This window comes from Malus sylvestris, chromosome 7, assembly GCF_916048215.2.
Source record: "Malus sylvestris chromosome 7, drMalSylv7.2, whole genome shotgun sequence".
In the NCBI taxonomy this organism is placed as follows: domain Eukaryota; kingdom Viridiplantae; phylum Streptophyta; class Magnoliopsida; order Rosales; family Rosaceae; genus Malus; species Malus sylvestris.
In genome coordinates this window covers 4218620-4290708 of record NC_062266.1, presented here as the reverse complement: position 1 = coordinate 4290708, position 72089 = coordinate 4218620, and the positions used below count along the sequence as shown (strand labels likewise).

The window sequence follows — 72089 nt, the reverse complement described above, 5'->3', positions numbered from 1 at the left end:
TGTATAACATGAATGAGACTACCACAATTCGTGTAAGGCGCAAGTACATTTTAGCGTATGGTTGCGAAAGGGTTCACTCATAACAAATTGCCACAACTGAAATGTGAAAAATCTTTTCTTTTAGACAATTGTCGGACCCAAAAAGTTCGACTACACAATAGTTGGTCAAAATTTTGGACTTTGAATACGTGTCAAAACGTAACTAAAAATGTTCATGACTTCGATCTGAACCTTAGGCATCTTATGTCGAATATTTATAAATATGATGATCTGTTTTAGTAATTAAAATATAGGGTACATTTTTGTTCAATATCTGAAGTGGTCGTAGTACTTACCATCATATTTATTATCATTAAATAAGTTTATATTTAGAGATTTGTGTCTACCTATCAAACAAATCTCGAAATTCAAACTCATTAAATGATGATAAATAAGATGATGAGCATTACCATCATTTTAGATTGGTGAACAAAATTATTTCCAAAAAAAAAAAAAAAACACCTGCATGAGTGGTACTCTCTCTATCTCTTTGATGGAGAGAAATGCAACTTACACTCGTGCAATATAAGTTTCTTTCAATTGAGTGATAATTGATATTCTTATTTGGTTTTTTAGGTATTGGTGAAGTAATATAAAAGAGAAAACATTTATTTAATGCTTCACACTATGCATATTCCCTCGTGCTTAAATCACTAACGATGCATACGAGATTTAACGAAACGCAAGAGTGAATATCTGATGACCACAAGATATTGCTTGTGCGTCGTTATATATACATATTGTTGTGCACCAGTATCCTAAAAAGAATAACGACAGAAAGACATGCATATATATATATATATATATATATATATATATATATATATATTTGGTATTTGGTATAAAAATCTATATCCCATATGCATGCACGAGAAGATTGATGATGACCTGGAAAGTGAAATCACAAGTCCCCATTTTGGCACAGTTGAGTTGGGTTGCGTCTCAGTTCAATGGATGAATACCAATGCAGCGTCAACTTACGGCTTTTTTCATTCCAAACATGAACATTGTCAGGCACAAATAAGTCCGGTCGAATAATTAAGCCAATGTTGACTGTTAAGTTAATATAAACAAATATTATGGCATGATAATAATGTGAAAAAAAAAAGTTAATGTAACTGGTGGACGGTATTAGTGTATATTCTTGCATCTTCAACTTATTGTGTCTCAAATTCATCTCCTTTATTCTCGTAATGTAGATCCTACCGTTTGTAAAGATAAAAAAAAGTTACTAATCATGTAAATTGCGTTCTAAGTGCTCAATACCGAATGAGTTTACTAAAGGCGATCAAAAAGAGAGTAATTGCATGGAGTTCTACATACATGTTGTTTGTACCATACTTGACCAATTCCGAAACTACCGAGCACTAGTCAACGTTATACCGTCAATGACCCATAAGAGTTTCCCTCCAACCAGGAGGCCAATCACAGCACGACACGTGTCGACATTAGAAGCCAATCATAGCGCGACACGTGTCAACATCGGAAGCCAATCACAACACGACACATGTCAATGTCAGAACAAAGCTAGAAACTCTCTTCTATAAAAGGAGATCATTCTCCCACAATATTTCCTAATGTCATTTGCACTAAATCATTCACTACACTAGTAGAAATTTTGACTTTACCGACAAAATTACTTTGTCGGCAAAGGTCAAAATTTGTTGGCAAAGAGTCTTCCCCGACAAAAAATTTTGTCGGCCATTTCGTCACGCAAAGCATGTCGGGTAAGAGTTTTCCCGACAAATTTTTGTGTTTCGTTGGCTAAGGTTCAATTTTTCCCAACAAACTAATTTTTGTCGGAATGTACATCTTTCCCGACAAATATTTCATCAGTACAGAGCTTTTATGCCGACAAATAATACTTTTTAGCCAACAAATTATGTTCATCGTCATGGAAATTTTGTCGGCACAGTCTTCTCTCCCGACAAAATTAGTGTCGTCGGGAAAGACATTTAATTTATATAAAAAAATAACGCTTTAATGCTCAACTATTATATATGCAAATCCAAATACAATACAAAAAAAATTGTTAAGAAATAAAACTTTATTGATTGATAAATTTCAAATGTACATCTAGAGTGCTTATACAAAAGCATGTCACACAATAAAATTATCCTACTGCCATTCCTTAAAGTCGGCTGCCATGTAGCATTATGCAAGAGCTTGTGTCATGAGGAAAGGGGCATTCCCAGCTTCATTTCCACGCAAGAAAATGAGCATTCCCAGATTTATATCAAATGGCCTTCAAAAATCCATTAGCACCAAATATGCAGGAGCTTGTGTCATGGGGCAAGATGAGAAGAATTTAGTGGCTTACTGAAGACCATCAGTTTGCGACCTCAAACCTTGGATGATATAGCACCATAGTAGAAAATGGGGAAGGGCTGCAATAACACCATAGTATTACAATAAACAATGAAAACTTAACCAATTTGTCAACAAGAAAGCATGTAGTTAACTTATATCTAATACTTTCCCATTACAAAGAGCCTAATCCCTTTCTAAGTTCATATTCCTCCAATCCCAATATACTTGAGACATTATATTGAATGTTAATTCACAAAGTCCTCCTTTACGATAGTCCAAATCGACATTACATTGAATGTTAACATTTAAAAGTTAAGTGCATGCCATATTTGGGTACTGCAAAACTAGGAAAAGTATTGACAAATAATTAGTTAATATCTATTACCTGATCAACCCGTAGAACAGTGCAGGCAGCATCTGCAGCATAATTGAGAGCAAAGAACCTGTAACAAACCACCCAACATAGAAGATTAATACCTATATCACATATGACAGAATCATTATGACAAGCTAGGGTCATAGTGTTTCTTAAACCAGAATCTAAGCAACATATAAACCTAGAATCTACATAACCTACATGATTCCCTACACACAAATCCAAAATACTAATGCAAGTAGAGGTTTGCCACAATATGCTGAAAGAAATAATTTCAAAAGTCAATTGCAACCTTACCTTTGTTCACATGTGAATAGGCATGTCATCACAACCTAGCAAAAAGGGAAAGCTGCTTAAACTGATTATGAATTCAGAAACTAGAAAATGAGTATTCCCAGTTTTAGACCAAACGGCCTTCACTGAAACCAACCCAAAGTTCAATAACCCCACATATGCAAACTCTAACATTTAAAAAGATTATATTACATTTAGCACAAACCAGAACACAAACTACAACATACTTTAAATAAGAATCCACCATCACAAGGCACTTGTAAGCATAAGAAGTTACATGGAGCGACTTCTGTTATCAAGCACATAGTTGCTATTAAGCACACCATCTTTGAGGGCATCAAACCTTCAAGCCCATTTCATTGCTCTAAAACATTTTGAGACCATTTTTCATGCTACTTCAGTTTCAATGTCAAGTACCATGAGCCTAATTTCAATTGATTACACAGAGGGATTGATATTTGTGGTGCAAAGACTCACAATCAATTTTAACTATAAAACCATTACTGCAACTTGATTAAAGTCTCGCAGAAATTGAAGTTAAAAGCAATTAAATCCAGAACATGGATTACGCATCCTCAAACCCTAACTAAGGATCCTCCATCAAATCATTACCTAAAATCCCCTCAGAATTACATTGGAAAAACAAATCTAAGAAAGGAACCATAAAATTGAGACTAACAGAGAGCTGAGGGGAAGGATTACAGTAGATAGGGTTTGAGAACATACCCAAAACGTTTTACAGAAACGAAGTGCAACGAAGCACCCAGTATTAGCGATTACGAAGCTAGAGTAGCAGGGGCACTTCAACGGCAACGGCAACAGAGAGTAGATGAATCGATGACGACGGCGAGCCAAAAAACAATGTTGACGGAAAGCGAACGGTGGCGCCGTGAGAGAGAGAGGGAGACAGAGAAGGGGGCTGGGCTATCCGCATATAACAGGGTTTGTAGAAAATACATTGAATTTAGATTTAAGGGGGAAATTCTTTACACTGAAAAATTGAGCGGGAATCGAAAAGACAAAAAAAAAAAAAAAGAGCAGGAAGGAATAAATTCGCGCTCCTCTCTTGATGACGAACGGACATGTTTTTGCCGACTATTAGTTTATTTGTCGGCTTGAATGTTCTTTGCCAACAAACTTTTCATCGACATAGGTCTAAATGTTTAGAGCCGACGAATTAAATTTTTTGTCGGGCAAAGACTCTTGTGCTGACAAAATTTTACTTTATCGGCTTTAAGTTTATCGGCAAAATAATATTTTCTAGTAGTGCTAGTACTCACTAAAGGCGAGCTTGAACCTATGTACTTGTGTAAACCCTTCACAATTAATAAGAACTCCTCTACTCTGTGGACGTAGCCAATCTGGGTGAACCATGTACATCTTGCGTTTGCTTCCCTGTCTCTGTCCATTTACATACTTATCCACACTACACTGCTACAAAAAGGGATATCACTGGCGCTATAAAACCGACAAAAAACGACATTAAATTGTGCAATGTCGGATAGTGGAAGCGACGCCAATACTACCGTCACAAAAGGGTATTGATGTCGCTTAGCCCTATTAATCCGCCACCAAGAAGCAAAGTAATATAAAATAAAAAAGAACCACAGCGTCACTTAAAAGTGACATCGAAGCTTGCATCGGATACAAGCGACATTAAGTACTGACAACAGCGTCGCTTAAAAGCGACACCACCTAATAATTGAATAAATAAAATAACCACTACAATGTCACCCATAAGCGACACCACCTAATAATTGGTTTTTTTTTTCTTTCCGGAACTCCTCTTTCTTTTTCATCATCTTCTTCACCCTCATGCAAACATCACACATTCAATTTATTCAAGAATTCAACTGGGGTCTTTGGGTGTAGAATTTCTTCTATTTCATATAAATAAGGAAGTACAAATAACACATATATAGGAGCCATTAGAGAACCGGTTACAAGATGAATATAAAAAAACTAACAATTACATATAATACTAATCAGAACTTCATACTTGAATATAATACTAGCAGTTGCCATGATGCTTTCCCGTGCTTGCCTTTATCGAAGACCACAAATTTTATAGGTCCATGGGCATTGATGCCATGCTCTTAAACTTCGCCTCCGGCTTGGCTGCCACCGTCACGAACCCATTCAACACTGGATTCTTCAAGCCGGGACGAAAGAGTGACCCCGTCGAGGCTGGCACCGCGTGCTGCGGTGCTGTCCCAGGGAAAACCGACAAGGTTGAGGTCGACCACGCTACTGGTGGGTCTTACAATGCCGTGGGAGAGAAAGGCATGAAGTTCATGCTCCCCGTCGTCTGGAACCCACGAACTTCCTCCTGCTGGACAACCACGAACTTCCTCCTGCTGGACAACCATGTAATGTAAATTATATATCTCGGTTGATGATAATTTATATATCCATGGCTGCGAGGTCTTATGGGTTTATGATGGAAGATTAAGGTTTGGTTTGCAGAAACGGAGGTTAGGGTTTGAGAAAATGTGGGGAGAGGAACTAAAGTTTTAGGAGAGAGGAGCTGCGGTTTTAGGGTGTGCTTGGAAGAAGGGAGAGATAAATGAGGGAGGTGAGCCTCTTGAAATAGGGAGACTGACATCCTCTTTTTCGTTTAAAAAATGGGGGGAAATATCCCGCCTAAAAGAGAAGAAGATGGAGGGATGGGAAATGGAGAAGTCGAGGAAAAAGAGAGAGAATATGAATGAGAGAGAGATGGATGAAAGAAGGTTGAGTTGGTGGGTATAGAGAGAGACATTATGGAGACGGAAAAAAGGGGTGAAGAAGAACCAGTTTAAAAAAACAAAAAAAAAAGTAAGAAAGAAAGAAAGAAAAGTGAGAGAAATGAGACATGTGTGTCAGAGAGAGATAAAGAACCCATGTGAAGAACCGGTCAAAGAGAAGGAAATTAAAAAATGATGTGATGCACTGATGTGTGTGTAAGAGAGAGGGAGAGTGACGTGAAGTAATGGGAACCAGCCAACATTGGGCTTTAAACTATTAAAAATATTAAAATGTATGTTTACGTCGGTTTTAAAACGACACCAGTCCATACACTCATACTTTATGTCGCTTAAAAGCGACACCAGTATTTAAAAATATTAAAATGTATGTTTACGTCGGTTTAAAAGCGACACCAGTATTTTATGATGCTTATAAGCGACAGTAAATCCGACGTCACGTTCAGTTAGTGTTGCAACTGTCTTATCCGTCACTATATTAGATTAAACCGACACCACCCACTGACACTATAAGACCCTTTTGTAGTAGTGCTAGTGACCGGAGCAATCTAGCGAAAGTCACAAACTTGACACTTTCTGTTGTACCAAAGTCCTCACTGATTTTGTGCATCAACACATGTCAAGCAAGTAACTCTAAGAGTTGCAGTAATACAAGTAATCCTTTGATATAAGACAGCATGATTTTCTTGTGGATAAGCCATTGATCATTTATTGATGCAACATGGTCGTACCTTATCTTGGGTATGTTTTTATGTATCGTTGGAGTCCTTAACTTATTCATAAAGTATATGGTGCAATGACAGCCAGGAGGTTTGCTTAGAAGTAGCCACCCTTGAAAGAGTGCATAATTACTCATTGATCGAGTGCTCTTGCGCTGAAGATGAAAGGGGCTAAGCGATCAGCTAAAGCTGTGGGATGTAAAAATGCATCGATAGGGGAGCGTTCCGCCTAGAGGGAAGCACCTGCGTCAACGGCGGTGGACAAAGCAGAAGCGAGAATGTTAGCTTGAGTAACACAAACATTGGTGAGAATCTAATGCCCCGAAAGTGTACAACAAAGGAACTTTAACCGTCAGTAAGAGAAGGAGAATAATCCTACAATATGATTCGGAAGTCTTTGGCAAAAGTGTCGAGCGTGATTAAGAAAGACATTTCTTATACATCTTAGTTGAATCATATACATAAACGGAAATCACATTAGGTTTGACATAAACCATCCATACCCTAATAATGTGATTAAGAGTATTGAGTTAGAGAAAGATCAAATTGCAATGCAATTGCACCTGAATAGGTTACGGTTAAAAGGATAAACCCTAGATTAATAATACGATAACTCCAACGATCCAATTGTTGAATCATCTCCAAATTATTATCTATTGTCTTAGGTAGTCATGACCCGTGGCTAGATGTCACTCATAAACTGTATGCCCTCTCGATGACTAAACACATAGTCGTCGATGATTGGAAGAATTAAAAGAATGTTTTAATTCGCTAAGTGATTGTAGTAGTATTAATCATCTCACTGTCTCACAAATTGGAACATAATGAATCATCTACCAATACGCTAGGCCATGGAGATATTAGATAAAGGAGTAATGGGAAAAATTAATTAGATTAATTAATTAGAGGGAATATTAATTAGAAAGTCTTAATTAATCTAATTAATGATAAATTAAATTTCAAACTTTTGGGCCCATTAAGCTCAAACCCATTGAACGCAACTTATGAAAAAAGATGACATAAGTGACATGAGGCCCAAAATGCCCACCGTCTATGGTACGACCGATTCTAGAGTGTAGAGAAAGAGTCACTTAAGTGACTCATCCCACCTCATTATATGAGTAAAGACTTACCCATTTGGAATTAAGGCATTTTGGTGGTTCTAAGAAGAGCTTGATAAGGAGAGCAGCAATCTCCCTCTCTAAACACCAAGGGCCGGCCACGTAGAGGAGATTGAGGTGTGGAAACGTTAGAGGCCATCTCTTTGGTGGCTTTATGAATAAGCTAGGGAGGGAGATCCAAGGAGAAAGCAAACAAGGAAGATCCAAGGAGGTTCGAGAATGCTGATGGTACAATAGCAAGACATAAAGCTAGACTTGTTGCCAAGAGATTTCATCAAGAGGCTGGATTGGACTATGAAGAAACATTTAGTCTAGTAGTCAAGCATCCTACAGTGAGATTAGTAATGTCTCTAGCAACTCAATTTCGTTGGACTCTCAACAACTAGATGTGAAAAATGCCTTCATGAGGGTTGCCAAAGGATTTCATCAAGAGGCTGGATTGGACTATGAAAAAACATTTAGTCTAGTAGTCAAGCATCCTACAGTGAGATTAGTAATGTCTCTAGCAACTCAATTTCATTGGACTCTCAACAACTAGATGTGAAAAATGCCTTCATGAGGAAGTTTATATGAGTCAACCACCAAGATTTGAAGACAAAACCAATACTCATGATGCCCGCAAACTAATCAAACCGTTGTATGAACTCAAACAAGCCCCACGTGCATGGAATGAAGGTTCACTTCTCATCTACTCATTTTATGATTTGTGCAATCTTTTGCTGATTCCTCTCTTTTTGTTAAGAAGTTGGAGAATGATTTACCTATTCTCCTATTATATGTTGACGATATTATTCTTACGGGGATCAATCCAAGTTTGGTGGATTCTTTGATCAAAGATTTGAGGAAGGAGTTTGATATAAAGGGTTTATATCAGGCACACTCAGTTACTTTCTTGGGCTACAAGTTTCATATACAAATTTAGGAATTTTTGTTAACCAGGCCAAATATACCACTGACTTGTTGACCAAAGCTAGCATCCTACACTGATTATACATGTTTATTATATATGGTAGGGAGATATGTGGGTTTACTAGAACAAACAATGGCCTTGCATTGACTTATCTGAGTTTCGTTTGTAATTTTGTATTTTTCACATATGAAAGGGACGGATATGTCATACATCATTGTGTGGTAGCACAATATTGGATAACCTTGACAGCTATGTTTCATGGCTATATTTTGGTTGGGAGAGATGTCGAGGGTGTGGTTCTCTGTATTATCCTGTGTTTATGGAAAAGCCAATGTGACATGCTGGTGATTGTTCACATAGTTCTTTCAAAATTTGACATGGTGGAAAAGCAGAAAAAAGACACTGAGGACACAGAGAAGCTATCCAAATTGGATTCTTTAGGCTTTTCGCTTTGTAAAAGTCTTCTGGTGCTTCCATAATTATGCTAAATTTGATTATAAATCAAATAAGAGTACGCCACGTGTGCAATAAATTTGATTATAAATCTTCATTATGTGTTAACATCCAACAATTAGAGAATATTAAGTTTAAAAGAAATTAAAGAGATAAAAATAAATTGATTAGTCTAGCGCACCCAAATCAAACTCACATAAGAAATTAACTGGTCAAGGCAAATTGGAGCAAATTTAAGAGTTTTATAGAGATGACTTTCAAGTTTCAATGGGTAAAATGAGATTAAAATTGAGTTTCAGAGGGCAAAGTGAAGCGAACTTTGAATTTCAAGAAGTAAAGTGGTGATTTTTGAGTAAGGAGTAATGTGTAATTAAAATAGAGTAACAGTGGCCGTAGCTTAAAATAAGTCATTACTATATTTGAAGGTTTGGATTGGCATGATTAGAATAAGGTCTATCACGAGGTGGTTGGAGACACCCTTTGAAGAAGATATCCCTTGTCGCCAAAAGTCACAGGTTGCTGCACTCAATTTCTCCAGTTTACCAACATGAGTGCGGAGAGAGAAAATGAGCATGTGAAAATCGTTTTTATGATTAATGTGTAGACTGTAGAGTAACTCTTTGAGATATCCCGACTTTTCATCAGTCGGCTATAAGGTGGTTGCTAGGGTTGGGAATCCTAGGGTGTGTAGTCAAATAAGGATACGGAAAGGTTTTTAGAACTCTTTTTAAAGCCCTGGATTTGATAGGATTGTAAAATTCTTACAACATTCAAATGGATTTTCAAGGATTGTTATGAATTTTTATTAAAAATTTGAATGGAGTTTGACTGTTTGAGAGACTTTCTTGTCATTTAGAAAATTATTTTTTGAATAAAAAATAAGATTAAAATAGAAAAACTTATGAAAAAGAAGTAATTAAGAACTTTGCCCAGTCCTCCCAACCCAAACGTAATGTCGGAGCAATTCAAATCTGCTCACCTTCCTGATTCTCGTGGACCTTACAAATATTTTTGAAGAAGCATGATGGTTGGGACAGAAGAAATGAGGAGCAAGGGAATGAGGGTGCTGTCACAAGACTTTTTACCGATGCATCATCTTTTAAGAGGGAGGACCAACCAAGAACGTTTGTAGCAAAGAATGATTGATGTCCTCAGTGAGAGAGAAAAAGAAAGGGAGCGGGGGTTGAACTAGCAGTTTAACCGGCAAAATAGAAGAGTAACTACTGCATTTCCCAGTCTATTGTGGTTAAGTGATAGTGATAAAAGGTGGTGCTGGCGAAGATTGAATAGACAATATATAGGAGAAGAGGGAGGGGATGAGAGGAGGTGGGTCGGATAAAGTTGACGTGGAGAGAGAGTAGCTGCTTGAAATGAAAACCTAAGAAGAGTGCGCGTAAAAGATTAAAAAAAAAAATTAAAAAAGAGTGCGTAAAAGATCGAAAATTAAGAATAGTGTGCGTAAAAATATCGAGTGTGTGTAAAAAATTAAAAAAAAAGGTTATATGGATAGCAGTGCACCACCTAAAAAAAATGTATCACTAAATTATAATTGTGCCAAACAGGCAAGAAGCGTACAGCTATCTCATAGTTAGCAGTCGATGCAGTCGATATAATCTAAATATATTAGCTAACAATATTTACACAGCATTAGAAATGACGAAGTGTCCGGCCTCCGGACCGGCCGGCAAGAAGGCGAGAAACAAGAGAGCAGCCATTATGCCAACCGGAAAGAACAAGAGCATCAATGGAGGAGGAGGCAGCGGCGGTAGTATCAACGGAAGAACCACCAAGAACAACGCCAGGCACGCCAGCGCTAGAGCGGACCCCAAGCTCATACACTGCACCATAATATCAACGACGTCGTCAGACTTCCGACGACCATGTCTCTCCTCAATCCGCACCTCACCAACGAAAATGCCTGAATGCAGCCTCCAGCAAACGACAAGTAGACCAGTAATTTTTATGGATACCGAGAACACAAATACTCCAACTTCAAGGGAAAGGCAATGAAGGAATGAAGGCTTTGACAGCGGTGACGGCTTCTATATATAGGATGGTATACGTGTAGGAGTGGCTTTCTGGTGGATGAGCTTGTAAGGAGTTGTGATGAGGCTGATGTAATGAGAGCCGTTGATTTGGGGAACTATAAAAATAATGTGAGGAACCAGGGAGTGGATTGTTGTTTGGTTGATTGTATCCTGTTTGGGGTGATGGTCCGAATCCGGCAGAATCAGAGCGTCAGATACCAAGATATTCGGCCGATACGTTCAGCAACTTCTACTCCAAATTTTAATACTTAATTGTTGGGTTAGGTCTTAGGTGTTCATTCGCATGTTTTATTTATCTTTTTAAGTACACTATTTTATTTGTCATTAAGTACTACGATCTTATAATATTTTGGTGCACTTGTAAGTGAGAAGTTTTAGATTTGAATCTTGTTAGTGACAGTTCCGATACCAATTTATAAAAAATATATATTATTCTACTTTATTTTTTTGATTTAGCGTAATTATGTTTACTCTCAAATTTTTGTTTTAATTTCATTTTACATGAAAATGAGAGTGAAAGTTGATACTCTTAAATTTATACTTCTTCGCATAAAGCAAAAACTTAACGTTATCACATGATTTCTATTTTGGTTAGCTCTATCTATATATTGTATTAAGTTGGATGCTAATAAAAAGCTTATAGCTAAGTTAGTTAAGGCTATTCTCCCTTACACTTAAGGCCTCAAGTTTGAATCCATCATCCTGCAATATCGCTTGTATCAAAAGAAAAGGTTACATATCGAAATGCATTTTGAGAACTTCTAAATTTTATAATAGATATATTTTGCTTGAAATTTCAATAAATTTACCTAACCCTAAAGATGTATAATATGAATGAGACTATTCCAGAAATGGTAAATCACCACAATTCATGCAAGACAAAAGTACATTTTAGTGTATGGCTGCGAAAGTGTCACTCATAACCAAGGTATAAAATATCGATGATATCGGAAATATCGGTAGTCTAAAAACACGAAAATTTCGATGGAATTATCGGGATATTATTGATATCGATAAAAATTGAATAAAAACCACGGAGATTGTAAGAAAAACTTGGAAATTTTTATTGAAACTTTGCAGGATGTTTATTTAGTCAATTATCTATTAGTTTATCACAAAAAATTGGAAGAAAATGCATTGCATGATAGATATAACTTATTTAAGTTGATTATATAGCGAGCTGACAAACATTGTGAGTGTAGAAAATATGTAGTAATTAATGAAAGAAGTTTAAACACATCATAATTATTTATATATAATGAATTAGTACAATATTTTACACTTTATACATTGCATGGTAAGATACATGAGTAACTTAGCAAGGTCTAAAATATCGATGATATTGGAAATATCGGCAGTCCAAAAAAATATCGGTAGTCCAAAAACACGGAAATTTCGATAGAAATATCAGGATATTATGGATATTTTAGACCATGCTCATAACAAATTGCTACAACTGAAATGTGAAAAATCTTTTCTTAGAACAATTCTCCGACCCAAAAAGTTCGACTACACAATAGTTGGTCAAAATTTTGGGCTTTAAATACGCGTCAAACGTAACTAAAAAAGTTCATGACTTGGATCTGAACTTTAGGCATCTTATGTCAAATATTTATATATATGATGATCCTATTTAGTAATTAAAAATAGGGTACACTTTTGTTCAATACCCTAAAGTGGTTGTAGTGCTCACCACCATATTTATTATCATTAAATGAGTTTATGTTTAAAGATTTGTGTCTACTTATCAGACAAACCTCGAAACTCAAACTAATCAAAGAGTGATAAATATGATGACGAGCATTATCATAACTTTAGACTTGTGAGCAAAAATATTTCCAAAAAAAATAACTTGCATGAGTTGTACTGTCTTTATCTCTTTGATAAGGAGAAATGCAACTTACACTGGTGACATGTAAGTTTCTTTCATTTGAATGATAACTGATATTCTTATTTGGTTTTTTAAGTATTGGTGAAGTAATATAAAAAGAGAAAACTTGTATCTAATATGCTTCACATTTAATGCATATTCTCTCGTGCTTAAATCACTAACGATGCACAGCAGATTTAACGAAACGCAAGAGTGAATATCTGATGACCACAAGATATTGCTCGTGCGTCGTTATATATACATATATCCTAAAAAATTAACGACAGAAAGACGTGCATATATATATTTGGTATTTGGTATAAAAATCTATATACCATATGCATGCACGAGAAGATTGATGATGACCCTGGAAGGATTGACGACAAAAAAAGGAAGATTCAAATATGCTTTGCAAATTAGGTACACCATTTTCATAAGTATACATCATGAAACTAAAAAATACAAAAGCACACAATTAATAAAAAATAATAAAAAAATAAAATCTGCCTAGGACTGCCTAGGCGGCGCCACCTAGATCCAGATCGATTTTTTGAAACGATTTACCCTAAATCGCGGCGGGTCTTCACCGCCTAGCACCTAGGCACCGCCTTAGCGGCCACCTAGGCTGATTTTTAGAACACTGTTACCAAAGCAAGCAATGGCCGTGTTGGACTGATATCGCAAGTCCCCATTTTGGCACAGTTGAGTTGGGTTGCGTCTCAGTTCAATGAACACCAATGCAGCGACAACTTACGACTTTTTTCATTCCAAACATGGTCATTGTCTTGCACAAATAAGTCAGATCGAATAATTAAGCCAATGTTGACTGTTAAGTTAATATAAACAAATATTATGGCATGATAATAATGTGAAAAAAAAGTTAATGTAACTGATGGATTGTATTAGTGTATATTCTTGCATCTTCAACTTATTGTGTCTTGAATTCATATCTTATTTATTCTCGTAATGTAGATCCTACCGTTTGGAAAGAAAAAAAAGGTTATTGATTATACAAATTCCGTTCTATAGTATATAAATGATCATCTTTAGGTATGCATATTTGGTGGCACCTATAATATTTCACTACGTATAGAAAGCCTTAAATTTAAATCTCATCAACACCATTTGTCGATGTAAATAAAAATACGATCATGCCATGATCTACAATGTAAACTAAAACCAGAATATATAAGGGACGGATTCATGACATCATTTTTTTTACACAATTTTCAATACACATTTTTGTGGAGCTCACTTCGTAATGTATTACAACGATTCGAATTACAGTCTATCTTTTAGGTCTTTACTCAATGATTTTGTTACCAGAAATCACACAAATCTGAAAATATATGATTGTTGGATTAAGCCGTTGGATTAAGTTTTTAAGGTTTCTTTGTAGAATTGTATTCGTCAATTTTCTTCACTACAAATGCATGTCTTAATGGTTGTGGATGTGTAATTTTTTGTAAGGATGATCTATGAATGATATTCTAATATATAGAAGGTTCGGATCGTTAATATACATTACCGAGTAAGACCCACAAAAACTGTGTCAAAAGCTATGTAAAAAAGTGGTACCAAGAATCTGCCAGTCTCTAAAGAAATATTAAGTCAAGTTGGTAATTGTTTCACCGTTTGGTTGTTCTTATGCATTTTTTTTATTAATTATAGGGAATATTGTATTCGTCCATTTGTTTGAATATATATAGTTTCATGACTAATTGTTTTTTAGGTTTTTCTAACTTTTTGTAAGGATACTCTTCGAATGATGATTTTTAAAATTTGTTATTGTAAAACTTCATGACTTACAGCTATACAAGGATAATAGATCTAAAATATTCTAAAACTTTCAAGAATTATATAAGATATCAAATAAATTCTTAAGAAATTGGTTTAAATGATCAGAATTAAAATTTGAATTGTTGAATTGAATAAGAGTTAAACTTTTTAAACTTTTTTTTTTTATTAATTTTCCTTATAATGAATGGGCAGCACAAGCACAGGAAAAGTGCCCATACGCGCAGGTAGACTATGCAGTGTACGTGATCTTCTAGTTGGTATTGTAAAAGTAGGAGAGCATTTACGTTTTGAATCAAACAGCCGCGTCAGAAGCAGACGATTGAATACGATGGGGATGTTGTGCATGCATGAAAGAATATGTTGAACTTGGTACATATTCCCCCTTACTTTTGGTATTGTACAATGTATCTGAACAACCATTTCCCACGCGCTTATCCATCCCTTTCCTGAACGCCATCATCTATGAATCTAATTAATATTCTTCCATCTTACCTGTCCTTGGTATGTGATACAGAAATGACTCTCTCAAAAGTGGAATTTTTCACTACCTCATATTTTTGACAGAATTTTTGTGATAATATTATTACTCATATGGTACTATTGGTGTTGTTTTTCATAACAGAATTGGGAAATAGAAAAGGGAATAGAAAATATAAAGGAAGAAGCAGAGAGTAAGATCAAAGGAAAAATGAATTGAGAAAGCTTGTATTTCTGAAGGAAAATGATACACTTTGATTGATTGATTCTTACACCAGTATTTGGCTTATATAGCCTCTCTGTACTAACTAACTCTAGCAATCAGTCCTAACAACCTGAATTAGTTACAACAATATTAACAGACTAAATGCCAAGTCATCATCCAAATCATTAGTTGATTGCCAAGTCATCATCACCGTCAATATCCCCCCTCAATCTCAACTAGGATTTCCTAGTTGCAGATTGTAACAATGCTTAACAAACGCAGGACTGTGCAAACCCTTTGTTAGAATGTCAGCTGCTTGATCATCGGTAGGAACATACACCACCTCCAGATCACCTTGTTGTACTCTTTCTCGGACAAAATGATAATATGTGTCCAAATGTTTGATTCTCGAATGAAATACGGGATTGGCACTCAATGATATTGCAGACATGTTATCACAATAGATCACAGGTGGATGAGGAAGAAACACATGTAAATCTTTTAAAATATGACGCACCCCATGTAATATCGGCCGCTGTATGAGCTAATGCTTTATACTCAGCTTCTGTGGAGCTTCGGGAAACTGAAGTTTGCTTCTTTGACTGCCAAGAAATAGGATTATGTCCAAGGAAAACTACATAACCTGTCACTGATCGTCTGGTGTTAAGATCGGCAGCCCAATCGGCATCTGAAAATGCATTCAAACTGACTGCTGCAGTTGCAGAATAGCAAATACCAGCGTGAATTGTATCTTGCAAGTATCTCAGAATTCGTTTCACTGCTGTGAAATGAACATCAGTTGGTGAAGTCAGGAATTGACACACCGAATTCACTGCAAAGGCTATATATGGCCTTGTGAATGTCAAATATTGAAGAGACCCCACAATACTTCTGTAGATACTAGGATCAGTCAATGGTTTACCTTCTGTCACAAGCATTGAATTATGAGGCTTGCAATGAGTTGTGGCAGGTTTACATGACCCCAGACCTGCTTTGTGTATAAGGTCCTTGATATACTTTGTTTGATTCACAAAGATATCTCCATTATCCTTATAGTGAATCTGGAACCCGAGAAAAAATGTGAGTCTGCCAAGATCTTTCAAATCAAATACTTCAGACAATTCTTGGATTGCTGTATTAATCTTGGAAGTGTTGGAACCTGTGAGGATAATGTCATCAACATAGAGTAATAAAATCACAAGATCATCACCATCCTTCTTTGTGAATAAACTGGTATCTGATAATGATGCAGTGAACCCCATTGCAACTAGATAACTAGTGAATTTGGAATTCCAGGCTCTTGGGGCCTGTTTAAGCCCATATAGAGACTTGAGTAACCTGCAAACATGATTGGGATGTGAAGGATCAATAAAGCCTTGTGGCTGTTTCATATAAACCTCCTCCTGTAAATCACCATGAAGGAATGCATTTTTGATGTCCAATTGTTTTAATTCTCAATGATTCATTGCAGCAAGAGACAAAATAATACGCACTGTTGTATGTCTGACAACAGGACTAAGGGTCTCTGAATAATCCACGCCATGCTCCTGTGAAAACCCTTGTGCAACCAATCTAGCCTTATATCTGGATATACTTCCATCTGCATTCTTTTTCAGTTTGTACACCCACTTACTCCCTACTATAGATCTGTCCTGAGGTGGAGAAACTAATTCCCAAGTTCCTTGTGCTCTCAAAGAATCATATTCTTCTTGCATTGCTTGCTGCCAGTGTGGTATGCACGAAGCTTTCCTGAAACTTGATGGTTCTGCAATATCAGTGACTTGAGTAACAAAAGAGAACCCTCCAGAAAATGGTTCATCTTCTGTTAAGTGGAGTGTATGTAGCTCAGGAAATGTGGCCAAATATGCTGCATAGTTTCTCCTTGGAATTGTTCCACTTTTCAACCTTGTTACCATAGGATGCTGAGAATCTGAATTTAACAGAGATGTAGAATTCGCAGAATTTGTATTATCAGGTGCTGAGATAGGTAGAATTACCTCCAATTGTGAGCTGTGATGGATAGGCAACAAGGGTGATGTGGAAGAAATTGGAGTAGAGTGATGATGATGAGGAGTGTCCAATGTTGCTGAATGTGATAAACTTGAAGAGCTTGGAGTCCCAATCTCAGATATAGACTGACCTGCATTAATATGCCCCAGACTCTGTTGACTTTCTTGAGTTGAGGTAGAATGTGACAAGAAATCTGAATTGGGATCTTTCATAACTGGAAGTTGAACCAATATTGGAACCTGTCTAGGCTTCTGTAAATCTGAAACCTTTTCTTTATGCTTTGCAAATGACTTCTGATATGGAAAAACTGATTCATCATGTATAACATGTCTTGATATAACCAGTTTGCTAGTTTGTAAATTATAACAAACTACACCTTTGTAACCATTTGAATAACCGAGAAAAAGGCATTGAGAGGATCTGAGCTGTAACTTATTGTCATTAAATGGTCTAAGATATGGATAGACAGCAGTGCCAAACACTTTAAAATGAGACAATTTTGGTACTCTACCAAACACACACTGATATGGTGATTGCATTTCAAGAACTCTGCATGGCATTCTATTAATCAACATAGTAGAATGTGCACAAGCATGATACCAAAACTGAGGTTCCAAATTTGCTTCAGCCATTAATGTTAATGCAGTTTCCACCACATGTCTATGCTTCCTTTCAACAAGACCATTCTGCTAAGGAGTATAAGGACATGAAACCATGTGTTTGATGCCTTTATACCCCAAAAAATCACTAAACAGTTTGCTCATATACTCCCCACCTCCGTCAGATTGTAAACATTTTATAGTTATCCCAAACTGATTCAACACAAAGGCATAAAACTTGGCAAAAATATGGAAAGCTTCTGATTTATTCACCATGGGAAAAATCCACATGAATCTTGAATATTCATCTACAAAATTCATATAGTATCTATACCCTTCTATAGACTTTGTTGGAGATGGACCCCATACATCAGTGTGGACTTTATCAAAAAGACTACTAGCTCTAGTTTGTCTTATCGGAAATGGTTGCCTACACATTTTGCCTTGTATACAAGAAGAACACATGGAAATACAATCATTAGACTTTGTACTAACTGATATTTTTGAATCTGTCAACATTGCATTTAAGATCTCTTGAGATGGATGTCCAAGCCTCTGGTGCCAAACTGACTGTTGAACTGTCTTCCCCAAAAAAGCAGCACAATTACTTAACTTCGTAGAAAAAGATCCTGAAAAAGTGCTCACTGGAATCTTGAATAACTCCCCATCATCACTCTTTCCTTGGTATAGAATCACCCTTGTGGCCTTATCCTGTATAAAGAAGGTAAGATCATCACATATAAACCAACAAGCATTGTCTCTACATAATTTCTTAACTGAGAGCAAATTGACAGTAATCATTGGAACATGCAACACATTATGCAATTTTAATGAATGAGTTGATGATATAGGAATAATAGAAAACCCCATATGCTTTACAGCCAAACCTTCACCATTTCCCACAACAATCTTTTCATTGCCAGTGTAAGGAGTAGCTTGATTCATGGCATTCATATTGGCAGTCATGTGATGTATGGCCCCTGTGTCCACAATCCAGGTATCAGCTGCTGAGCAATCATGAGCTGTTGATGATGCAGATGCATTTTGCTGACCAATATGCCCTTGTGCAGTCATTGCAGTTAATGAAGATGATGGGGGAGCACCCTGATAGGAGAAATTATTTCTGTGATAACACTCCAATGCAATGTGACCTCGTTTTCCACATATCTGACAGACTATAAAACCACCAGGAGGTTGTGTATTACTGTTGTCAACTATGTAGTAGCAATTTGGAGCAGTATGCCCTCTTCTTGAACAAATCTAACATTCTGGAGAAATCGATGACTTGTAATTTGTATTCCCATTCCAATAGTTAGTTCTTGTATTCCAAGAATTGCCATTCTGAGACTGCTTCCCATTTCCAAAATAAGTGCTACTTCCATTGCCATCATATGAATTCCCATTCTTGTTACCATAACTTCCAGAGTAAGACTTTGAATTATTATTCCCATTATTAAACCTTCTGGAGTAGTTATTTTGCCCATTATTCCTTTGTTGAAACGATATGTTTGCTGTACCAACATAGCCAGAGCCTCCTGTAACATTAGATTGACTCCTATGATAAAAATCCCCATTAGAGTTAGAACTTTCACCATGTTCATATCCTCATTGGAATCTCTGTGAATGAGACCCTTCACCTTGCACCACCATTGCAGCCATAGAAGAACTGAGTGAGTGCATTCGTGTCTCAATACTTGCTTCAGCTCCAAGTAATTGTGCCCGGAAATCTTTTAAAGACATAGATGTTTCCCTAGCAAGAATAATAGTCTTGATCATCTCAAAGTCCACAGGCAATCCAGATAATACAGCAATCATATAATCATTGTCTGTAATTTTCTCTCCAGCTGAAATCAGTTGATCTTTTATACCCTTCAGTTTCAACATAAACTTCTCAACAGATTCCCCACCTTTCTGGGAAGAATAAAACTCAGTTTTCAATTGGTTAACCCGCACCACAGATATGGATGCAAACCTGTCATGCAAACAGGTCCAAGCTTCATGTGACGTTTTGCATCCGATGACATATTCCATCGCATCATCCAATAGCGTAGCAATTAATAAACTGAGCAACGCCAAATCTTTCTTGACCCAATTCTTGTATGGCGATTCACCAGTAAAATGATCAAACAAATCATAACCCCATAATACTGACTGAAATTGGTAGCTCCATTTGACAAAGTTGTCATCTTGAAGTTTCACAGTCAACATCCCTAACAACCCTTCAATTTTCACAGAATCAGACATGATTGACTAAGCAAGAAACACCCCAAAAAGATTCAAGAGCAACCAAGAATTCAACACTACAACAGCAAGAAGAACTCAACAATGCTATCAATACTGCACCTTGGCTTTGGCCTTATAAAATGCAGCAGAAATCCAGAAAACTTTACGAAGATCAACCCAAAACAATTTGTAGACAAGAAAGATTGGCTTCGGCCTTTGTAATCTTTCAACTTCTAATACTTTTCATCCTCATTCAACAAACATGGCATCGGCCTTGAATATCATCAATTTTCAACTAAAAGTCTTACTGAGACAATTTAACAAACAGTTCATCGACATAATTGCTGAAATAGAAACTGAAAACCTGAGGTCGCCCAGAAAATTGCACCATTGAAGAACACCGAGCACGAACACGAATCACCAATCACCAATCACCAAACGAGCAGATAGACACAGCGGAAGACACACCATAGATCGTCGGCGATGATACCATCATAACAGAATTGGGAAATAGAAAAGGGAATAGAAAATATAAAGGAAGAAGCAGAGAGAAAGATCAAAGGAAAAATGAATTAAGAAAGCTTGTATTTCTGAAGGAAAATGATACACTTTGATTGATTGATTCTTACACCAGTACTTGGCTTATATAGCCTCTCTGTACTAACTAACTCTAGCAATCAGTCCTAACAACCTGAATTAGTTACAACAATATTAACAGACTAAATGCCAAGTCATCATCCAAATCATTAGTTGATTGCCAAGTCATCATCACCGTCAATAGTTTTCCTTTGTATGATTCTTTCTTAGTGTTTGTGACTCTGTAAAGCTCAAAAAGGTACATGTGGCTGCAAACCAATAATGATTGAGATCAAGATCTCTAGTTTGGTAGTCTAAAGCATTTCCGGAGAGAACCTACATTTAGGCGATCTTTGACTAGTATAGGCTAAAGCATCTTCAATGAAAATATAAGATAAAAGTAGGCAACAAATGAAAAATCGAACCTATTTTGATGAGCTTGGCAAAAACATGCTTTAACGGTGTGGTCAATTGGGGTAGGCAAAGTTTGTTTACACCAGCAAAGTAGGCAACATTACAGGCAAATAGAGCCCCATGTTTCTATATATAATAAAGTCTTTGTGGAGGAAGAAGGCAAAAATAAAAGATAAAAGTAGATATTAAAGATGAAATAAAATAATAAAATAAATTTTGCCTACTTAAGTTGTCTATTCTATTGAAGTGACACACTGTTTTCATGAGGCAATTGAATAGACAACTTACCACGTCAGCTATTATAGTACAAATTTGTTTATTTTGTTTGCCTACACCATTATAGATGCTCATTATATGAAACTATTTGGATTAGCATGTATCTATACCATTAATCAAAAGAACCTTCTTTATCAAGGTAAAGTTATTTTGTATCCTTTGTAAGCTTATTAAATTGAACAATAAAAATTAAAGTTCAGTAATTACTCATTCCCTATCATTACTCTTTACCAAGCTATGTCTGCTCAATTAGGAGGATGACTAAGTTTACTGAAGGCGATCAAAAAGAGAATAATTGCATGGAGTTCTACATACATGTCAAGCAAGTAACTCTAAGAGTTGCAGTAATACAAGTAATCCTTTGATATGTGACACCATGATTGTCTTGTGGATAAGCCATTGATCATTTATTGATGCAACATGGTCGCACCTTATCTTGGCTATGTTTTTATGTATAGTTGGAGTCCTTGAATTATTCATAAAGGTATATGGTGCAAAGACAACCATGAGGTTTGCCTAGAAGTAGCCACCTTTGAAAGACTGCGTAATAGCTCACCGATCGAGCGCTCTTGTGCTGAAGACGAAGGGGGCTAAGCGATCTACCGAAGTTGTGGGATGTAAAAATGCATCAGTAGGGGAGCGTTCTGCCTAGAGGGAAGCACCTGCGTCAGCAGCGATGGACTAAGCAGAAGCGAGAATGTCGGCTTAAGTAATGCAAACATAGGTGAGAATCCATATGCCCCGAAAGTGTACAACAAGGGACCTTTAACCGTCAGTAAAAGAAGGAGAATACTCATACGCTATGATTCGAAAATCTTTGGTGAAAGGGTCGAGCATGATTAAGAAATACATTTCTTATACATCTCAGTTGAATCATATACATAAACGGAAATCACATTAGGTTTGACATGAACCATCCATACCCTAGTAATGTGAGTAAGAGTATTGAGTTAGAGAAAGATCAAATTGCATTGCAATTGCACCCAAATAGGTTACAGTTAAAAGGATAAACCCTAGAATAATAATACGATAACTCCAACAATCCAATTGTTGAATCATCTCCAAATTATTATCTATTGTCTTGGGTAGTCATGATACATGGCTAGATGTCACTCATGAACTATATGCCCTCTTGATGACTAAACACATAGTCATCGATGATTGGAAGAATTAAAACAATGTTTTAATTCGCTAAGTGATTGTAGTAGTACTAATCACCTCATTGTCTCACGAATTGAAACATAATGAATCATATACCAATACACTAGGCCATATAGATATTAGATAAAGGAGTCATGATTAATCAAACTAATGACAAATAATTAGTAATGGGCCTTAAATTTCAGACTTTTAGGGCCTATTAAGCTCAAATCCATTGAACCCAACTTATGAAATAAGATGACATAGTGACATGAAGCCCAAAATGCCCACCATCTATGGTACGGCCGATTCTAGAGTGTAGAGGGAAAGTCACTTAAGTGACTCATCCCACCTCATTATATGAGTAAAGACTTACCTATTTGGAATTAAGGCATTTTGGTGGTTCTAAGAAAAGCTTGATAAGGAAAGCAACAATCTCCCTCTCTAAACACCAAAAGCCGGCCACCTAGAGGAGATTAAGGTGTGGAAACCTTAGAGGCCATCTCTTTGGTGGCTTTATGAATAAGCTAGGGAGGGAGATCCAAGAAGAAAGCAAACAAGGAAGATACAAGAAGGTTCGAGAATGCTGATGGTATAATAACAAGACACAAAGCTAGACTTGTTGCCAAGGGATTTCATCAAGAGGCTAGATTGGACTATGAAGAAACATTTATTCTAGTAGTCAAGCATCTTACAGTGAGATTAGTATTGTCTCTAGTAGCTCAATTTCATTGGACTCTCAACAACTAAATATGAAAAATGCCTTCATGAGGAAGTTTATATGAGTCAACCACCAAGATTTGAAGACAAAACCAATACTTATCATGCCCGCAAGCTAATCCAACCATTGTATGAACTCAAACAAGCCCCACGTGCATGGAATGAAGGTTTAGTTCTCATCTACTCATTTTAGGATTTGTGCAATCTTTTACTGATTCCTTTCTTTTTGTTAAGAAGTTGGAGAATGATTTACCTATTATCCTATTATATGTTGACGATATTATTTTTATGGGGATCAATCCAAGTTTGTTGGATTCTTTGATCAAAGATTTGAGAAAGGAGTTTGATATAAAGGATCTAAGCACATTGAGTTACTTTCTTGGGCTACAAGTTTCATATACAAATTTAGGAATTGTTGTTAACCAGGCCAAATATACCACTAACTTGTTGACCAAAGCTAGCATGCTACAATGTAAAACGTGTCCAACTCCTTGCTTGCCAACTACCAAGCTGCTGAAATATGGAGTTCTGTTAGCGAGATTCTACCATCTACACATATCTCTCCCCAATCCTCTTGATTGAGTTAAATTTAGAATGTTGTATAAGGTTGACTTGGAGATTTCAATTGTAATTAATTACTGTATCAAATGTGTTCTACATGATATCATGTAACTTTGGAAATGAATGAAACAAGGAAATCATTTTCTACATGGTATCACATAGGTCTAGGCTCATTTTTCTCGAAAAACCTTAGTTGATCATTCCTTCTTCTCCCATGGATACCTCTGTTCATTCCTCTGGCCCTAGTGTTGCTAGCTTTCTGAAATTAGATGAAGACAATTATCCTGAATGGCTTCGCCAGATGAAACATTCCTTATTGGCCAAGGACTCTACAAGTTTGTTGGTGGCTCTCACCCAAAATATCCAGCCACCATTCTTGTTGTGCCCCTCTCCATTCCTCTACTTGGCATCGTCATCTTAGCCATTCATCGTCCTCTGTTTTTTCTCACCTAAGGCCTAACTGTTTTTTCTCACCTAAGGCCATTGTTAGGTAAATAAATAAAATTCAATAAGATCTTTTGTAAGGATTGTGCTATAAGCAAATCCACTCAACTACCGTTTTCGAACCATATTAATTTAGTCTTATTTCCCTTTGAACTTATTCACTCCAATGTTTGGTTGTCACATGTGCCATCTATTAGTGGTTTTCGGTACTATGTTCTATTTATGGATGATTTTTCGCGTTACTCTTGGATTTATCCTATGCGCCGTAAATCGGAAATGTTTACTCACTTTCAAACATTTGTTGCCATGACACAAAATCTCTTTAACTCTAGTATTAAAATCTTATAAGGTGACAATGGTACCGAATATGTGAACAATGTTTTTGCCCATTTTTGTAGCACCTTGGTATCCAACAACAGTTCTAATGTCCTCACACCCCTCAACAAAATGGCGTTGTCGAACGTAAACATTGCCATATTGCAGACATGATTCACACTCTTCTTCATACTGCACATTTAACATCACTATATTGGACTGAATCGACTCTCACCGCGGTTCATCTCATTAATCTTCTTCTACACCCATCCTAAATTGGGAGTCCCCATATGCCAAACTCTTCCATCGCCCTCCATCTTACTCTCATCTCCAGGTCTTCAGTTTTTCATGCTTTATTAACCTCGGTCCTTATACATCTCACAAACTCTCTTCTCGTTCTTTAGAATGTGTGTTCATTGGTTATAGTCCGAGTTATAAAGGTTATAAGTATCTTCACCCTTCCATCGGTCACGTCTATGTCTCTCGTCATGTCATTTTTCAAGAAGATTATTTTCCTTTTACTAACTTGCAGGTCTCTCGTGAATCTCCAACAATTTTATTGGATATTCAGCCCATTGCACCTTCGCAGCCCCCGCTGCCGAGCCCACCTAGCCTATTGCATTCTCCTCCTCCACAAGTTCCTCCCCTAACAAATGACATGCCAAGCTGACCACCCAACTCACGGGCTGCAGCTGCTGCGTCTACTACAGCTCCACCGACTGCACCTCCACATATTCCCCTGACATCTTCACCGACAACACCATTTCCACCGACTGTATCTTTCCCCTTCAATGATGTTTCATCGCCTACACCACGTGATGATGCACCGACTGCCCTACCTGCTGACTCACCGCATGCATCCCTTGAAAATAATATCTTGTTTTATCATGCAGCCCTCTTAGCCCACGGCACACATGCCATCACTGATCATTCCACTCATGAAGCCCCCTCAGGTTCAATGCACCCAATGGTAACACGTCTACGCCTTGGCATCACCAAGCCCAAGTAACCCACCGATGGCACAATGCGTTACTCTCTGCCAAAAGCTCTCCTTACGACAATCTCAGAACTTTAGCCCACCTGTTTTTTTCAAGCCTCCAAAAGTCATGAGTGGTGCTCTACGATGGCCAAAGAGATAAATACTCTGCTTAAAAATAATGCATGGTCTCTAGTTCCTCGTTCTCCTCGTCATAACATAATTGGTTCTAAGTAGGTGTTCTAGATTAAACGAAAGCCTGAAGGGTCTATTGAGAGTTATAAAGCTCATTTAATGGCCAAGGGTTTTCATCAACAACCCAGAGTTAATTATGGTGAGACCTTTAGCCCAATTGTAAAACCTACCACCATTTGAACGGTTCTAAGTGTTGCCAATTCTCGTGGTTGGCCACTAAGCCAACTCGACATCAAAAATGCATTTCTTCATAGGTTTCTACAAGAAGACGTTTACATGACTCAACCTCTAGGTTTCATTGACCCCAATAGCTCTAACTATGTGTACAAGCTACACAAATCTCTCTACGGTCTTAAACAGAGGCCCCGAGCATGGTTCCATCATATTAGCTCATTTCTCATTGTCGTAGGTTTCACACAAAGTGTTGTTGACCCATCACTCTTCATTTATGGGTTTTTTCATAACACCATATTTTTGCTCTTATATGTCGATGATATTATTCTCACTGGTAGTGATAATTTTTTTATTGATGCATTGGGCAGTGGTTTCAACATCAAAGATCTTGGCCCCCTTCAATATTTTTTGGGATTGCAAGTTCTTACTCATGGTAATTCACTGCACATCAACCAATTAAAGTATGCTCATGATTTGTTACAAAAGCATGACCTTGAACATTGTAAGCCAGTTGCTACCTCCATCGCTGCCAAGGTGGTTTTGTCCAATACCGATGGTCTTCTCCTCCCTTCTCCAAGGGAATTTCGTGAACTTGTTTGCTGCCTTCAATATCTCACATTGACACGTCCCGACATTGCTTATGCGGTGAATACAGTTTCTCAGTTTATAAGTGCCCCTCGTGTTCCTCATCTTATTGACGACAAGCGTATTCTTTGGTACGTCAAAAGGGCTTTCAATCATGGTCTTGTATTTAGACCTTAGTCACGCACCGCCCGCTTTGTGCTTATTCAGATGCCGATTGGGCAGGATGCCTCGATACATGCCATTCTACTAGTGGTTACTTAATTTATTTGGGTTCGAATCTTGTCTCTTCGTGCTCAAAGAAACAACCCATTATTGCTCGATCCAGTGCCAAGTCTGAGTATAGGTCTCTTTCTCACTCTTGTGTAGAAACAACGTGGTTATCTTATCTTCTCTACGAACTTGATGTATCTATATAGTTTCCCGTTCATAGCTGTCAATCTCAGCACATTATTGCGACAATCTCAGCCCCACCTACATGGCTGTCAACCTCATCTTCCACACTCGCACTCATCACATCGAACTTGACTACCACTTCGTTTGTGAAAAAGTTGATGTTGGTAGTCATCACGTTTACTTTGTTCCCTTCATCAATCAGCCTGCCGATATTCTCACTAATAAGGTGCTGCATAAGCTGCGTCACACCTTTCTTTGCTCCAAACTTGTACACACGAAGCCGTCCAGTTTTTGTGTTAGGAGGGGCTGTTAGTGAGACTCTACCATCTCCACATATCTCTCCCCAATCCTCTTGATTAAGTTAAATTTAGAATGTTGTATAGGGTTGACTTGGTGATTTCAATTGTAACTAATTACTGTATCAAATGTGTTCTATATATCATGTAACTTTGGGAATGAATGAAACAGGGAAATCATTTTCTACAAGTTCCTCTACAGGATCCAACCCTCTATCGAAGTATAGTAGTAGGAATATTACAATATCTCACCTTTAATAGGTCAGCCGTTGCCTTCACTGTGAACTATTTTATGTCAACTCATGCATACACCAATTGAAGCTCACTAAGCTGCTGTCAAACGAGTTCATGGTTGCGCCAACTTTTGTGGGATCTACATGTGTATATGGATCCTCCTTCATTGTATGGTGTGATAATATTTATGCAGTCGCTCTTGCAAGTAATCCTGTTTTTCATGCATGCACGAAGCATATAGAAATCAATTTTCATTTCATTAGGGAACAAGTTTGTTGATGCACAAAACTGGAGGTCTTGGAACAACGTAAATCCGACCATGAATCTGCAAGAAATGTAAATAACACAAGATGTATCGTGGTTCACCCCAAGGTTTGGGCTACGTCCACACTGATATATTATATTTCTCTGAGATGTTGAAGAGGGAGAGAGCATGAGAGAGCTTAGAGCTTAGGGGATCTGAGGAGGCTTAAGAAATGGCCTCCCCTAATGAGGAGAGTGGGGAGTCCTTTTATAGAATAAGGGCTCCTCACTTATTACATATTTGCCCCTTCTTTTATTACATAATTACATTTAAGTCCCCCGAGTATTTATACGAGATCTAAATACGGATGCCCTAAGTATGGTATAAACAAAGTTATTCGAGGACACATTCATGTTCAACATATTCCCAGTTGCAACCAAATTGCAGACGTACTCACCAAGGGTCTGCATACCTCTCGTCCAATCATTGGGTTGAGGGGATGATAATATAAACTCTCCTGCATCCTAAATGCCAGTTCATTAAGTTGGGATGTTTCTGGTTGTATTTAATTAATATGATTAGCTCTTAAGCTAAGCTTAGCTGATGTACATACACTGGTGGAATTAATCCACTTTTGTAATGAGAATTCAGTATATTCAGCTAATTCGTCTGCCTTCTCTCACTAACCTCAAAGCTTCCTAGGTTTTTACAAAGATCAACAATGGAGCTTCTCATTGTCGCTTTCAATCTGAACATTCGAAAACATCACACGTACCATGAAAGACAACTGCAATTGCTTAAGATAATCCCAAGCGGGACTATGTTTCTTGACATTCTTTCTCTGTGAAGTTCAAACATATTACCACAAAATATGTATGGCGTCACAGATTGAAGTTAATACATCCTCTAATAATTAATACACTATAGTTTAGCTTACCTGAGAAGAAAAAGATAGGCGCAGGTAGAGGTTTTCAAGCCGACGACTACCAATGAAGTGTGAAATTAGATGAGGTTCTTCGTATGTGTACAAGTATATGTCTTTGTCAATTGAGGAGCATTAGTGGTAAGTAAAGGTGTTATCCTTGAGGGCAGCCAGATTGTGATATCCGAAACAGGTAAGTTTTGGGGCAGAAACCCGAATATTCCCTCTGTGGAAACACTCAATCACCTCCGATGGCCATGGTTTTGATGCACAAGACTTCAAGGACTCTAGTATTGGAGAGCAGTCGAAGAGATTTCAAACTGTGGAACCCAGCAAAATAAGAAGCTGATCTAAGATAACCATTCTGCAGATATAAATGCTTCAAAGTTGAAACATTTGCTTCAAGAAGAAGCCAATAGAAAAATACCACCAAAGTTGAAGCACCACCATGGTCCCATAGTAGCACCACAGCCACCACCATCATATATAGCATCAAATCCACCACCACGGGTTCCTTTAGCATTAGATCCATTGCTGCACAAGGCACAACCAATCGACCATCATTGTTGCATCAGTGCGACAGTTGACCTTATAGTTTTAACGTTTAGAGAGCCCTTAAAGTTCTCTCTCTTCATCGCTAAATCTGTCAAGACCTTGCTCATAAAACTAAGCTTTATGTTAAAAGCGAGCCATGTTAGTGTGATTTGTAGTTTTTTTTTTTTTCCAAGCTTGGAACATTATCTATCTCTTAACAAGAGACTCTTGACTGGTGCCCTTCATCATTGTTGCATCATAACGTGATTCAAATTAACCAACCACTTAGAAAGCGCCATGCATGCTTAACGATCATCCTCAGGTCCATGTCGGCCACTATACAATTAAGTTTAACTTAAGCATCAGAGAGCTTTTGCCTCACACTACATCGGTGTGGTAAGGTCTTACTGGTCTTTCTCTCTTAATTGCAGCACACCAAAGTAATTCTACGTTTACGTGGAATTCGTTCCTCACACCAGCAATTAACTATTAATTAGAATAGTTACTCAAATCTTAATCCAGCCTCTGCATTGATAAAATAAAAAACCAGTAAGACCCTAAATAACAAAGAACTCAATCCAACGGACCAGAAGACCTCATAGGATACCGGCGTTGAATCGTCACCGTTCCCTACAAAAGCGCAAAAGTAAAACCAGCATGTCGTGAACCACTAATCCGCTGACTTCTTCCTCCGATTAAATAATCCGCTGCAACGGGCAACTACTCTGTGCCAAATTGACAACCCCTGAAACCAATAACATAACCAAACGTCAGCTAATCGTCCACATCTTGCCACGTGTACGGATGGCAGTGAAATCCAACCGCGTGTATATATACTATACAGAACACAATTATACACACAAGTATTTTCTCCCAAAAGTGGGGCCCCGTTTGACCTATCAACAACGTGACTTTGAGACCTCACCGTCCGATTCGATCCGTTAAAAGCGCTTTTATTTATTTAATTTTTAATTTTATTTTTTCGTTCTCTCTCTCTGTGAACCACCCTTCATTTTCCCTCTGCAGCCAAACCCTAAAAAAAACCAGAACGAAATCTGAAATCTACAGCCATTGGATGATGCGAGGGAGCGCCGGTCGCCGCCGTCGAAGCCCAGAGAACCAGTTCTTGGCGCGTTATCCGGTGCGGGCGTGATATTGTAACAATCGCGTAAAAAACCAAAACAAAGAACCAGAACGATTTCAATGGCGGAAGAGGAGGAGAGAAATTGTTGAAGATTGTCAAAAAAGAAGAAAAAAAAAGGATTGATTTTTGTTGGCTTGGGCGCTTAGTATGTGTGATATAGTGGCCCGTACGGGTCGGCATCAGCAACGCTACGAGGCCGGATGTCGCCTTGTTGCCGGGTACTTACATTTCTTCTTTGCACATATATAGATATTTCCATATAATACATATATATATATGTACATGTTTATGTGTGTGTTTATATTATTTGTTTATATATGTTTGATTTGGATTGATGTTGATGTTGTTTGTTTATGTGGTGTTCTGGTGGTGGAGGTGGACCAATGTGTCTCCAAAGTTGGAGGATTCTGTTTGATGGCAACCATTTGGGAATTTTTTTAAGCAGTGGGGATTAATGGGGTTCTTTTGTTTTATTGATTATACATGTTTATTATATAGGGTAGGTAGATATGTGGGTTTATTAGGACAAACAATGGCCTTGTATTGACTTATCTGAGTTTCGTTTGTAATTTTTTCGATGTGAAATGTATTTTTCACATACGAAAGGGACGGATATGGCGTGGTTAGGCTTCTTCAACTTTGTAAGCTTTTGGGCCTTCATTAACTACGTCATATTCGGTTTGAGGGTTAGGAGAACTGGAAATAGGGTAAAATGCTGATGCAATAAACAAGATTATTCCGTCCATATGATTTGGTAATGTTCATTGATGCAATCATTGTGGGCATTGATAAGTCAAGGAGTTGAATCATTGTGTGGTAGCACAAAATTGGAAAACCTTTATAGCAATATGTTTCATGGCTATATTTTGGTTGGGAGAGATGTCAAGGGTGTGGTTCTCTGTATTATCCTGTGTTTATGGAAAAGCCAATGTGACATGCTGGTGATTGTTCACATAGTTCTTTCAAAATTTGACAAGGTGGAAAAGCAGAAAAAAGACACTGAGGACACAGAGAAGCTATCCAAATTGGATTCTTTAGGCTTTTCTCTTTGTAGAAGTCTTCTGGTGCTTCCATAATTATGCTAAATTTCTTAGCCTTTAACAGAAGCTCTTTGTGAGTAATAAATTACTAAAGTAGTTCATTTAGTACTAACAGGTTGTCAATGGACTCCACACCTTGCAATTTCTAGTCATTACTAAGCATTGATGAAAGATGCTTTATTTTTATTTTGAAGTGAAGTATTACTGTATAAATTCTTTTTTTCTTGACAAGAATCACCATATAAATTCGTTTATCCATATATCACAAAAAATGTTGCCAGTAGAGTATACTATTGATATTTCTATGTCGATCATACATATAAAGGGTGAGCTTGGTAGTGTGGTTATTGGTTATACAATAAATTATTTGCTGGGCTGAGCGACCGTACAGACATTCATATTTGCATAGGATTTTCGTTTTTGTATAAGTAATTGTAAATTATATTTGAAATTACTTGCTGTTACGTTTTATGTATCTGAACAAGTATTTTTATTCTCTGATACGAAGAAGCTAACTGAGATGACCTTGACAGGTGTATTCCGTTTAGATACAAAAGCTCTGATGAGACTGATGATGCCAATTCTGAGAAGATCATTGAGGTGCTTATGATTAACTCACCTAGTGGACCTGGTCTTTTGTTTCCAAAGGTATGTTATTTTCTGCTGGAGTTTAAAATTTTAAGAACTGTGTGGTCCTTCTTCCTGACCTTATTTTATGGATACCCTTTTTTATATAGATTACTATTTTACTTTTGTTCTATCGCCTCACTAACTGATTAACGGTAAAAATGAGTTAAAGTTGTTATTTTCAAAATAACTTATGCTTGAGGGATAGGGGTCGAGATCGAATTAAAGTTGTTAAGATTGCTTTTTCTGGAAAACATTTAGGTGGTTAAAACTAATTTCTTTTCTTTTGATACCTATAGATACATTTAAGTACCATCTCATGACCCTGAGCTTTGAAAATCTAGAGCAGAAAATATTAGAAATTTTCTATTGGCTGTAACCATAGACATGTAGTATCACTTATGTTTTGACATCTGCAAGGCTGGGAACAGAATTGTTGTTTTTGCTTGCACAAGATATGCAAATGCAGATATGGATGCTTTTGTTATGGTTATAGTGCCTTCTTAGCATTGGAACTATATTAACACTTTCGGACTTTTTTCCTCAGCATGATTTTCTTTTTCTCAAGATGATTTTCTTTAGAAATATAGTAAACTGGTAGAGGGACAGATTTTGCAAGGAGAGTTTTATTTATTTTTAATTAGTACTATAGTTTTGTGATATCACTCACCGTTATTTTCAACCCATCATAACGTACCCATTGCTAGAATTTGTATGAACTCCTTTTGCATTAAGTTGGGATGTTGGCTTCCTCAGAAATCAATTTCTAATGAGTTTGAAGTTTTTGGCACTTCCCTTGCTAGTTAGAAAATGACATATTACACACATCTGATTGTAGACTTGTTTGTAGAAGGTGGCAATTTTATGGTTTATAAGGCTAAAATACCCCTCAAAGTGATTGTGTGCTTTTTTGGGTTTGTGGGACTATTTTGCTATTTTTTTTTTTTAACAAATATGTTATACACATGCAGGGAGGCTGGGAGAATGATGAAACTGTTGAGCAGGCTGCCGTAAGGGAAGCTGTTGAAGAAGCTGGAGTTCGGGGAGAGCTAATGGTGAAATACGTTGTCATAACTTTTATTTTGTTCTAATCTTCTTTTTTTTTTCTTCATGTTTGCCATATTATGGTCTCCAATTTGTTTGAATAATTTCTCCTCATCTATTGAAGGCTTGAATTGTTTAAATTGTTTCTGTGTTTTGATTTGGATTTCTTGTGATTAACATATAAATGTTGTTGGGGATTAGTTTTTATGCTTTTTTTAATTTGTTGTGAGACCATCTGCCTAATAACACAATCACATTCCAAATGTTGAGCACAAAAGCTATAAATTTTTTACACTGGGCTTGGTTTTCCTTGTAATAGCTCTCCATGTGTATTCTTTTTAAAGCTGCCTTAACTTTCACAAGACTTGAGCAGTAGGTCTAATGTTGTCACTAGATCCATTTTATGTATTTAGTTTTAGACATGTTAGTTTTCATTGCGGGCATTATGATTTACCTTGACAGAACTGTGTGTAAGCTCTGTGTGCACCAGGGGGTTTATTAGTAGTAGAAACCAAAAATCGGTTGGGCTGGCCCTTTCGGGAATTGAAATCCAGAGTAGCGATTTTCTTTATCCTATCTTATTGATAAACGAAGGAACTCGGGGGTTATTAAATTTCAGGAGCCGATGTCCAATTTAATCAATATGTTTGTGCTGTCATGGAGAAGAATAACTATGTATAATTTTTTTTGGTTGGCTTTGTATATTAGCACTGGGTGTTTGTATGCCTGCTGGGTGTTTTTCTAGAATTCTTATGCCAAAGTTTTTTGTATGTTGCCCTTCTCTTCACAGTACACGTAGAAAGTAAAGCAACTGTTTATCCATTTGATTTGCAGGATTTCCTGGGGTATTATTATTTTAAGAGCAAAACACACCAGGACGAGTTCAGTCCGGAAGGTGTATGTAGAGCATCTATGTTTGCTTTGTTTGTGAAAGAGGAGCTTGAGTCATGGCCCGAACAGAGCACCCGAGACAGAACATGGCTGACTGTAGCAGAGGCTATCGTGAGTTGCCGGCATGAATGGATGAGGGATGCCCTGGAGGGAGGCTTCTCAAAGTGGCATGCAGAAAAGATGATAGGTACAGGGGAGGAGGATGTAACATTGACTTGCTAGTTGGGTGTGTGAACGTGAACATGGGCGATTTCAGTTGCACGCTCATGAACAAATACACACATGCTGGAATTGTTTTTTCGGGGCATTGTTCTGTTCATCAATTGGTCATCAAGTAACAAAACGATCAACGATATTACCGTTGGAAGTTACGTAGTCACTGTCCCTTAAAGTGTATTCTTGTTACCAGTTGATCTCTCTGATATTTTAATTCAGAGTGTAATGTTTTATCTTTGTTAGATGTTCACTTTTATGTATGAACATTTTCTGGTGGATATCCGAACGTTTACTTGCCATATTCTGCATCTGCAGTAGTACATTATTGTAAAGTTGGAAACAAATTTCCGAAGCTCCGATTCAAAGATATTGTTTCCTTTTGCACCTGAGTTCAATCCCGCTCCTCCCGTCCTTGTAGGTTAGAGTAATTTAGAATATTTCGTTAAAACTATAGTGAGTAAGAAAAATTGGTAGAAGAGTGAAAAAAGAAGGTGAATGCAATGCCTTGACGATGCTACTGTACTCACTGTCTTTGCTTCATCTTGTTTGGATTTTACGAAAACTTTTCTGAACTGCCAATATTAATATTCTTTGGATAATTATTTAGAGGCGGTTTGATAATTATATCGTTTTTAGTTTTAGCTTTTCATTTTGTCAAAACTAGAAACTGAAATCTTGTTTGATAACTACTTTCAGTTTTTAGCTAACAAAAATGAAAATTGAAAATCAAAAACTCAAAACTAGCTTCTTAAGTTTCAAAATTTAGCCTTGAATTTTCGCTTGGTTTTCAGTTGTCACTATCTTTCAAAACTAAAAACTTAAAATAGTTACTAAACAAGATTTCAGTTTTTTATTTTCAAAAGAAATGAACAAAAAACTAAAAACGAAATGGTTAACAAACAGCTCTTAAGTTTTTAGCTTTAAATTTTTGTGTTTAAGATGCGGGGATGTATATCGCGGAAATAAGGGCTGAAGAAGAGTATTTGAGCGAGACGAAGAACAAAGAAGAAGAACGAAAACATTATATTGAAATTGAAAACAACTTAAAATTTAAATCAAACCGTCTCATCCTATTCAATACATGAAAAAAAATCATGTAATTAAACAAACAAAACATGAAAAAACTTGTTATCTTTTACAAAGTAACTTTATTTCTTCATAGATAACCAAAAAAACTAATTTCATAGCGCATCATGACATGAAGGACACACATTGGTGGAACAAGTTCATCGCCACCCCGGCGCCTCCATCACATGCGGCAGTGATTAACAACTACACTAGGATTCACGGCAGCAACTGCAAGAAGCACCTCGTCGCGTTGAAATCTAGTCATCTCTTGTTCTTCCAAGGTCACCAAAGCTTCAATATCTTGATCATTTCGAGTGCCGGCCAACAACATTATAGTGTTCTTGTAGCACATATGAAAAGTGAACCAAATGGGCTTCCCCCACCCGAAATCCATTTCATCCATCGGATGTCTCCATATGCTTGCAAAACAATACATCGGGATTCCCATCTTACCAAATTCAAACTCCTCTCTGTTGCCCTCAAAAACCAAGGACACACCCTCTTCACCTTTCAACCTATTTGCCTTTTCGTTACAAAACTCTGCAAAGCCTCTCCTCATCTCGGCAACCAGTTCATGCAGCTCGATATCTTTATTTTCGACCAACAGTTGAAACGACCAGACCAGATTCCCTATAGCGTTTTCCGGCAGCGGAGGAGACATTCTTCGACGTAAGTCCACTGCCTGTTTAAATGTTGCCGAAGGATTTGAAGATCTCCTCGCAGCATTAGCACATTTGAACAAAACTGCAGATACAACTTCCACTTTAGTGGCGGTTATATTAATTCCACGCTGTTGAAGAAGTCTACTAATTTTGGCACTGAGACTGGCTATCTTTGGAGCACTAAACACAAACCTCCTTGTGGTCAAGTTTTCTGGCGCCATGTTCATGACATAGCTGGATGAGAAGGGCATATCCGAAGGTGGCAGCAACGATGATCCAATGAACTCCGGAAGCACTGCAGAGATTCGATCATGGTTGTTAACGGACTCCAACTCGAGGGTACTGGCTGCCCATCTTTGGAAAAAAGTGCATGTAGATGATGCGTCGGCGATCTTGTGTGAATGGGAGACACCAAGAGTAATTCCTCCACAGTTAAAGACCGTGAATTGAACAAGCAGAACAGCACTGCCCAACTGCTCATCGGCATTGAATGCAGGAATAAAGTGGGGAAGTAACTTGTGTTCGGGTTTGGAAAGAATTTCCAGGAGGCTGCAGTTACTTCGGGCTTCTACAAAATAAGCTCCTTCATCGTTACACTCAACGGAGACTTGGTCTTTGAGCTGCCCGGCGAATGGATAGAAAACAACCAAGGTTTTGGACAGCGACTTCTGTAATCGGTCAGACCTTTCCCATGCAAGCTGCTGGGAGGTGACGTCGCCGCCGTAATTATGGCCATGGTTGCTGTTGCTGTCTGAAGAGTAGAAGAAAATGGTATTTGCATAGAAGGATGGAGGAAATGCTTGGTCCAAAAGAGAGAGCTTCAAGTTTTTGTGGTGGTTAGGAGTTGGAGAGGATGGTTTGATCATTTTTCTTGAGATGATCGCTACCTTCATTTTTTTTGCTTTGATTTGCAGCTAGCTAGATCGGACTTCTCCACTATTTTTCGACAACACCGATACTGTAAATCCGTAGAGGCCAGGGATCTGCCGTCCCGAAGGTCATGACAATTGAATCCGAAACGGATGCATGCATGGACGCCACTTGTTTCACCTAGGCTTACTTAAAGATGTGCAAAAACGATCAATTTCTGTTTGCATGGACGCCACTTGTTTCACCTGGGCGTTACTTAAAGATGTGCAGAAACGAGCGTTTTCTGAAAGAAGCAAATAATGTTATTATTCACCTTCGAAGCACTAATATATCAAATTATCAAAGAGACAGATCAAAGGTCCATCTCTAACAATACTGATATTGTCCTCTAACTTGTTACCACCTACATAATTTGACAGGTGGGGAATTTTATCACAAAATACCTTGATAGTAGTAGGAGTAGGGTTATGATATTTAAACTTTTTTTTTTTTTTCTGTCTCTACCCAACGTGGGATATTTCAACAGAACACATATGGAGTCTTCAAAGTATCTTCCTTAAGCTCTCTTGTCAACCCAACTTGGCATAAATGCTTGCCTAGTCACACTTCTCGGGATAGTAGCTACCCTGACCGTCTTAGGTAAAAACATACTAAGGTAGCAACATTTCGGTACTAGCATATGCACCTTAGCACCTGTCACTTGAGCAGAGAAGCCGATTTCGCATCAATGAGTATGTAGTTTCTTCAGAGAGGTACTTCGGCTTGAGAGGGAGACGATTTGAGCAGAGAAGCCGTGGTCAATTGGAGGTGCTTTCATCGACGGCGATCGATGTGGTTGGCGGTGTGAAGCGGAAGTAATTGGTGCATTCAAAGTTCCAAAGTTTTAAGATTGTCCCTGACTTACTAGCTTCCGAAATTCTCATGGATTTAGGACTGGTGTTGCCTTTCAATAACTGGTGTTGTCTCTGAGTTATTAGCTTCCGCCAACGAGGATCCCGTATCCAGCATCTCACGGTCCATTTTCTCTTCTTTTTCGTTCGTCGTCAAGCATGTTCAAATAGTGGTTAAGGTCCAGACCTAGCACCAGCAGATTACTTGCCAACAACGCTACACGCTGGGAGTAAGATTCTGCATGCTTTTTGAAGGACTAGTCGCATGTTTCTGTTTCAGTTGGCAAGAAAGTGTGGTAAAATTGAGGAGGTTTTGAAATCTTGCTTGTGTTTGGGTTGGAACTAATTGACAACCTGTCTGCAAAACTTAAATCTGAATTCTTTATGTAAAACTTTGGTTTTGGAAATAGTTGGTGGCCGTGCTCCTGCTACCTGGAGAACATATCCTAATCTTATGGAAGTCATTTGGGCTGTTTGGTGGGCTGGATGAGATAAGTCATACTTAAATAAAGAACTTCATTTTAATCCTTAAAAAAAAATGAGTTTTAGACTATAACCTTGTGTAAGATTAAAATCCAATTTTAGTCCCTAGTACATTTAATTATCCCATTTATTAGTTATATTTTGATGTTTTATTTATCTTTTTATTCCAATTTTAATGTATTAATTACATTTAAATTTAATTTTCATTTCATTCATCATAATATATTTTAATGTCTACTTTAGGCAACTAATTTTTTTACAATATATTCCGATAACAATTTTGTATGTTCTTCATTTAGGTACATTAATACATTTGAATATTTCGGTATACCCATCGATACAAACATATAGGTACATTAATTCAATATACTATATTTACAAACATTATGGTACGTACATTTTGGTACATACATTTCAGTATTGACATTTAGGTACATCAATTCAATATAATACATTTAGGTTCATTATAATATATTTCGGTACAATCATGTAGGTACAAATTTTTCGGTACAAAAAAATCAATTTTATATATTTCGGCACAGTCATTTCTGTACACTTATGTATTTATATATTTTTGTATCACAAATTTCTTTTAATATTTTCTCATTTATGTTCATTTATAATTAAAGAACTAAATATGTGCATATTAATAAAATTAAAATTTAATGTGGAGAAATTAAATAAAAATACACATTAAATAACAAAAAATTGAATATAAATTTGGATAAAAGTACACTTCAAGGGATTAAATTGAATATGTAATCTAGCACCAGGTTTTTTTTTTTTTAATTTTAATCTTTTGCAAGGACTAATGTTCAAAAATCTGAAGAAAAAAAATGACTAGGAGTCTAGTCCATTGTTTATTGTGTCAAAATGTGAGATGCGGAGGACGTGACACTGGCATTTCAAAGACTATGCGTAACGTGTAGGTTTCAGCAAATTGAACTAAAAAGAGGACATGGATACATCGACCACTCCTTCAAGCATATGCATGACCTTCTGCATTGTCGTTCTTAAGGACGGATCCTCATGTATGCACCAAATCGCCACGCTGATTAGCCTCTCCAGCCTTTTTATGTCATTTCTTGCCTTCTCATCATCCTCTATCAGCTTCTTTATTGTTTTTTTCCTTGTAGCAATCGTAAACCGAATCTGTTAGTATCACTTCTTCTTCGTCTTCCGCTTCCATTTCAAGGCTCCTCCTGCAACAGATGATCTCCAATAACATGACCCCATAACTATAAACATCAACCTTTGCAGTGATCGGAATGAATCATCTACAAGTATGTTGTGGGGCTTGATGTCACGGTGGATGATCTGCATGCTACACTCCTCGTGCAGGTACACGAGTCCTCTTGCAATCCCGAATGCAGTTTGGATTCGTTTGTTCAAATCAGGCCTTGAAATTCCAAAGAGAATGATTGCCAATGTGCTACTGCTCATAAACTCACTCAGACTAACAGTTTGTTTGTGCCTTTAAAAAATCCAAGCAATCTGACCCAAGTTTTTGTGATGGGTCCTGGCGATTACTCTCACATCTGCTTTGGATTCCTTATTGCATTCTTGGCCATTCTGTCCAACTTGCACTCCCAACCATTCACGTAGAGGACCATGATATACATTTTCCCCTCGACCACTATCCCTGGAATTTTAACGCGATATACATTTTCCCCTCGACCTCAATCCCTGTAATTTTAACGCTATGTTTGTACGAGGGATTTGCAAGTACCAAGAGATTTGAAATGCATTGCATGAAACAAAAACAGAATTTACAGATGATGTCTTTTCTAACTAATTTAGCTTAAACCCCTTGGCGCTTGCAAATCTCTCGTCCAAACATATACGGTAATAGTTGTACCGTACGTAAAAGTAACAACTGCCAATTTGTTTACAGGAAAAATAATAAAACACCAACCAGAAAATCTTTCAAGTGAAGGACTAAACAATGCATTAAGTAATAAGATTAAGGGTTCAATTTGTACATAGAATACAAAATAACCTTATACATATATATATATATATATATATATACCTCAACAGCTTGTCAACTGCACATCTATGAAACACAAAACAGCAAACTGCCACGTCGTTCTTCGCCTCCCTTGTGTCTCCTATAATTAACAGTAAGGCAAGCCAATTTACCCCCGTGTCCTATCAGTCTCTTGTAATCTTCTGTATTAACAGCAAATAAATTGTCCCTTCAGCGCCCATTACAACAAAAGTATAGTTTCCAAGCAGATCCAATTGCATGGTGCAGTAGCAATGGCATTCCCACTTGTCTACCCGGTCGAGAGGGTGACAAACCCTGTAGGCGGAAGAAGCCTGTGAAAAAGAAGCATAAGTTGGATGAGTGGTGTCATGTGCTTTCATCAAGAGAAATATCAGCAGGATCTCCAATCCATGGCCTCCCTTCTCTCCATCGGAACTTAATCCTTAACTTCCCATTGGCGTCAACCCCCACTACCTCTCCTTTACTTGCATGTGTCTCCATTCCCCAACCCCACCGTGGGATCACCAGCCCTTCTCTAATCCTCACTTTGTCCCCCACTTTAAACGGCCTAACCCGTTCCATTTCTGATGCCTTGCAAAGCCACAACCTCTCTGTGAAGCAAAACGCCACCCAGAGCTCCTCATTTTCCATCCGATGCACAACCCCAATGCTTGTACGATTCACCTCTCCCCACTGGTGGGTTGGAGTTGAAACCGATGTTTTAACCCTAACCCAGTCACCGATGTGAAGCTCCTCTTCTTCCACAAGTTCCACTTCTGATGGATCCAGCATCCAAGCTTTTGAACCAGCTGGAGTGTATATTCTCAGCTTGCCATCAGCATCAATTGTGGATATGGTTCCAAGACTTGCATGGCTGTGGCCTGACCACCCAAATCTTGGCTGCTTGACAGACAGTTTAACTCTAACCTTCTGGCCAACCATGAGCCTGTTCACCCTTTCGAGTGCAGAGGTAGGCCCAACCCATTTTTCTTGCTCCCCACAAAATCCAACGGAAGTGGTTCCATCCCATTTATCTGCATCGTATCCCAATCCTTGCACCACTCCAACACTGCCTGGCCCAATGGATTTCCAAGCACCAGCTTGATCTTTTAATCTCACCCACTCTCCAACTTCAAAAATCTGCTCTATTTCAAGATCAGCAGGATCTCCTCTCCACAATCCTGGCAAACCAGAGAAAGCCACTCTCACTTCCCCATCAGCATGAACACTAGTTATGACGCCTCGAGAATCAAGTTGAGCCCCTCTCCAGCCCCATCTTGGTTCAACAAGTCCAATCCGGAACCGGACATACTGCCCAATTTTAAAGCATGGAACCTTTTCAACATCTGTGTAATGAGTTATCCACCTGCCTTTACGGAAACAACAAGCCAACTCCAGATAACCTGTATCTTGTACACTGTGCACGACAGCTAAACTTTCCTTTCCAATGCTGTTCCAGTCATAACTTGGTCGAGTTCCCAGGCTTGGTTTTGAACGTACCCAGTCACCAACTTCAAATCCAGAGAGTCGTTCCGCATCTCCAGGAGAAACTTTCCACAAGCTCTGTCGGCCAGTGACTTTTGTCTACATAACAAATAAACAAAGAAATCCTGTTATATTGTTGTTTAATTCTGCATGCACACACAAGCTTATATAGTTGCAGAAGTTGTCATGCACCAGCAGAAAATAAAAAATGTTCTACAACAAAAAAAAACCGCAAAAATGGAAGTGTTTCATTCAGTATAAGGTTTTTTTATTTCTTGTTTCATGTGTCTTCAGTTAAAGAGAGAAAGGGACAAGACAGACGGTTAAGTAGACATGAGATAAGATAGGGGTTAAGAAGACATGAGAGAAGATTAACTTTAACTAAAAGCTAAAAGACATTTACATTGTTTAGTTTTTATTTTAAAAACTTTATAGGTATTGTTCATCCTCTCTCTTGATCTCTCTCCTCCACTCATGTAAGATATTGCTTATGAGTCTTAAGATAAGAATTCTTACATTCAAAGCTCCATCCATGTCAATCCTAACAATTTTTCCAACAGTTGCTGGACTTTCATTTGACCATCCAAGTCTTGGCTGAGAAATAGATGACGTCACATGAATCTCTTGCCCCACTTCAAAAGGGGGCACCTTCTCCACATCCGTGACAGAACAAGAAAAAGGCTTGCTCCTGAAGCAGAAGGCGACACCCATATCACCATCTTCCTCCAAGCTATGAATTATCCCAACACTGTTCCTTGTGATATCCTCCCATCCGTATTTGGGGGATGGTACAGAAGCTTTGACTCTAACCCAGTCCCCTACCTGCGTGGTAGAAACACCAATATGCAGATACAAAGAGGAATAAAAAAAAGCATCCTCTTCTTTTTATGTATAATAAATATAATAAGACCGAAAAATTAGATATTACCTTAAAATCTTCCACCTTCTCCATGTCAGAAGGATCTGCCTGCCATGGTATTGGTCGATTTGGAATTTCAATTACCAGGAGCCCGTCATTCTCTATCTCACTTATTTTTCCAACACTATGGTGCGTCTCACCACCCCATGCATACCTAGGCTCTGCAACAGATCGCTTAACACATACCCTGTCACCAATCTTCAAAATAAACACTGTATTAGCGTGTGAAAAGAATACAGTATAAAATCCATACAACAAATATCAATATATCTCGCTCACCCTGAAAGGGGTTACAGGCTCAACCTCCTCTGGTTCACAATGCCATGGACTTGGAAGATAGCTTAATTCCAGCAACAGACTACTATCTGGTCTTATACAATACACAATACCAATGCTACCAGGTGTAACAGATCCTAATCCGTGCTTTGCAGTTGTAAGAGTGGGGCGAATTCGAACCCAATCCCCAACCTTGAATTCTTCAACTCTCTCCATCTCTGCTGGATCAGCTTTCCACCCTCTGGAGGCTCCGGGAAAGCCAACACGTAGGATACCATCATCATCAACACATAATACAGTACCAATGCTATCACGTGACTGGCCACGCCACCCAAATCTGATAATTAGACAAGGTTTAGTCAACAAATTTATCACTTTGAATAAGGATCACAAGTAGATACCAGAAGACGCATATAAAAAGGAATTAAATATGACAGAGGAAAAAGTAAAAGTTCCATCACATGCATGTGAAGTTTGATTGTTTATTAACAGGAAAAAAAGATAAAGACCACTTATATCCCTAGACAATATATCTGCTTTGTATAGCCATTTACCCAGTACTACATGATCCCGTATTTCTGAACCAACCTTATTCCAATAATTGAAATTGACTGTCTACGACATTGCTGGTAAACTGATCCAGAAACAACTATATCAGTTTCCCCCTCCATAATGTTATCATCTTTTACTAAGGTTCCCCAAAAGATTAGTGTTTGTTGGATGTTTCTGCACTGTTGTTTTGTATCCTCTTGTATTTAACCCTTTTGGTACTCATATTTAACCGAGTCTATTTCAAAATTGTTATCAGTAATTGACAGTAGTCTGAGCCCAAAGTACATAATTTGTACACTAATGTCAATTTCATTTTAAATGCTCGAGACAAGATAAAGTAAACCAGATGCCATCACTTTGGAAGACTAATAACTAATAAACTACTCGACCACAAAGAAAAAACTAACCAAGCAACAATGCTTGAGCTCTTAACTCAAGTAAGCTTAAACAAAATAAATAACTTCAAGGATGAAATTGTTTAGGTAATGAGTTGGTTAAATAATCTAAAAGTCCTATCAGCTAAACTATAAAGTACTTCAGTCTGTTGTCATGTTGGTACCTAGAAAAAACTTATCCTGAGGATTGAAGTTTAAATCAATATGAGGGGCTCTGGAGTAGAACCTGTTATTGGGAACGTGGTATCAAGCATGACTGGATACATATAGAAACTGTTCAGATTCAAACCTGGGCTCTTTGACATCTGGTTTCAGCTGAACATGCTGTCCCCTGTCCAAGGGAATAACTTTTACAACTTCATTCGCCAAAACACGAGCCTCTCCAGAACAAAATGATACTATCAAATGGTCCTTATCTGGGGCACCTTGCACAAAGCCAACACTTCTATGTTTTGCACCTTGCCATCCATACGTGGGAGTTGTTATACTTCTTTTAAATTTGACCCAGTCTCCCACATCAAATCTAGATGATAGAGAAAACAAGAAATATGGAATCTGTTAGTCGCAAGGGTGTATAAGACATGCAAAAATATCAAAACAGCACAATGATATTATCTCTTCTCACGTTGTAGGAGACAAATGCACTCCCCGATTTACAAGTGCCTCCATAAGATCTTCAGATATCCATTCCCGAGGAAGGGCCTCCAAAAAGTCACGTAAGGTCTTGCCACTGCCATCAAAGTCAAATGCATAAGTTGGTCATATAGTAGATAGCTTACCCATGTGCCTTGCCATATTTTTGTAGTTCCAAAAAGTTCTCATTAAATGCAAAAGTAGAAAGGCCTAATAATCATCAATAAGTCATCCACAACCTGGTAATTGTATAAAGTCATTATTTTTGTTTCTTAGGAGAAAAATAGCTGTTAAAGTTAAACCACTTGATAGAAAACAAATCTGAAAGAAGACAATCTCTTGCAAGTGAAGGTCAAGCCACACAAAAGTGCAATGCATTTATTGGCACTTGCCTGTGATTCCTAGCTTCAACAGCAGCATCAGGATTTCTAAGCATGACAATAAGCCATTCGAGATTCTCACGTATCATTTTTGCTGCATCTGCTGCTATATGGAAAGCATTGTCGCCTTCATCATCCTGATAACAATGAGCAAAATACATTGTACATAAGTAAATAAAAAAGAAAGCTGCTTTCAGTAGTAAAAGATAGGGACAAAGCCATCAGGTATCATAAAAAGAAAAAAGTTGTCCTTGTGTATGTGTGTGCAACACTATAACAATGGCGTAACTCAAGGACTTGTATAGGAAATATTTGTTATGGCTAAAATCTTGGTAACATCCAATCAATCATCCATATTGAAAACGGATAGCCTGCAAATCCTAACTCACTCCTCACGAGATTGCCTCCACATGAGCATATATCAAATAGTGTCTTTGGCTGTGATTAGAAGACTATGTATTCAATATAACATGTGGGTATTATTATCACAACTCAGTTCCAACAAATTGAGATACCATGAGAACATATAACTGACAAAAACATGCAATTTCAAGAGATTGAAGAAAAACCTGCAAATTATAATTTGCTCCAGCAGATAAAAGCAGTCCAACACATGACTTTGCCCCTCTGGCCAGTGCTACATGAAGAGGAATTGTATTTTGTACATTCTGAATGTTCACATCAACTCCAGCATCAAGTATAATCTAGCAAGAAAATACAAAGTTTTCCAAAGTGTTGATACTTCATTAACGCACACATAGAGGATAGATGACCAAAAATCATGAGATGGGGTTTCCATTCTGATATTATGTAGTAGGAAGCTGTCCTCCATACCTTGACCAACTCAACTTCATTGGCCATTGAAGCTGTATGCAAAGCTGTCCGTCCATGCTGCAAATCTTGAGCAGTTGGATCTGCTCCAGAAGCTAGCAAAATTTGCACCATTTCTCTTCCTTCTACAACCAGCATCAGGTATGAATATTAAAACTGATAATAACAAAAATTTCTTAATAGCTTCAATTAGAACACTTGACAAACACAAATGAAATTAACTTTACTTATCCACTGGTGTGCTTAAAACATAAAAACCAACAAAGGAAAGATATACAAAGTGCAAGCAAACAAGATTTCTCGGGTCAGTTGAAATGTAGCAACATAGTTTACATTAATGAACATATGGAGTTTACATTAATGAACATATACAACAACAACAACAACAAAGCCTTTTCCCACTAAGTGAGGTCTCTGGATAAAAGTAAATAACAAAGCACAGAAGCCACTAAAATTTATCTCAGAACACTATGAATATCAGATGATACAAATTATATCAAAAGAGGAGAGGGGGGGACGAAGAAAACTTCAGAACGAAATGACATGGGAAAGAAAGAACACAAGGGAAAATAGCAGACAGAGACAGGCAGACAGAGTTTAATATGACATCTTTTTTTTGTTGACAAAATATTTGGGATCCAAAATTTAAGTGCCCACCCTACAAGTCATCATGGCTGGATAAAACATTTATTTAAAAAAAATTGGGATTCAAGGGGTTAAGTGCCCGCCCTACAAGTAATCATGGATGGATAAAACGTTAACCAAGGGAAAGGCTTATACCAGATAAAAGAAATAGTTTAGAAGTTCTTAATCTGTATCTACAGGCCTATTAGCTAGATCTCTTGACCATTTTTATGACGATGTACTACTATAGTTATGGAGCTTGTAAATATTCATCAACAAGCATTTCAAAACTTTGGAAGTATGCAATTGTGCATATGTAAAAGGAGAAAAATAGGAAAAACTTCAAATTTAAAGAATATAAGTAATTTTTTTATGACAAAAATAAATAAAAATTGTGCATAAAAAGCAAATTGGCATGCATGAAGTGCGTGCCAAGATACTGGTTTCAACATTAAAAAACTGAGTAGGTATTGATTAGTTATATACTCAATATGTCAATTATTGGATTCTATAATCACATCAACCAAAGTCCAAAAAATAATCAATATATCAAAGTGCCTCTAAAACTGGCTGTAAACAAAGAATCACCAAAAAGAATTAGAAGTTCATATCAATGAACCAAACATTCCAAAGATCTAGGATTACCAATTTCATGATCTTTCTTTAGAGAAGCTGCCATACACAATGCAGTGCCAACTGAACTTGGTATATCAATTGCATCAGCAATCTCTTCTGGTGTTGCAACTTCCACCCACCTTCTAACAACAGCAACATTCCATGTTGCCACACACAAGTGCAATGGTCTATGATACAATAAGAAAGTAACAGGCAAATCAAAAATCAAGACCAAAAATATAAGTAGTTTTAATCCACTTGCAATTTGCAAAATCATGCAACTACTCTGATAATTTTACAAGCCTATAAAAATATAAGCTACAGAACAAATATGCTTAAGGAAATAAGTGACAATTGTCGGGTATATTAAGCATGTAGTTTGAATCACAGGCCAGGAAACAATAAGCCAATGACTCCAAAAGGGCTCAATTAGTAGAATTCACCAACCATACTGCACACTTTGTATACAGTTAAAAAAATTTTGACACATCACCAGCAGGTAAACCCTGCCTGTCTATAAATTAAGAAAGCTTGAATATATTTACTAAAACCTGATTAAGGCTCAGTGGATTGTGCACATTAAAAAAAACACAAATATATTGCATAAACACATCGTCAATGAATTTCATTTTCAGATAGCTTGCATGCACATTGTTCTTATAGGGGGAAAAAGAATGAAAATCAACTGTGTACTTACGTAAACTTTTCTGAATTCAAAACACACATTGACCTAGAGCCCCCATTTTCCAGAACAACAAGGGCACAATCTGTATATTTCTTTGCAACAGCTCTATGCAGTACAGATTCACCTTCCTCATCCACCGCATTAGGATCCGCTCCAGCCATTAGTAACTCCTGAGGTCATGCAAAGTATATGTTAAAGAACTTAAAAGTGCACCTTCCAGCACGTTATGAAGCAAAAATGAAATCTCATTAAATATCCAACTGACACATACACGCATACAATCAGGTTGGCCATGATAGGCACAGACATGAGCAACTGAGGGACCAAAGCCTTCTCGCAACCTAGATCTCACATTAGCACCTCTGTTAATGAGAGCATGAACGCATTCTGGGGATCCAGCTACTAATGCAAAAACTAGTGGAGGATCCCCATCTTTGTCCAAGACATCCACATTTGCCTCTTGATACTCCAAAATAGCATTAACAAGTTCTGCACTGCCACGTCTACAGGCCAAATGGAGAGCAGTTTGGCCATCAGCATTTTGAGCTTCTAATAGAGACAATATTGTACTGTTATCACTCCCTGCTGAAGCCTTTTGAAGCAGATCTCTGGACAACCAAAGAAGTGTGACAAGGAGAATAAGGTAAAGAAAATGTGTTTTAAAAAAAAAATATAGCTCAAATAATTCCTCGATAAAGTGCACTAACCTAACACTGCGCACATCCCCTTCAGACACAAGTCTATGCAGAAGAGTGGGGTTACCCTGAAAAACTTCTGATTCAGATACAGGAGATGGTTCCATCACATTTGATCCAGAGCATTTAGCTAAAACACTGTTCAAACACTGAAGATATAAGTAACTTTCCCTTTTGATGTAAATCTAATGAAATTGGCTAAAACACAGTGAGCTACGACATTTCTTCTGCCCTCGAAGATTCATCAGATACCTCAAGTTATTAAAAATATAAATTGTATATACATTTACATACCCATCCCTTTTCAGCCCTAATCATAAATGTGGTCAAATTATCCAAACTGTTCACTTTCTAGGACCTCCTGAAGGATCATCCTTACAGAACCTCAAAAGTTGAAAATCGTTTAGTCTTCTAACTAGCACAACAAATAGACGAACACAATGTTTCCAATAACCAACGAGGTGTTCATGATGATAATCCAATGGCAAAACAATTTCCGATTTTGCTGATTTTTTGCAGGGATAGTTTACTGTTCAGATTGCTGAACCACATTGTGAGCAGCCCAACAATGGGATCCCGTTTTAGCATTCAACAAAATAGATCATCTTATAGGAGGTTGTTTATTTGTAAATATATATATATATATATATATATTTGTGTGTCTCATCCAACGATATCAGCTAGGATTAAGTCAAGATGCCACAAACAAAAATACCAGAAACTTCAAGGGCACAATCAGAACTTTGAATTCTTACTTATCAGGACTTGCAGGAGGGCTGCGTGGTATCTCCTGCAAATGGCGAAGAAAAGTGGCTAGCATTGAATTAAAAGATGGTCTTTTTGATGCCTTGAACTGCAGGCACTCGCCAATCATTTTCCACAATTCTCTAGGAATTCCAACACCTACTACACTTGCATATTGTGGAGGTAGTTTCCGAGTCTTGATTACAGCCCGATAAATTTCCTCAGTGCTTAAACCAGCCCATCTGCACAATGAATTTCAGCTTGTACTAAAACTCATTTCACAAAGGGAAAACAAATGAGAAATTTCAAATATACAGTATGTTGCTCCACATACGGAATGGAACCAGTGCACATTTCTACCAATGTACAACCAAAACTCCATGCATCTGACTCTGCAGAAATACCGATAGCATCCTCCCAAAATGGATTCAGTAACTTCTTCACTGGTTCCCATGCCTCTGGAGCTGCATAGTGGGGGCTGAGCATCGTACACTCCATACAAGAATGGATCCTTGAGGTGTCACACTCCAATCGAGCTTTCCGGCAGGAAGGTTTCTTCAGAATTGCAGCAACTCCATAATCAGAAACTACCGCGTGACCACTTTCATCCAAAAGAAGATTGGACGGTTTTAGATTCATACAAACAACACCTGCTGCATGAAGTTCAGCTACTCCTCGCGCAATGTCAGCCCCGTATCTACAAATGGCAAGCACTCAAAACGTCAAGACAAGATTTAATGCCAGCTAGTAGTTACTAACAAAAGATATTATATAAACTATTAAACTTGCACATTGGTAAGCTTGGATTGGTTAACCTCTAGCTGAATTAGAACTTAAGCCTCAAATTAAATGACTCCAATATGTGTAGAATATATAAGTATAATCATATACATGACAATAATAATTTCTATTTATTAACTTCCAAAACATTTCAAATAAACGTCAAGACAAGATTTAATGCCAGCTAGTAGTTACTAACAAAAGATATTATATAAACTATTAAACTTGCACATTGGTAAGCTTGGATTAGTTAACCTCTAGCTGAATTAGAACTTAAGCCTCAAATTAAATGACTCCAATATGTGTAGAATATATAAGTATAATCATATACATGACAATAATAATTTCTATTTATTAACTTCCAAAACATTTCAAATAAAGACAGGAGATGCGAAGCAAACCCCGTGCTCTCTTTGGAAGCTGGTTGCATGGACAACAGAATAGACGTTATGTATTTTTCGGTGAAGACACAATTTTTCTATATTTGTTCTCATAGTCTAAAGCTCAGCATTCGGATTCAAAAGTGCATTTAGAAAATCAGAATGATATTCCAGATCACTTTTATTGTATTAGTATTTCCTACTCCTACCTCATAGATACAGAATTAGAGAAAGCTTCACTGTGTAGGAAAGATAAACAATTCTACAAGAATCAGTTTAAGCTTCCCGTATATGAGACGGAAGATATTTCAGAACAAATGAGATATTCATTCAATATTTCCGAGTTTAAAATTCTTTTTTCTTCCTCATTGCTAATCAACATAAATAAAATGTTTGCATCAGTTACCAAACATTTGTAGTACGAACGGTGGTTAAAGGAGGACAGGGTAACTACAATTAACACTTGATCTTGTAAAACAATGCATTTATTATGTTGATTATTTAGTTCTATGGAAGGGAAAATTAACAAGGAAAATCAACAAGGAAAATCATTTTTATTAAAGTCTCTTTTTTTACTTAATAAATTGATACAGCTGTTCACAATTTCGCAATTAATTGGGCAGATTTATTTCCAGCTAATGACTAGAACAGTAAAGTTAATACAAATCTAACAATATTAAGAGTGATATGGTTAAATCTGACAACTAATTTCAATGGATTTAGAGAATTTATAGGAGTATCGAATGAAAGGTTATGAATAAGCTTGATTTCCAGGTCGGGAAATTCTTGTTATGTCTCATTCAACCAACAAACCCGAATTTTCGCATTTATACATGTTCTGTCATGTCCATTCATTACTCTCAAGTCACATAAACAAACCTGTAAATCAACATCAACCCTTGTGAGCAAATCAACATTCTTTTAACGTTTCTAATTCCCATTTTCGGGGTAAAAAAAAAAGAGTTATATAGTGGAATAGAAAGTACGTTTGGCTAAGTAAGAAAGGTCAAGAATTGTCCCCCTTTAAAGCCTTTTAGTGAGGACAACATTTATGGGAATGGAAGCCATCACAATTTGGTGATTGCAATATAACTTGTATCCTAAGTTAGCACTGAATGAAAAGGGTGATATTTGTAGTGTTAGGGTCTCACGTGGGATTATGCTATATCAAACTCAACATAATACCATCCCACTTGCATAGTAAGACATTGAGACAAGAATGCATTGGCGGAGACACATACAAGTCTACCTTGGGCTGCAGCCTAGTTGGCCTTTAGGCAACTAAAAAAAGAAATCCGCCTATAATTTTGCTTATATTGAGTGTTTGTCTATCAAATTATACCTAGCAAACAACCCAAATTAAAACTAATAGCACTAAACTCACATAAATTTAGTCTCTAGTCTCTTAAGAGTATACGCCCAATCCTAAAAGAAACAAAAAATAGCTAGCCCACCCAATTGAAAATTCTTGACTCCGCTCTTGCGGGTAGGACTGCTTTTATGCTCATTTGTTAAAAAATGCATCCACTCAAGAAAATGTAGGTTGAATTAGTTCCATATTCTGCTTATTCAGACAGTCAACAAATTCATAATCCATGACTGAATGAATCAGAAAGCACAAAACTTTACCCACTAAATCGACATCCACGAGAATTTCCTCCACTCGCAAAACAACCTTTATGAACTAACAATCCAGAATTACCACACAAACCAAGAAATTAGATTACTTTCCACACACACGCGAGCAGTGACACATACAAATCAATCAGAATATACGCAAATTATAAAAAGTACATAACCTTTCGAAGATAAAAATGAAAAGATAGCAATTTGAAACCACAAAACCTTAGAATTTGCTCCAAAGTAAGCCTGCCCTCATTGCGCTGCATCTCGGACTGAACCGATCCATAACACTTATCCATAACAAGACACAAGGTGCCTTCACTCTTAATAGCCCCATGAAATGTGCACACATTCCTACACCACATCGATGCCCGCCGCAAATTATCCAGCTGCCCCATCACCCAATCCATACTCGTCTCCTCCGCTACTGCCACTTTCTTCACCGCAACCCGATGGCGGCACCTCCCTCCTCCACCTCCGATGACGGCAGTCCACATTTGAACCCCAGCCTGCCTGCCCTCCCCTATCCGCCGCACCAACTTCAAGTCAGGGTGCACCGCCAGCTCGATCACCGGCCCGCACCCGCCCGAGATCGACGTGTGGGACCCACGAGCACACCTTCGGTCCCCATCGTCATCCTCATCATCGTCCCCATCCTCGTCGTCCGTGTAATCGCAATCGAAATTGGCGGCGGCAGCAGACGAGACAGCATTGGAGCTGGAGTGAATCAGGGCGAGCACGGCGAAGTTCTTCCTCAGCGCCTGGACGGAGTTCCCGACGACGGAGACGTGGCGACAGCGGGGGCAGACGAGGGTAGTATCGGGACAGGAAGAGAACATTTTGGACAAGCAGTCCTTGCAGAAGCCATGGCCGCACTGAAGCAAAAGCGGAACTCTTTCCTCCTCGTCGTAGCGGGTCTGGCAGACGGAGCAGCACGGGACCTTCATCGGACTCCGGCTGCTTAGCTGAAGTGAATCGATTGGAATCGGGGTGGGTTTCGGGTTCTCGGAGCTCCGGGAGAGCTCAAAAGGTCGGGTCGCTAGTGGGAAAGGGCAGATCCATAAATGAATAGGGGAGAGAAAATGGAGATTTGAGAGAAATGAATGATCAGTTGGGTGTTGGGCTAACAAACAATGAATCTACACCAACACAGAAAAAAGGGTTTTAGACTATTTAGAGAGAGAATCTAGAGAGAGAAAGGAAGAAAATAAAGAGAGAGAAACTAGAGAGAGAACCTAGAGAGATAGAGAGATAGAGAGAGGAGCTTAAACTAGAGAGATAAAGAGAGAGGAGCTTGTTTCTTGTCTTGTAACTTGCGAGTTGCAACGGGTTTTTTTTTTTTTTTCTTTTTTTTTCATCTTTTGATATGGATCAAAGTAATTAAAAATAAAACTTATTTTAAAAATTAAAAATCATTAAAAATTGAATTTATTTTAAAAATAGGCTTATAAATTGGACCTATTTCAAATTTTTTTTTTATTACTATTTTAAGATTTTGTTTCGCTTTCTGTGAGGAGTAAAAGGAAGGTTGGCTAGGTCGGCTGCTTTTCACTGAGTCCTCAAACCCGCTTCTTCCGCCACAAAATGAAACCACATCATTGTTTTCTTTCGATTTTCTTTTTGGATTTTTTAGTGTGTTTCGGAATATTTGACATCATAAAATATTCAAAAATGCTATTTTTACTATTTAATTGTGCTAGCATCTCTCTAATAGAAATTTAATTCATACGTTCTATCTCCATTCAAAAGATGGTACAACTAAATATCGTAAATCTAAAATATTTAGCCGTTAGATTTTTGATAGAAAATTAATAATTATATTTAATTTAAAATATATCCACGTATTGATCAAGATCTTCTTTTTTTACAGAGTTTATCAAGATATCAATCATCTCATAGCCATAAATTTGAATTAATATAAATACAGCTGGTTGGTTTGAAAATGCTCATTTAAAAAGTACTTCTATTCAAAATGCTTCCAGTAAAATGCTTTTTTAAGTATGTCAAAGTTTAAAGAAAAATAAAACGCTTTTAAATTTATATAAACACTTTTAAACGGACTAATAATATGGTTGGAGAGCAAAAATAAGAATATAGAAAAATGGTGTGAAATGGTTGCAAATGTTTTCATTTTTATTTTTTATTAATATTATTCACACATCATTTTTTACGTACTACAGACTTCATGCTGTTTTCTTTTTGTTGGTCACAGATGGCGTGCAAGTTGCAATAGTGCATAGTCTATTTTTGGCAAAAGCCGTAATGTATGGTTTTTCCTCCTAAACCCTAAACCGACCATGTGGACTAGTGATGTTACATATCGAATGTGACTGCAATTGAATTGCTATGAAAATAATTTATATATATATATGTTTTTTTTTTTTTTGAAAACTTGACTGTACGAGAAAAACTTTATTAATAACGAAAAGAAAAAAATATACCTAATCAGGAGATATAAATTTTACCTCTCATAAAAAAAAAATACATGAAAAAGAAATGGGACATAAATCATAGCCTTCTAAAAACAAAAACAAGAATAATACAAAGAAAAGAGGGGCATGTGTAACCTAACCCTTCAAAAATCAAACCTAAATATCTAAACCTGCAAAACAAACTGAGCAACACCACAAAGTTAGGAAAAAAAAAGTATGACAAACCTGAATACCAAGATGCTTAATTCGAAAATAATGTGGCACAAGCCGTCAACGGATAAGAATCATGCAAGTTAAAGTTAGAGAAGACAAGCCTATACTAGCAAAATTTATCCATATGTTATTTTTTTTTATCTTTTACATATATTTCTTAATTTTTAACTATCAAATTAAATAAAATAAAAAATATCACAAAACAAAAGTTACTGAAGAAGGGGTGGCAACGTAAGGAAGTAGCACTTGTCTTATCAACTTGTGGCCACTGTTTGGGTTCTTTTGGGGGAAAATGATTGAGCTGATTTGTAATGTACTAGAGCCGTTTGGCTATTGTAGCATGATTTCCACTCAGTGCTGCAGTACAACAACGAAACTATCATAAAATATTCCACATCCTCTATTAAGATTTATATAATCGCACTCTTAATGTAAACAAAATTATTTATAAAATATTAGACATCGTCTATTAAGATTTACATAATCACATTTTTAATGAAATTAAGATTAAAACTTCTTCTTGAGTGTTGACTGCATGTGTATATAAATAGTCATCATGTGACGATGTTGCAAATAGTTAGTTAAGTACAAAAAAATTCCTATAAAAACAATTAGGGTGCGTTTATTGCACCGGACTATCTCGGACTGGACTAGCTTTAGGGACTAAGCTGGACTGGCTTAGAATAGACTAAATTAGACTGATTTAGTGAAGCGTTTGATGATGTGTCGGACTAAAAAGCAGGACTCATATATTATATTATTAAATTTTATATTTACAATATTTTATCATTAATTTAATCTATATATACTAATATTTTATTATTAAATTATCATTTTCCTTTCTAGAATCATTTATTTTGATCAAGCTTTTAATCCTCTTCCTCTCTCATTTTTTTTGTCCGCTCACTACATCCCTCCCCTCTCTCTCTCCCCTCTACCTCTTTTCCTGTCTAACTCCCTGGGTGATAATCTGATTTTGGATGGTCTCGGATTCGAAGATTTTGTAAATCTCTCTCTTCCTCTTCACTGCAAATATCTTTCTACCTCTTCTATTCCTCTCACAAAATCCCTTGCAAATCTTAAAATCAAACCAAAGAGCAAGAATGAAAATGAAAATTTAGGAGTTGGAGGCAGGATGCATGCATGAGTGGCTCGAAGGTGGGAGATGGGGTTGAATCTGCTTTCGGTTTCTGAGTTTTTTTGGGTTTTCTGGGTCTCTGACTTGGCGATCTTATGGACAGACGAGAGGGAGGTGGGGAGAAAGATAGTGGGAGGGCAAGTTCTCAGGCGTGGGGTGAGGCGAAGTGAGGGAAAGCGGGGAAACGGGACTAGCAATCCCCTCCTTTTTTGGGCTCTCGCTAAGCCCAGTTAACGAAGGATTTAGTCGGCACGAGTCCGACTTAATCCCACTAAACTCAATCATGGCTTGCACCAAACACAGAGTAATAATCCTACCCAAGTAGTCCAGTCCAATGAAACTTAGGGCTGGTTTGGTATTGCTGTGCTTTGAAAAAAAGCTGCTGTGAGAATAAGCGGCTGTGAAATAAATCAGCAGAGTGCTTGGTAAATTTTTTTGTAAAAGTGCTTTTGGAAAGAAAAAAAAAGCAGTATAATAGTGGGTCTTTTCATTAAAGAAGCACTGTAGCTCCGTGTGCTTTGAAAAAAAAGCCAGTTTTCCAAAGCTGCAAATAGCAGCTTCAGCTTTTTCCTTTGATTTCAGCTTATTTTCACAGCAGCTTCCAAAATAAGCCTTTTTTTTCAATTTACCAAACACCTAAAACCCTCACAGCTTTTTTTCATGGGTGCTTTTTTTTTAAGCACCTCACTCCCAAACTAGGTCTTAAGGAGGTCAAACAAACACCCCCTTAAAGTTCAAATCAATCCACAACAATTAATACATTTTAAGTGCTGAAATTTAGGTCTGCAGAGTTAAGTGACATCCACTATTTATAGAGCTAATTTTATTTGTTAGTAGACAAATATGTGAGTTTGAATCCAAATTTTTATTTTTTGTTAAAAGATAAATTTGTTAAATTATATGTTAAATTAGAGAGTTAACGAAATTCGAATTCACGGTGATGTAAAAGCAACATTCCAAGTAGGTCTTAGACTACAATAAGGGGGTGTTTATTTACCCTCACTAAAATTCACTGGACTGGACTGGACTAACTCTTAGTCCAGTCCCGTATTTGTTTCCTGGAAGGCTTAGGTTTAATGAGATTAGCTCTCACTCGCTTCGACTAAAGAAGAGACTAGCGGGTTTTATCTAAACCCCCCAAAAACCATGGGATTGCTAATCCCATCTCCAAAAATGATTGCACGATGCAAGTTTATAAACGCTGCAAGTCCGCAAGCCCGTAAGCATGCTTCTGGGCAACTTCGTTTCCCAGATCTGAAACCCAGCCTCACCGCTACCTAAATCTCAACACCAAAATTCGAAAAGAAAAAAATGCAAAACGATAACAACAAGAATCTTGATAGAAAAATTCTTCCTTATTCTCCAAAATTCCAAGAAAATTTTCCTTTTTCCCATAAAATTTTGGAGAGAAATGGATAGAGAATGGGAGAAAGTAGCTTTGGGAAGAAGAGCAATGGATAGACGAAGACGGAGGAGAGAGTAGTTTTGAGGACGTTTTTGCACAGGAAAAACGATTTTGAAGGTTGTGGTTTTGCAGGACAAATGATGGAATGAGTGTTATGAGGGACAAAACTAGTAAGTAAAGAAAGAACTCTCCAAAAAGAGTCTAGAGAGAGGTTGGATAAAAAATGAAAATACTGTTGAATTAATAAAGGGGACGAAACAAAAGCGTGTTCTAGACACATAAAAAAGGGCAAAAGCTTGAATAAAATATATTAAATTAATAATAAATTATTATTGAATGTGTATTAAATAATATAATATTATAGTTGTTAATTATCATTCTTTTAGTCCATCACTGCAGCAAACGCTTTACTAAGTCAGTCCAGCTTAGTTTAGTCTAAGTCAATCCAGCTTAGTCCCAGAAGGTAGTCCAGTCCGAGATAGTCGCTCCCAACAAACGCCCCTAAGTGTTGCTAGAAGCCTAAAACCCAAAATTTAGAATTTAGCAAACAAATGCTCTCTCAACCCAAGCCCAAAAGTTGCCAGTAAATTTTCACAGAGCCCCCGAAGTTTGGGATTTTCCACCTGAAATTGATCAATGCCGACGCCGTCCAACATGGCAACCCTCTTCAGCCTGAAGGCCGACAAATTGGGGTATTCACTATTTTCCAAAATTACAAGATTTGTTGTCGGAGATGTAAAACCCTCACATTTTACTCTTCAAAACGAGATACTTTGCAGACGTTTCACCTCAGAAATCTCAGAAACCACCACGATTTCATAGTTAATTACCTCATTAATTCATGTGGGTTGTCTCCACAAGGTGCAATTTCAGGCCATCTCCAACTGAAAGGTCCAGAGGGCCAGATGGCTAAAAATAGCCCGAAAACCGTCTCCAACTGAGGGCTAGGCCAGAGGGCTCTAGAATCTAGGAGGGCTCCACGGAGTCGGAAAGGGTTGGCTGCATGCAGCCAACTAGCCAGCCCGGGGTTGGCCATTTTTTTTAATGTTTTGTTATTTCTGTTGGTTATAGCCGACAAGAATGCATTAGATTACTTAATATAAATGTATTACTGTCGGTTATAACCGATAGAAGTACATTTATACAAAAAATTTCATATAACTTCTATTTTTTCCTATAACTTTTATTTTACAAAATTTGTTTCATATTTTTTTTTAAATTCCATTTTTTCCTATAACTTCTATTTCACAAAATTTGTTTCATTTTATTTTAAGTTGTAGTTTTTAAATAATAAATTATGTTTGGCCTTATGGCCCTCTGGCCCTCGGTTGGAGACGATTTTTTGTGACAGGCTAAAACGAGCCCCTTGGCCCTCGGTTGAAGATGGAGACAAATATGGCCATGTACTGTTCATTAAAATATTAATATCTTTGAGAATCTTGGAGGGCCAGAGGGCTAAAACGAGCCGTCTGACCGGCCATCGGTTGGAGATGGCCTCAGCTTCAAGGTGGGTCAAGTTGCGATCCCCGGAAAGAGCAAACTCTGTTATGTCCCTTCTCAGAAACCATGGAGTCTCTGTAACCCAGATTTCCAAGATTGTTAGGTCGTGCCCAGGAGTTCTCAATTATAATATGGAGAAAACCCTTTTGCCAAAGCTTGAGTTTTTCGTTTCTCTTGGAGTTTCAAGGAAGTACCTTGCAAAAACTCTGGCATATGAAACGCATCTTTTGGTCACAAGCTTGGAGAAGCGGATTCTACCAACTTGCCAGTTCCTTAGAAACCTGCTTTCTAAGAAGAACTTCGTTGTTTTTTTTTAAGAACGGTGGCCTGCGGATTTTCTCGGAAGGCCATTCGAAGAATGTGGCTCCAATATTGAGATTTTGAGAGAATTCGGTATGCCCCAATCATGTATTTCTTTGTTGCTGGCTTATTTTCCTAGATATTTAACACAAAAGCCTGAGAATTTTGCTAAAGTTGTGGATGAGGTTAAGCAAATGGGATTTGATATGGAAAAATCAAGATCTGTAGCAGCAATAAAAGCATTATCTAGTGGTAATAGTAAGTCCATATGGAGTCGTAACTGTGAAGCTTATAAGCGGTGGGGTTGGTCAGATGATGATGTTCTCTCTACTTTCAAGCGGTTCCCGCCTTGTATGAATAAGTCGGAGAAGAAAATAATGCAGGTAATGGATTTTTTAGTGAGCAAGATGGGATGGCCGCAAAGATCAATTGTCAAATGTCCGACTATTATGAGTTTCAGTTTGGAGAAGAGAATTATCCCGAGGTTTTCAGTTGTTAAAGTTTTGTTGTTGAAATGATTGATAAAGGAAATCGAAAATGTGAGTTTGTATTATCTGATGAACCCTACAGAGAAAGTCTTCTTGCAGAGGTGTGTAGTCTTCTTGCAGAGGTGTGTGGCCACATATATAGATGAAGTACCTGGATTACTTAGTGTGTATCGGGGGCAAAGTTGAAATCCAGGATGTATGACATTGGCTAGTCAGGAGAGGTAAAAGCCAACTTTTCGATATTGGTTTACTTATGCTCAGTTGTTAGTCATGATCAAAGAGAAATAACAATTGTTCATCTTTGACTCTACTGACTAGATGGTTTAGTTATATATACTATCTTATCCGAAAAACCTGCAGTCCGAGTTGCGTTGTTGGTTCTTGAATTTGGTTGGTCTTCAAAATTGGTTTTGATAGAAAGTACACCTTTACTTGCTTCTTATGGGATTCAGTTTAGTCTTTAGTTTAGTTTAGCTAGCCTTTTTTCAGTGGCCGTGACCTAGATAAAGTATCATTGTGTCGTTGTGAATCACTTTTGCTGTTTTTTTAGCACTTGCCTTAGCAAAAAAAATTGCATCCGTTGTGGCTATAAATTCGGTTCTTGAGAGCATGTCCACCGGAGCAAACATTGCCCAGCACCCAGTCCAAATATCAAGCTAAGGGTCAGTCCATTTACTCCAGCCTACAAAGTTGCCTGACACCCAAACCAGCCCATTTTTGACAAACCCAAGAGCCGGTCTTTTTGGTTGGCGTGTGTAGGGCACTCGCGCGTGGTCGCGAGTAGGGGACAAGGGGGTAGGCGTTGTCAGCCCACTTGTGCTTCAGATGCAGTCAGCGACGTGGCATGCTCAGAGCCGTTGGATTTCCAACGGTAAAAAAATAATTTAATTTTACTTTTAAACTGGACCGTCCGATCACAGATCAACGGTCCATGTTTTTTCCTCAAAAAAAAGAAAAAAAAGGCCCAACGGTCAGATTTATGACCATTGGCCACATGGTAGATCCTTGGCTCTTGGATTTGAATATTTTTCAAATTCAACGGTCCAGATTAATTAATTACATTAAAATTAATTATAAATTTTTTTTTTTAAATACAGTAAAATTTTAAAAAAGTTATTTTTTTTTCTATAAATACCTAACCCTCATCTTCCACCTTATACCACATTTCAATATTTTCTACACTTTCTATACTATCTACATTTCAATATTTTCTACACTTTAAGAGAAAAAAATGTCTTCGTGGAAGCTCATTGAAGATGTTATGTTGTGTGAATGTTGGGTTCACACTACTCATGACCCGATTACTGGTAATTAGATGGATAAGGGAAATTAAAACTATTCACAAAATAATACGTTCAGATAATGACACGTAGTATGACGAGATTGGTTAAAAATTATATCCGAAATTAAAACTATTTTATTTTTTATTCTTTTAGAAAAAATTTAAAAATATTTTAAATGGGCTGGGTGCCAGCGCATTTTTTTAGGGGTGAAGTGCATTGGCCTATTACTGTTCATTTGAGTCTATTAATGTTCACTGAAGTAGATAAATTGGCTGGGTGATGGCACAAAGTCCTTAGGGGTGGACTTGCTACGAGGGAATAGAGATCCCAGGGATTTGTAATCAAGTCATTTTGCGTGGGAAGGATAGAACACTATGGAAGCTCATTACTTATGTCACGGACAATGTGATGCTGGATTCGTTATATTTGCATCAGGTTATTCATGCTGTGAAGTCGTACTTTCTCTACAACGAGTGCACATCCCAGTTCACCTAATTTATGGCCGTGTATGTTGGTCGTGGATAGAGACTGAACCACATAAACTCTGTTGTGCTTGGGTGCTTGATGTCTATTGCTTGGTATCCTTTGTCTTCCTTGTTTGCAATCAACAACTTGGTACTCAAAGTTATAATCTCTTCCACAATTCTTCTGGTGCAATTCTTCAAAGGTAATCGAAAACCCGAAACAGCCACAAAGCAAGCTCAAATTGTCCAATGAAACTTTCTTCTTCTTGTTTTATATTTATAATTTTTATTATTCGTGGTAAGTTGATCTGTGTCGCATTTGAATTCTTCAAGGGTAATTCGTATCTGTTGTTGCCTTTGTCAGAAAATGTGACACTCCTCTGATTCAGAACTTACAATACAAGGAAGACAGTCTTTCTATAGACTCCTCCTTTTGGGCCTGTTTCATTGTAATTTCTTTACCTTGTGCGGGACTTTTTTTGGTTATTTTTACCTTGTGCTTGCTTCAGTTTTTCTCCCATGCGCACACGAATCGTGTGCATGGGCAGCACATGACCCGAAGATTAACGTGGGTGGCAATTGAATATCCATGCCATGGTAACGACGTTGATGCTCAACAGAAATTTCTTGGTACGAGTTGATACATGGTATTAGTACATCAATATAACGTTGTTAAGATGACATTAATATTTGATTATTATATCGTCATCTACGCCGCTCTTTCGGGTTATGTGCAGGAAACCAACTTACATGGTACAAGTACACAATCACATGACATCCCGTGTCACAAAAACAAGAATATGTAAATAAATATTTACGCGTATTTATTTTATTGATACAAGACGCTACCGTACCGGTTCACATAAGTCCTCAATGCGAAGCCCATATAAAGTTCGTAATTTTTAAATGTCAAAGCCTAATGTATCCCACACCTCGAAGAATTGCACTAATTCCCAATTAAGCTTGAAAAGGCTTAAGCCCAAATAGCATTTTCGTACTATTTTGCACTTTATTCAACCAAGAAAAAAAAAAGAGAGTTTTAACAAAAAGTTCATGATACATTTCACATTAACGAAAAATCACATTTTTACATTAAAAAGTCAAACCTGGTACTATTTATTTTACCATTTATTTTGTCCTTATTATTAAAACTAAAGGCCTCGTTTGGCACGCCGTATAAAACACCGAATAGGATAAATAATACGGGAGCAGTTGTTTGGTGCACTATCGTACTAAATAAGCACCCGCTTAATTATCCGGTCTATCAAATTTTATACGGTTGACACCGTACTATTGAAACACCACAAAAGCTCGGGATAATTAGTCGGGGCGCTATCCCTTCCATCTTCACGACCGCCACACCAAACCAACTGCGTCCGTGCTGCAGATGTCTTGCTCCTGAACTTCTTCAAGCATTGGATCCACATGCTGGTAGTCTAGATCCAGATATGGATCCATTTCTACGACCAGAGTTCAGATCCGGATTCTCCATAGCCTTTAGGTTCGAGAGCAGCCTCGCCATCCTCCCTGCTCACCTCGGTCTCTCAGTCCTGGAGCTTGCTCACAGACCTCGCAGGGGCTAGACGTAGGGTGATGAGAGTCGCAGTTGACGCAGAGGAAGACGGAGTCGAAGCGACAAAATAGAGTTGTCGTCGCCGATTTTCACAAGTAGCAAAGCTTCGACGCCAGAGTGACCGGATAGAACTCGGCCCTCTTTCTCTCGCCTTCTCTCTGCATCATCGTCCTCCCTATCGCCATCGCCGTCCTCCGCGTCGCCATCGCTCTCCTAGTCCTCATCGTCTTCTCCTTGTGGCCTTCCTTATCGCCTACTCGTCATCCTCCCTACAACTGGGTCTTGCAAAGAAACATGATGCAGTAGAGATGATTTCAATTTGGGGTTCTTCTGCAACTGGCTGTTTGAATTCATTTGGGATTCTTTTGCAGTCGGGGAAGAAGAATAAGGGAGAGAGACGGAGGGAGTTTGGGGGTGCCGTGGGGAAGAATTATTTGGGATGCTTCTGCAGTCGGGGAAGAAGAAGGAAGAGAGAAGGAGGGAGTTTGATGGGTGCAGAGAGATCTGTGAAAAAAGAAGAAGATGATTTCACTTTTTTTTAAAGTTTTATTCCTCTTATCCGGTATAATACCAATTTTAAGTTTTATTCATCTTATCCGGTATAATACCAAACACAGTATAAATAATACGGTCATTAATCCGATACTGCACCAAACGCTCGACTAATTTAGTCAGTACTGTCCGGTGACTATTTATCTTATCCGACATAAATAGTTAGTACAGTCCGAGCTGCCAAACGAGACGAAAGTTTTCAAACCATTTTCCTCGGTTTTCTAAAAAAACAAACGTGAAAGAGAGGGAGAGCCTCTCCCGACAGAAATGCTAAAACCCTCTGAACGGAAGCGCGGCCGAGGTTTTGGACTTCCCACTTGAAATTGGACATCGCCGGGAATCTAACATGGTAAGCCTCTTCAACTTGGAGGCCGCCAGATTGGGTTATTCTCTATTTCCCAAAACTAAAAGATTTGTTATTGGGGTTGGGGATCTAAAACCCTCGGATTTTGATTTTTCTCTTCAAAGTCTGATACTCTGCAGACACTTGGTCTCAGAAATCTCACAAACCCACCACGATTTCACAGTCAATTACCTCATAAACTCTTGTGGGTTGTCTCCGGAAGGTGCAATTTCAGCATCCAAGCGGGTCAAGTTGCGATCCCCGGAAAGAGCTGATTCTGTTCTGTCCTTTCTCAGAAGCCATGGATTCTCTGCAACCCAGATCTCCAAGCTCATCAGGTCACGCCCGCAACTCCTCATGGGCTATCCGGAAAAAACCCTTTTGCCAAAGCTTGAGTTTTTCATATCTGTTGGAATTTCAAGGGAGGAGCTTGCAAAAACTTTTGCTTCCGTTCCTGCTCTTTTGGATGTGAGCTTGCAGAAACGGATAAAACCCACTTGCCTTTTCCTTGGGAATCTGCTTTCTGGGAAAAATTTTGTTGCTTTTTTGAAGAACGGCTCGCGGATTTTCCTGGAAGGCCATTCGAAGAATCTGGCGCCGAATATTGGGATTTTGAGAGAACTAGGTATGCCCCAATCATGTATTTCTCTGTTGCTAGCTCATTTTCCTAGCTCTCTAATACGAAATCCTGAGAATTTCGGCAAAGTTGTGGATGAGGTTAAGCAAATGGGCTTTAATCCGGAGAAATCAACGTCTGTGATGGCAATAAAAGCTTTGTGTAGTAAGTCCATATGGAATCATAATTGTGAATCTTATAAGAGGTGGGGCTGGTCAGAGGACGATGTTCTCTCTGCTTTCAAGCGGTTCCCACATTGTATGACCAAGTCGGAGAAGAAAATAATGCAGGTAATGGAATTTCTAGTGAACAAAATGGGATGGCCGGCGCGAGTTATTGCCAAATACCCAGCCATTGTGAGTCTCAGTTTGGAGGAGCGAATAATCCCAAGGTGCTCGGTTGTTAAAGTTTTGATGTTGAAAGGATTGATAAAGGAAATTGAAAATGTGAGTTTGTATTCTGTAATGCTCCCTGCAGAGAAATTCTTCTTGGCGAAGTTTGTAACCGGATATATAGATGAAGTACCTCAGTTGTTGAGTGTGTATCAAGGAAAAGTTAAAGTTGAGGATGTATGATGTTCGTAGCTCCCTTGATGTAGTATCGTAGATGCAGCACTGCTCATTGACATTGGCAGCAGCTAGCTTTTGGCTCAGTATATTTTTCTAGAGATGAATTCAATTGGTAGCCATGGATGAAGAAAGATGAAATTCATTTTTTCGTCTTCCCGTTCCACTGTCTAGCTGTTTTTGTTATACGGATACTCTCTTATTTGAAATTAACTTGAGATTTCACCTGCTCTGCTCTCAATGATTGTGGTGCATTCAACTATATGATCAATGGTCCTTGATGTTGTTCATCTTGGAATTGCCTTCGGCAGAATGTACACATATGTTGCTTCTTTGGTTTCAATTTAATCTATAAGCGATATGATGATATCTATACATATGGATCTTATATATATCGTATAATGAGTGAAAATATAGGAATCAAAATACGCCAAATAACTCATGTTATGCTATTCTTTGTCTCATATATCAAATTTTAAGATGTGTAAGATATCAGTGTCTGATATATCAACTTTTGTCTGTGTCTTTGTCCCTGTTCTGCTATGCTAGTTGTTATCCACAAATAGCTAGCCTTATTTTCAGTGACAATGGTTGGGTGGTCAGTACTATTCTCCATTGTGATTCCCTTGTGTTAGCCTACTTTGCAAGGCCATAAGGATCTTAATATGATCAATGTTGCATCCACACTGTTTTGTTTGCACTGTCTTTACCCTCTTTGATTTAAAGGGTAAAGACATTAAAGGTCTGAAGTGGATCCAATTCCGTTGACTTGATCTTAGACTCATGCATGCAAAAGCTAATCTGAATAAAGGAGAGTTAGTGTTATTCACATATCCCTTTTTATCTCTTACATACTCTTAATTTTTTGCTGTCAAATCGAATGAATTGAAGAAAAAATAATAATAATAATAAAATGTGTGTGCATAGTAAAAAGCGTGTGTGGATAGCGCCACTTTAAAACTGAGATTAGTTTGTTTGGCCTTGTTTGGTAATCCAGCTCCTCTACTTGTAATAAGACTAAACATTTTTTGTTATGGTGGTGTTAGACAAACAGCTGTTGTGCATTTCTCCCAATTTTTTACCGTTGAATCGAATTGGAGAAGATCATGTGCTATCTACACACTTATTTTTATATCCCATAAACTCCTTGTTAATTTATATCATTTGATTTTTTTTAATAATTCATTTGATCTGATAACCGAAAATTAATAAGTTTGTGTTGATGGTTAAAAATAGTGTATAAATAGCACAATCCACTAATAAAAGATGTGCGAAGTGAAAAGATGTGTGAATAACACCACGCAAACCGAAAACCCAAAAGACTAAACGGAAGAACAGGAAAGGTTTTGGGGGCGTTTCCATCCAATTCAAAATTTGAAATTCATCGTCTATCTATATTGACATGGGATCGCTCTCCAAATTGAAGGCCCTCGCCCTCCGATTGGGTTATTCTCAATCTTCCAGTTCCAGTAGAGTTGCTTCCACATTTAAACGATTTGTCTCTGGAGATCCGAAACCCTCACATTTTCCTCTTCAACATCAGCTGCTACTCTGCAGACATTTCACCTCAGAAACTTCAGAAAACCACAACGATTTCACAGTCAATTACCTCATAAGCTCATGTGGGTTGTCCCCAGAAGATGCAATTTCAGCCTCCAAGAGGGTCAAGCTGCGTTCTCCAGAAAGACCAGACTACGTTTTGTCCTTTCTCAGAAACCATGGATTCTCTGCAACCCAGATCTCGAAGATGGTCAGGTCATTCCCAAGACTTTTCCAATTGCATCCTGAGAGGACCATTTTGCCAAAGCTTGAGTTTTTCACTTCTCTTGGAGTTTCAAAGGAGGACCTTGCAAAAACTCTGGCGTATCAACCGAAGATTTTGACTGCGAGCTTGAACAACCGGATTCTACCCACTTATGATTTCCTTCGGAGTTTGATTTCTAAGAAAAATGTCGCTTCTGTTTTCAAGCACGGCTCGCGGATTTTCAAGGAAGGCCACTCCAAGAATGTTGCCCCAAATATTGAGATTTTGAGAGAATCAGGTATGCCCTATTCCTGCATTTCTCTGTTGCTTGCTCATCACCCAAAAGCTTTAATGGTAAAGCCTGAAGAGATTGGTAAAGTTGTGGACGAGGTTAAGCAAATGGGTTTTAATCTGCAAAAATCAACTTCGGTGCCGGCAATAAAAGCATTGTGTGGTAGCAATAGGTTTGCATGTAATCGAAATCGCCAAGTTTATAAGAGGTGGGGATGGTCTGAGGATGATCTAGTCTCTGCTTTCAGGAGGCACCCGATATGTATGATTGTGTCGGAGAAGAAACTAATGCTAGCAATGGAATTTTTAGTGAATAAGATGGGGTGGCCGTCGGTAATGATTGCCAAATCCCCAGAGGTCATGTGTTACAGTTTGGAGAAGAGATTCATCCCCCGCTGCTTGGTTGTTAAAGTTTTGTTGCTGAAAGGATTGATAAAGGGGATTGAAAACGTGAGTTTGAGTTCTGTGGTGGTGCCTGTAGAGAAGTTGTTCTTGGAGAGGTATGTGGCCAGATATATCGATCAAGTACCTCAGTTATTGAGTGTGTATCGAGGAAAAGTTGAAGTCCGGGATGTATGATGTTCGTAGGTCAAACGAGTTCAGATGCAGCGCTGCTTGGTTGTTAAAGTTTTGTTGCTGAAAGGATTGATAAAGGGGATTGAAAACGTGAGTTTGAGTTCTGTATTGGTGCCGTCAGAGAAGCGCTTCTTGGAGAGTTATGCGGCCAGATATGTCGATCAAGTACCTCAGTTATTGAGTGTGTATGAAGGAAAAGTTGAAGTCCGAGATGTATGATGTTGGTAGGCCAAACGAGTTCAGATGTTGTAAAAATTTTAGACGCCTCGATGCAGATGCAGATGCAGCGCTGCTCATTGCCGTTGGTAGCAGCTAACCTTTGGCTAAGTATTGTAAGTTTGTGTCCTTAACTTGTCTGAGTTTTCACATTGTAGGTTGTGTCGGATATCATTTTCATCGTATAATAATGGTTGAAGTCGACTGTGTTTATTAATTTGGCTTAATTGCATCTCATTTGAACGTCTCCCTAAATTTCCTGAAATGTGGCTGTTTATTTGCATTGGCAGAAAGAGATCCAATTGCTTATTTACATTGGATTCACACAGAAACGTAGACTTGCAAGGATGCAATGTCTATACAATTAAGACATATGATACATAAAGAAAAACGTAGACTTGAAAGGATGCAAGTGTGAGGTGATGAATTACAGGTAAAAGGGATAGAGGACTTACTAAGAGCTATTTTAACAATTGAATTAGCTGGATGACCCAACCTACAGTGCCATAAAGTAGAAGAAACTTTTTGACCTAAGTATGCTGCTGGAGAATGAGGTGAAGGTTTGAACACTAGAATAGGGTAAACTACATTGTTACTCAGCCCTTGAAATAGAATCTTTTGGGTGACCTTGTCCTGCACACAAATAGAAGAATCATCAATGATACATCTGCAATGATTATCACGACACAACTGATTCATTGAGAGCAGATGTTATGACAACTGAGGAACATGAAGTACTGAATTTAATCGAAAAGTATGAGACTTAGTATGAAGATTAGATCTGCCAATATGTGCAATAGGTAAACCTTCACCATTGGCACCAGTAACAGTATTTGTAGAAGGATAAGGCGCAGCCATCTGAAGATTAGAAAGATCAGATGTCATATGATCGGCAGCCCCAGAATCAAGCAACCAAAACTCTTGTTGTGGAGCTGAAGATGGTCTAGTAGTTCTAGCGTTCAGTGCAACTGGAGAGAATGATTGAGGAGCACCACCGGATGAATGATATTGTTGAGGTGAAAAGGCAGTATGAGGTGGATATGGAGATGAGATAACAAGGGATGGAACAAACTGAGAACCAGAAGCCTGTGAGATTGAATATCCCTGAGGATGTGGCTGATACCCTCGTGAAGGAATGAAAGACTGAAAATTGAAATTGTTTATGTCAAAACATGTAGCAGCAGTATGTCCAACATGATGACAGATTTGACATCCATTTTGATAACAATTCAAAGCAGAATGCCCTTTCTTGTCACAAATTTGGCATTTCTGAAAAGGTTGATAAGCCTGAGGTGATGACATTTGTTGTCCTGAAGGCTGAACACCAGATTGAAATCGTTGAGGATATGACGGACCTCCCGAGAATTGAGATTGAGAAGGTTGAGATCCGGAAAAAAAACTTCTTGTCTTTGCCTTTGTTCTTCCAATTGTTTCCTTGGAAATTGTTGTAAGACCCTGAACCAGTTTGAGACACAAAAGCAATGGTCCAGACACAGGCAGTTGGGAGAATTGATTTGGAAAAGGCATTTGTTGAAGTGACTGTGATTCATGAAACTGTGAAGAACCAGAAAAAACTACCCATATGTGTGCCAGATTTGGAAGATTGAGCTAGCATTGTAGACATCAAAGGAACTTGCTTTGAAACTTCTTGCAAAGTGGACTCCAAGGACATAAGAGTTTCACGACCACGAATCACAGACTTGATGGTGTTATACTCAGAAGGTAGGTCTCGAAGAGCCGCAATCACAATATCCTCATCAGATATGAAAACCCCAACAGTAGGAAGTTGATCTCTGGTATCATTAATTCTTTGAAGATACTCATCAATTGATTCAGACCCTTTCTGTATATGTTGCAAATCAATTTTCATTTGAATTATACTAGTCCTGGTCATGTACGCAAACCGTTCTCTAAGACTAAGCCACATTTCTTGAGAACTCTGACATCCAATCACACAAGATAAAACAACAGTGGACAAAGTAGCATTAAGAATAATCATCAATGCTTTATCATGAATTTTCCACAACTTGTATGCATCATAAATTACAGGCACATGATTATCAACCTCCCCTTCAGATTCAGAATCAACAAATTTGGTAGGACACGGAATGGATCCATCAACAAAACCACGAATTCCATTACCATCTAACAACAACTTCATTTGAAAATTCCAAGTCACATAGTTAGAGTCATCTAACTTCACAGTAACAGTATTACCCACACTTGGAATCAGAGAAGCAATAGGCGATTGTGTAAGCATTAACCGAGCAAAGGTAACCATTGTGAAGATACAAACAGATCAATCATAGCACAGATAAACAAATCCACAGAAACACAGAATACAGTAGGAATCGTGAACAACAATTCCCAAAAATTAGGGTTTAGACGAACAAGAATCAAGAATCAAAGGATTAAGAATCAACAAACAAATAGAAGAAAATCACCTTCGTGAACTTTGACGACTCAACACCTCGATAAATCCCCAAAAACTAGGGTTTCAAAGGAACTCCGACGACGACGACATCGACTTCACCGACAATCACCACGAACAAACACCCGCGACTCCACCAACTCCAACGATTATATGTTGCTACAGAGCAACAAAGGCAACGCTCTGATCAAACAACACGAAGAAGCAGATGAGCGGAAGCAATAAGATCATCAATCGATGGCGCAAGCCTTGATCAACTCTGATACCATGATAACTATAAGAAAATGTAAGAGCTGTGAATTGTAGAGAGGGAAAGTAAAGAGAGAGTTTTGTAAATTGAATTATTATTACCAAACTATTCAATTTAATACAATACATTGACTTGTCTTATAAATACACAACTATAACTAACTCAAGACTTAACCAATGATACACAGACACATTGTAAGCTATACATGTAACACTTGGCACTATTATATCCTAACAATAACTAAATATGACTAATTAAACATGTCAACAAAGTGTAGGCTACTATCACTTACTTACTGGTCAATTTGATGGATTGATTAACGGCTAAATGACATTAGTACGAAAACGTGAGTCATTGTATGAAAATTGAAAAAATTGATGGACGTATGAATTTGAAATTGGATGAAAACCTAAGAGGGCAAAATAGGAAAATGTTGGGACTTAGGCCATCTCCAATTGATCCGACCAAAGGGCTGAAAATAGCTTGAAATGACACGAAAACCGTATTCAACCGAGGGCTAGGCCAAAAGAGTTGTGAGCTCAATCAAGCCAAAACCACCAAATCAGGCTAGCAGGTTGGCCATTTCTAGCCAACCAGATGAGCCCAGCCCATTTGAATATTATATTTTGGAAAAAATCTAATTTTTCCCCTATAAATACGTCATTCCTATATCATTTCTCACATACTTTTCATCATTCTATACTATCTTACCTCATTTTATTTCAATTCTTCACACTCTATTCTCTTACCTCTTCCAATAATTTTTCCTATCCGAAAAAATTATTGAGATTATATAAAGATAAGAAATTCGAAGGCTTATTCATTTAGTGACAAGTGACACTCAAAATCTATTTGAAAACCTTATATTAATTAATATGGTACTTTAGTTTAATTAACATATTAATTGAATTAAATAATAATATATATATGAATTATGTTTGGCCTATGACCCTTTAGCCCCCTCGATTGGAGATGAGTTTTTTGTCAAAGGGCTATGTTTGGCCTATGATCCTTTGACCTTCTCAGTTGGAGATGGTATAAAATATGGCCTGACAGTGTTCATTAAAATATAATTTCTTGCAAGACTATGAGGCTAAACATAGTTATTTGGTCCTCATTCGGTTGGAGATGGCCTTAAAGGCCAAAGTGAAAACTGCATTACCTTTGTCACTAGTCATCACATGCAGCATTTAATGGAGAAGGATGATGCTCCTCTCATAATCTCTCTTCCCTCTCCTCATACTTGAATGTTATAATTAAGCCGCATCAACCTCTTATATTGATTTTTTTTTATAGAGACATTAAGACAAAAGCAAAGTGTGAGAGAAGGGAAGGAAAGAGGAGTAGGAGGGCAGATAATCCTACCCCTTAATGGAATACATGCTACAGTAGCTAAACGCCCTAAAGTCGAGGGAAGTTTTTTTTTTTTTTTTTTTTCAAGTGTTATTTTCCTTGTATAATGACATATGTTATACACTGAAAAGTCTCTTGGGAGTGTGGGGGGAAAACTAAATAGTCTCTTGAGAATGTGGGGTGAGAGGATATTATAGAAAAATATGTGATGATGTAGTAAGATAACAAAAATGCTATTCTTGTTATCTACTGATACCATTAATTGTATCAACTCTCTAATAAAGATGGAATCCACATGTGTAGTGACCCCACTTCTATTAAAGAGATGGTACAATTATATAGTAAGTGTAGCACCTAAAGAGACCTTCATGTACTACTCATACTCGGGCGTTTTAAAATTCAAAAGTACTAATCTTACCACATTTTACATATCACATCCATACCACCATTCCAATAGAGTTAGAACCCATTAACACATGTGGATCTCATCTCTATTAGAATAATGTTATAAATGTGTTATGTAAAATGTGGTAAGAATAATACTTTCAAATTTTAATTGAAAAAAACAAATGTACAGCGTAATAAATATGTTGGGTGTAAGTAAAATTACCTAACA

At 37.7% G+C, this 72089-nt stretch overlaps 5 protein-coding genes, 2 long non-coding RNA genes and 1 pseudogene across 9 annotated transcripts; 4 read left to right on the top strand and 4 right to left on the bottom strand.

Moving 5' to 3' along the window:
* Positions 1–2068: 2068 nt before the first annotated feature.
* LOC126628190 (uncharacterized) lies at positions 2069–4281 on the bottom strand. Of its 2 annotated transcripts, XR_007625310.1 has the most exons (4): positions 3746–4281; positions 3023–3057; positions 2735–2792; positions 2069–2426 (listed from the first exon to the last, which is right to left on the bottom strand). It is a non-coding gene; the product is annotated as an uncharacterized LOC126628190 (long non-coding RNA). The 2 variants fall into 2 exon arrangements; XR_007625309.1 differs by lacking the exon at positions 3023–3057 and having other exon boundaries at positions 3746–4269.
* A 25893-nt stretch (positions 4282–30174) lies between these two features.
* On the top strand, positions 30175–34543 carry LOC126628187 (nudix hydrolase 16, mitochondrial-like). The gene is made up of 4 exons (XM_050297778.1): positions 30175–30559; positions 31915–32029; positions 32980–33063; positions 33887–34543. Exons 1-4 carry the CDS (start codon positions 30489–30491, stop codon positions 34163–34165), a joined length of 549 nt encoding a protein of 182 aa, XP_050153735.1. The 5' UTR covers positions 30175–30488; the 3' UTR covers positions 34166–34543.
* Positions 34544–35408: 865 nt separating this feature from the next.
* LOC126629033 (acyltransferase Pun1-like) lies at positions 35409–36755 on the bottom strand. Its single transcript, XM_050298925.1, has one exon. The coding sequence runs from the start codon at positions 36753–36755 to the stop codon at positions 35409–35411; it is 1347 nt and encodes a 448-aa protein (XP_050154882.1).
* Positions 36756–40056: 3301 nt separating this feature from the next.
* LOC126628177 (E3 ubiquitin-protein ligase KEG-like) lies at positions 40057–53008 on the bottom strand. Its single transcript, XM_050297769.1, has 16 exons — positions 51962–53008; positions 49291–49653; positions 48968–49198; positions 48225–48350; positions 47789–48125; positions 47530–47687; positions 46863–47020; positions 45597–45718; positions 45332–45466; positions 44775–44899; positions 44375–44479; positions 44039–44272; positions 42806–43139; positions 42536–42724; positions 42124–42429; positions 40057–41706 (listed from the first exon to the last, which is right to left on the bottom strand). Exons 1-16 carry the CDS (start codon positions 52684–52686, stop codon positions 40489–40491), a joined length of 4866 nt encoding a protein of 1621 aa, XP_050153726.1. The 5' UTR covers positions 52687–53008; the 3' UTR covers positions 40057–40488.
* Positions 53009–57581: 4573 nt separating this feature from the next.
* LOC126629032 (uncharacterized) lies at positions 57582–59226 on the top strand (annotated as a pseudogene).
* Positions 59227–63316: 4090 nt separating this feature from the next.
* LOC126628182 (transcription termination factor MTERF2, chloroplastic-like) lies at positions 63317–64987 on the top strand. Its single transcript, XM_050297774.1, has one exon. The coding sequence runs from the start codon at positions 63434–63436 to the stop codon at positions 64619–64621; it is 1188 nt and encodes a 395-aa protein (XP_050153731.1). The 5' UTR covers positions 63317–63433; the 3' UTR covers positions 64622–64987.
* A 481-nt stretch (positions 64988–65468) lies between these two features.
* On the top strand, positions 65469–69376 carry LOC126628180 (uncharacterized). 2 transcript variants are annotated; one of them, XR_007625306.1, is made up of 3 exons: positions 65469–67235; positions 67452–67555; positions 67730–69376. XR_007625306.1 is itself a non-coding variant. In XM_050297771.1 (2 exons), exon 1 carries the CDS (start codon positions 66015–66017, stop codon positions 67224–67226), a length of 1212 nt encoding a protein of 403 aa, XP_050153728.1. In that variant the 5' UTR covers positions 65469–66014; the 3' UTR covers positions 67227–67235; positions 67452–69376. The 2 variants fall into 2 exon arrangements, 1 of the variants encoding a protein (XP_050153728.1); XM_050297771.1 differs by having other exon boundaries at positions 67452–69376.
* Positions 67723–70220, bottom strand: LOC126628189 (uncharacterized). The gene is made up of 2 exons (XR_007625308.1): positions 69884–70220; positions 67723–68072 (listed from the first exon to the last, which is right to left on the bottom strand). It is a non-coding gene; the product is annotated as an uncharacterized LOC126628189 (long non-coding RNA).
* Between the last annotated feature and the right edge of the window lie 1869 nt (positions 70221–72089).

Coding starts and splice junctions, on each gene's coding strand:
- LOC126628187 (XM_050297778.1), top strand. CDS start 30,489: ATGTGTGATATAGTGGCCCGTACGGGTCGGCATCAGCAACGCTACGAG. Junction 30,560..31,914: donor GGATGTCGCCTTGTTGCCGG/GTACTTACATTT, acceptor TGACCTTGACAG/GTGTATTCCGTTTAGATACA. Junction 32,030..32,979: donor CTGGTCTTTTGTTTCCAAAG/GTATGTTATTTT, acceptor ATACACATGCAG/GGAGGCTGGGAGAATGATGA.
- LOC126629033 (XM_050298925.1), bottom strand. CDS start 36,755: ATGATCAAACCATCCTCTCCAACTCCTAACCACCACAAAAACTTGAAG.
- LOC126628177 (XM_050297769.1), bottom strand. CDS start 52,686: ATGAAGGTCCCGTGCTGCTCCGTCTGCCAGACCCGCTACGACGAGGAG. Junction 44,480..44,774: donor GTTGAAGCTAGGAATCACAG/GCAAGTGCCAAT, acceptor CTTTGATGGCAG/TGGCAAGACCTTACGTGACT. Junction 42,725..42,805: donor AGCCTGTAACCCCTTTCAGG/GTGAGCGAGATA, acceptor TTTATTTTGAAG/ATTGGTGACAGGGTATGTGT.
- LOC126628182 (XM_050297774.1), top strand. CDS start 63,434: ATGGTAAGCCTCTTCAACTTGGAGGCCGCCAGATTGGGTTATTCTCTA.
- LOC126628180 (XM_050297771.1), top strand. CDS start 66,015: ATGGGATCGCTCTCCAAATTGAAGGCCCTCGCCCTCCGATTGGGTTAT.